The 72,089-nt window shown below is 46.0% G+C and overlaps 1 protein-coding gene across 4 annotated transcripts; it reads right to left on the reverse strand.

Annotated features, from left to right (window-relative positions):
* Positions 1-1,353: 1,353 nt before the first annotated feature.
* Positions 1,354-30,415, reverse strand: LOC133136177 (disintegrin and metalloproteinase domain-containing protein 15-like). Of its 4 annotated transcripts, none has more exons than XM_061253439.1 (24): positions 29,565-30,415; positions 27,304-27,401; positions 20,530-20,606; positions 19,868-19,946; positions 19,064-19,140; positions 18,263-18,482; positions 17,847-17,912; positions 16,581-16,652; positions 15,805-15,974; positions 15,191-15,275; positions 14,728-14,876; positions 13,459-13,636; positions 12,558-12,650; positions 11,153-11,348; positions 10,368-10,476; positions 9,887-10,082; positions 9,615-9,692; positions 9,386-9,497; positions 8,790-8,946; positions 7,346-7,454; positions 5,641-5,706; positions 5,238-5,306; positions 4,203-4,369; positions 1,354-2,053 (listed from the first exon to the last, which is right to left on the reverse strand). In XM_061253439.1, exons 1-24 carry the CDS (start codon positions 29,821-29,823, stop codon positions 1,975-1,977), a joined length of 2,961 nt encoding a protein of 986 aa, XP_061109423.1. In that variant the 5' UTR covers positions 29,824-30,415; the 3' UTR covers positions 1,354-1,974. The 4 variants fall into 4 exon arrangements, with proteins under 4 accessions (XP_061109423.1, XP_061109422.1, XP_061109424.1 ...); XM_061253438.1 differs by having other exon boundaries at positions 5,641-5,709; XM_061253440.1 differs by lacking the exon at positions 5,641-5,706.
* Positions 30,416-72,089: the final 41,674 nt, after the last annotated feature.

The following is a 72,089-nucleotide window of genomic DNA, read 5'->3' on the forward strand; positions in this document are numbered from 1 at the left end:
CCAGCATACATTGGGCGAAAGGCAGGAATACACCCTGGACAGGTCGCCAGTCCATCGCAGGGCACACACACCATTCACTCACACACTACGGGCAATTTAGACTCTCCAATCAGCCTAACCTGCATGTCTTCGGACTGTGGGAGGAAACCCACGCGAACACAGGGAGAACATGCAAACTCCACACAGAGAGGCCCCGGCCAACCGGGGTTCGAACCCAGGACCTCCTTGCTGTGAGGCGGCAGTGCTACCCACTGCACCATCCTTGCCGCTGTGCATAGACCTCATGTCTCCAATTTGTTTTTCACACGTTAGGTGTTTAACACACACATTGAAAGTTCTCACCTGGCTCCCGTAACTCAGTAATCAATAAAGTTGACGGAAAAATGCAGCACAGCAGCCACCGGAGGTCTAAAATGTTTCAAGATATTTTATTCATATCATTACATTAATGGCATTTGGCAGATGCTCTTATCCAGAGCGATGTACAGTTAACTTAAGACTAAGCAGGAGACAATCCTCTGCTGGGGCAATGCAGGGTTAAGGGCCTTGCTCAAGGGCCCAACGGCTGTGCGGACCTTATTGTGGCTACACCGGGATTAGAACCATCGACCCAGTCATGTACCTTAACCACTTAACCATCAGATCTGCGTTTAGTTACAGTTGAGTTGCAGCGTGAGCTGAGATGTCCATTTTGTGATCTGACTCATACTATATGTCAAGCTCCTAGGCTTCAGAAACATACAAATATTCAATTTAAAGTCGACTGGACCAGTGTGTGCTGGCCTGGTGAGGGTCCATCACTGAGAGGGTACATGTTACATGGGTTAATGAATGTACCATGAGACAGGCATCCAACCGTAAAACTCTGTTCTATACCTACAGCCACAGTAAGTTCATATTTACAGTCATGTGACACTCAACTTCCTGCAGCCTTTCTTAAAACTATAGCAACTAAGCTATTAAACTAAGCTTGAAATTGTTCTCATTATTATTATTAAAATATATCATTTATTGTCACTTATTAATGTCCTGATTTATGTAGATACATTCTATCAATAAAAAACAAGGCCATCTGGGTACAAGTGTTTGAAATCTGTCTATGTACAACGCTTCTGCCACTTTAACGTTTAAAAGATTTATTGGCAAATCAGTAAAACTTTTATATATTAAAATAAATAATAAAAAACTAAAACATCTCCAAAACGTGGACCTGGGTTTTCCTTACTTCCAGGTCCAACTCAGGATGTCTCTGTTAGTTCACCTGAAGTGTGTACCATGAAGATCTCCTCCTTTCATGGTGTAACACCACTGCAAATGACATATGACCCCCCCTCCCCCCCCCCAATCCCCACATACTTCCAAATGCCTCCCTGCTGAAAAAAACAGCTCAAGCTATGTTTTGAAACAGCTGGTAGCTGGTAATTTCAAGATGCTCATAGCTGGACATCTGAGGGCAAAGTCATCTGAAACACTGGCAGCCACGTTTTCGACCACTACAGAAGTCATCTTCAAACTTGGACAGAGGGCAGTAATTGGGGACAAGGTTCTGCTTCCTTTGTGATTGGTTCTGAAGCACCAGTGGTGACAAGATCGGACAGAGCCCTGGTGACCGATAGATCAGGAGATCCAGTTACAGAAGAAGAGTTTCTGATCTTCCGTGCAGTGGCTCTGGCTCTGGCTCTCTCCCCCATCAGTGAGCCGTCTGTCCGCGGTCTGCTCCTCGCTCGCCTGCTCTGTAGGCACGGAATGGCGGCCGCCAATCCCGTTCGCACGGGACCAGATTACCGCCGCTGTTCAAAGTGGGTGGAGGACCGCAGAAGTCCTGACATGTCAGCTGGGGGGGTCCCAGGGGGTCTATATTTACCAGGCCGGGATGGACCGGGCCTCCTTAGCACCAGACGTCCACACAGGGGGGCCCTGAAGATACCCCGCTTCGGACCCCAAAAAAGAGATTCCTGATGGCCGTCTGGGTCCTCAGTGGCTATGCTGATGGGGCGAGTGGGATCCCTGAGGCGGGGGCATCACTTTCGGGGGAGGAGGAGGGGGAGGGGGCCTGTGTGCAAATAAGAGAGAGAGATGAGATGAGAGGGGATGGAGAGGCTTATAGACAACCTCAGATAAACATTCGCAATGCATAAAATTAGGTCTTAACTTCCGTACAGCGCACTAATTGCATGCATTTAGCATGCAAATGTTTATTTGTTCGTTTGGTACATAAATGGGGTGCGGAAAGGCTGTTGTCCCAGTAAATGCTGTAGAACCTGCACAGCTAGACCAATGAGGGAATAGCTGGAGGTGAAGGGACGACAAGTTTTTCCCTGGCTGTTTTGAAGTGCATGAGAGATTTTAATTATCATCCTCCGCACACGGACAGAGCACAATTATGTTTAGGAATATACTGGGTCCGTTGCCACGGGTCGGATATGGATTGACCTGCCCCATATCCCGCTTACAGCTGGCCTAAAACAGATCAGTAAAACTCCTAATATTCTCCGTTCGTAAACGGGGCCGTATTGAAAGCTTAGTGGTTACTATCGTTCCACTCGTTTATCTGACTCCATTTAAGATATATAATTTTGAAATTTGGGTTTGAAATTTACGCGAACCTCGGGAGTGATTACACTCGACTCGTACCTGCGCCACTATTACTCAATATATGTTCTCGCGATTAACATTATTGCTGAATATCTCAGTTCGGTGTAGAACTCAGAGGCTGAGGGTCCAGTCAACACAATACATGCCATGATAGTTGCGAGCCCAGGTCGGCTTAGCATTAACTGGGCTCCTTAGAGCTAATTTGACATGAACCAGCGCCGTAACGCCCAGGGGTTCCCTTCGCGTCAAATCACAAGAGCCGTGCCTAACCGACCCTTTAAGTTGGCAGAAACTTGCTGGCCTCACAGCTTAGAACTATCACACCTGTACCAAGCTGCCGATCGGTCAGTCTTTGGTCCCCATTGTCCCCCTCAATATTCAGTTGTAATTTAGGCTGAAAAGGTACAAGATGAATTAGAGTCATGGAGATCACGCAAGTTACAAACAAAATAATTTATTTGCAGACGGGTAGGCAGTTAGCGTAGAATAACACAGTCAATTACGAATTGACAAATTGAAAATAAAAATAATAGAGTGAAATAGTCTTGCCCAGCCTGCTTTCGCTACACACATATACAGAATATGCACAGTGTGGGAAGTCGAGTGCGATCTTCCCTGATAGGCTTGTCTCCCTGGCTTTTATGCCAAATCATGTGTTTGATCCAGGCGACAGTGCCATAAATTAGCCTGGTGGGGTTGTCAAATCTGGAATTTAGACCCCCACCGTTGGGGGTTGTTGCGTAGGGAAAATGAGATGATTACCAAGAGAGGATGTGTAGGTTTTCCCTTGAGTTATTGAAACTATGGTTTATTAAAATCCATTTGGTATGAAATGCATCTCATCTGATTCCTTGATTTTACTGGATCACATCCATACAGATTATCCTAATGTTTTGTTATGGTGCAGTTATCATGAAACCTCCCTCCTGTGTATCCATTTTAAATGTAATTCATGTTATTACTACAATGGGCATAATGCAATACAACAAGGATCACATGGGCAATGTTTACAATATTTTACCGGGTCTATTGACCATCTCAACAACAGTTTTGAGGTTTTCATCCAAGAGAGTAGTCCCTGGGGTAATGACAGCAGTGCCCAAAGGAGGGCACTGTGGTACTGCCTGGAGTCTTTCCCCCTGGAAGTGACCAGGTGTGGGGTCATAAGATAGTTCATAAATGTTTTAGGCACATTCTTTTCCCAGGAGTTTTAATGGCCCTCATGGCCTAATTGCCCCGGAACCGCTCATCCACCCACCATATATCTATCCCTTATCTTCTTGGCATCACTCGTCTGGAACTCCCCAAAAGTCACACTTTGCCTCCCTCCTACAATGCTGTCAATGCTCAGGGTGCAGGCTTTTTAGTCAGGATTTTGATCTTCAGAAAATCCTGAAGAAATCGCTTAAAGTGAGACGGTCAAAGACTCAATCGCAGGACTGCAGCTAGTCTGCCACTCTTGTATCACAGGTCTGTAGGCATGGCTTGTGTAGTGTGTGACCCCCCCCCTGTGACCTGGTAGCTTATGACCACGTGGATTTTGAAAGTTATGGAGAGAGAGGTTGCCGGTGGGGGTTTCCCCAGTGACTCGGTCAGTGAAGGCCCACCTGGCAGGGGCTCCGGTGGCTCTGGTGGGACTGCCGGTTCCCGGGCCAGTTGGGGGCACCGGAGACCCTCTAGCTCTGTGATTCGGCGTGATCCCAGAGGCAGGGCGTGAGGGGGGGACCGCCGGCAGCTGCCTGGTGGGAGGAGGGGGCCGAGCTGGAACGTGGTCCTGCAACGGGCCCGCAAAAAAAAAACACGTGGCACCAATGAAGAACCACACACACACACCACAGGATTAGCTCAAAATCCAATGGAAAAAGGCTTAGCTAACACCAGGAGAGAGCACCTGACTCTTATGTAACCCTTTCAAAAGTTTTTCTAGAATGTTTTCTTCATTCTAAGTTTATGAGTCAGTTTCTCAGACACAGATTAAGCCAAGTTCTAGAATAAATTCTATGCTGAATGGAGATTCTCAATAGAAAACTCAGTTTAGTACTAGATTAGTACTTAATCTGTGTCCCCGAAGGCGACCCCAAGTGTGCTAGAAATTTCTTTCAATTGCCAGTACAGTGTCAGCATTGGAATGTTCAGTTCAGAACATTCTGAATCACATATTTTTGTTCTCATATCCTTGTTTTCCCCGATTTTTCTGATTTTCCCAACCCAACAAGTTCTGAACTCAGCCGAACTTGTCGACCTCCCGCCAGCAGCCGTTCCTGCCAACATCAGGAGGAGATGGCAGACACGTGACTCCTCCAGTTCATGCCTCTTCTTGCTATTTTCCACACTGCGGACACATCACCACTCACACACTGGGCCAGCGTATTCTTAGTGGTGTGTCCGCAGGCGCCTGGTCTGGCCAGGAGAGGCCGCTATAGGGCGATGAGACCAACGGAAATGCTGGCTTATCCTCTAACATTCCTGGACCTGCAGCTATAGCCAGCAATAGCCGATTGATTCGACCGGGACTCAAACCACCCAGCAGGGCTCACGCTTTTGCTGAGAACGACTATCTTTACAGCGCTAGCCACCCAGCGGTCCTGGATCTCACATCAGTAACATATACAAATCACCCACGCCCCTTCCTCTATTTATACCTTATTGCCGGGGGCAACGGGGTCAGGGGGGAGGGGCTTGGTCGGAGGGCGCGGCCGTTCCCCTACCGACTGGAGCGAGTGACAGGCGGGAGCGACAGGAAGAAAGAGAGAAAGAAGAAAAAGAAGTGAATTCACCCCGGCCTGCTTACCCTCTCTCTGAAATGATGGCAAGGTAGGTAGTCCTTTCTTTCCCCTATTACTCACCTGGCCAGTCAAAAAAGGGGTAAAAATACGAATCTCCAATACTGTTGCACCTGCACACCTCTGTACGTATGTTAGCATTCATTATTCACCGTCGGCCGGACATAAATCTTTGTGTGATATAAAGTTTAATATGAAGCTTGATGGTATTTTGCGCTGTGGCCGGGGGCTAGGGGGCTAGGGGGATGGGGGGTTACAGTACCTGGGTGGGTTTTGACACGGGATCGGGTGGCAGGGGTTTACTGGGAGGCTGGGGCCTGTCCTCAGCCTGCTTGTGAAGAGACAGAGGGGGTGGGAGGAGGAGGAGAGCCGAGCGTCAGCCAGCAGTGTCTTGCGAGGTGCACGCCTCCCAGCAGGCGACAGGCTGAAACTTTGTCAAGCAATTAAGCCGACGAGCTGCATTAGTGCTGGCGGTGGAAAGTCCATGTTCGGCAAGTAAAAGTCCTTCCCCCAGTGTGTTGCACCTCTCACCTGGATTGGCACAATTCATCAGCCAGGAGGTGGAACTAATTAGCGGAATCATGGGTGGGGGAAACTCGTCAGGACTTTTACTTTCTGACCCGCTGGGCTTTCCACCTACGATTAGTACGGCGGCTTACCATTTCACTGCGGCAAATCCACCATCAAGTGTGGTGATCGTGCAGCGAAGATCGGGTGGCTGGTGTTAACATTCACACAGGGGTTAGTGAGCAACACACTGTGATACACGATGGACTGTCATGCAGTGTATGAAATGGTAGGTCACTGGATTTATACGATGCTGTTACGTTTACGTTCATTGAACTGCGACACCACTCCTGAAGTGGTGTTTCAGTGGAAGAAGGAGACCCCAACACTGGATATAGGTTTAGAATGGGGGAAGACAAAAGTTACATCGATCACTACTTGACACTCCTTGACACAACCAAAATTAAGCCAGAATCACTCACCTCTTTAATAAGGCCAACAACAACAAAGAAACTACATTACATTAATGGCATTTGGCAGACACGCTTATCCAGAGCGATGTACAACAAAGTGCATACCCATAACCAGGGATAAGTGCGCTGAAAGACCAAGAGGGAAGTACAATTTCAACTGCTACCTGCACAACAAAGATAAGGACCAGGGCCTTTTTCTTTTTTTTTCTTCAAACGGCAACACGCAAATGTATGAACAAACCCCTTAACTAGCCAAAAACTGCTTACCTAGCCGAGCTAAAACATCCTGATACACAGAAAGACAACAATTAAGGTTCGCACGGAGGTGGGGAGGGACAGGGAGAGGTGCTGCTTGAAGAGGTGCGTCTTCAGTTTGCGCTTGAAGATGGGAAGAGATTCTACAGTTCTGACCTAAACGGGGAGTTAGTTCCTACACCCAGACAACAGTTGAAAATCCTTCATAAACACTAAACACCAAAATGGCCGGTTTACTTGGCCAACTTTACCACCACAAGGTCAAGTCCACCGAGCAGACGCACACCACAGCCTAAGATCTGCACATTTTCAGAGAAGAGGGGCATAAACAGGAAACAAAGGCGAAGCTAACTGGGCCACTTTTTGGTGATATTGCAAGTAAAGGTTTCTTACCCTGTGTACTAGTGCTGATGCAAGTTCCAGAATGCAGGGTAAACATTTGACCATGAGAGAATGTTTTCAAATTTAGTGAAATTAGTGGTATTTTTGTTTTCAGGTTATGTGAGTATTGCCTTTTCCAGAGTGTTGTCAAGAGGAATTCAGCCTCTTTTTTTTTGCAATTTCAAAGGAGAACTAGTGGGTGTGGATCTATCAAATGGTTTTGTTTTGAAGAAAGGAGTCTTTTAACTGGTTCAAGGCATGTGATTTCTCCACCCATTATGGTGGGCCTGAACTGCTTGGCTCCTAACCAGTGTCCCCTTCTTTTGGCGTGACTCTCAGTGGGTAGAGTACCTTACTGGATGCCGGGACGAGGGGAATGTCATTTTTTGGGTTGGGGTGCGACCTCAGTGGCTGGGCCTGGTCTCCACCTCTGGCTCCTAATCTCTCCGAGGCCGGTGTCCTAGGACACAAAAGCATCACTCATCACCAGCACATCCCACTGTTCCCCCTCTGGTTAATAGAATCCACTGAAAATACCCTTAAATAGAATGTATCATCAAGTTAATGCCACAAGTCAACGTGTGTGTGTGTGCAGATTTGTTCTAGAATGTGCAAATGTCTGTAGGTTACACTTCCCGCTGAAATTCATGTCAGCCAAGGTAGACACTCCATTAGTTGAACCCAGTGCATCTACCTACTGCTGCATGACACAAAAAAGCATGTTAACCTACATTTAGAATTACGAGTGAGTCACTTGCCCACTTGCTGCCCTTGGGCTTAGAAAGTTCCAGAATCACTGAGGCAGCCGCAACTGCATGAGGATTTAAACACAGAAACCAGTGCAGCCTAGTGCTAAAGCTGCTGTAGCAGTATTTTAATTTTGCCATATCAATGGTGCAAATATGCTACTCATAGTAACGATGCCATTAACTTGCTGTGTTCGTTCAATGATGTAATGAACATTTTCAGATTCCAACAAGGCTGTACGTGCTTTATCAACCATGTGGTTAACTTGCAATCCGTGCCCCATACTGCAGGGAAATATTTTATAGGTCACATCAAAGGCTGCTAAAATGCTGATGTCGCAAGGTTTGCTGTGTATGTGACCAATGCGAGGTCTTCAAAGAGGAGAGCTTGAAGCCCCCGGACTTTCGAAGCCCAAGCATTGTCAGGAAGGTATCTTGTCAGGAAGTTGGTCTGTGTGGTTGCTTGGTTATTCCGACCACAAAGCTGTTGCAGCACTCAGGCAGAGATGGACGATTTTAGGCAGGTTAGCGGGGGATTCAGACGCCAAGTTGATTTATTTAAATCATTTGCCAGAAGTTAATCACTTTGCTAATTATGATAAAGCAACAGCTTAAAAAATTCTACATTTCATACATTTACAGCTCTACCCAGAATGCTTGTGTTGTTCAGACCGGCGTCAAATATGTAATTGATTTGGATTCAAATACTATTCTTTGTGCCAGATTGATCTTGCCTGGTGCAATTGAGCCAGCCAAGAGGACCAGGACCCGTGTTTGCACTGTATTACACTGTGTCCCAATACACCAGACAAAAGTATTTGAATGAAAAACAATTATGTATGTGACCCGGGACTAGGTATTGTCCATTGAGTGAGGCGCAATTAGTTAAGCATCCTTTAACAAAATGAAGAAACATTTCAAACCGAAACGCCGCATAGAGCGTTCGTGCCGGCATCCAGCTCGACGCGACACAGTTCATGTGCAGCTATGTCTGCAGAGATGAGCCAGGTCAGAGTAGTCGGCGTGAGAGGAGAGGAACGGGGTCGTACCGGCTCTGCTGTCGGCTGGGGCCCTTGAGGAAGGGGATGCTGCGGAGGTCGAAGAGGCGTCGGCGGAGGTGGGGGTACCGCAGCAGCAGGAAGAGCAGCAGCCCCAGCAGGACTGCGACCGAAATGACCACCAGGGCCACTCGTGTGGCATCGGTCCCTAGGGAGATCGAGTGTCAGATAACGATATGCTGCAGCTAGTTCATACAAATCAGGGGTGGGCAATTCCAGTCCTGGAGGGCCGGTGTGTATGCAGGTTTTTGTTCCCACCAAGTACCCTGGCTAAATTAGCTAATTAGCTGTATATACCAACACTGATTCACTCGTGGATTAGATCACACCAAAGCATGTGATATAGGGATCAAGACATGCAGCTATACTGTCAGATTGCATGAATGTTGGGGCTAGTTAAGTAATTAAGGCCAGCAATTGTAATTAAAATCAGGAACAGATACAGCCCTCATTGTCTAATAACACACTTAAGTTGATGTATGTTCACAAGGACATAAGAACGTTTGATAGTGAAGAACATGCTGCTAGAATGGGGCATTCTCCAAAAAAATAGCCATGGGTGCACGTGGTGATGGTTTTGGGGGTACCTCTGGGCTCCATGATGGGTCCGCTGTCCAAACTGCCTCCATATCCTGAGTATTTGCAGTCGGGCGGGGCCCAGCCCGCGTCACAGTGACAGTTGTGGTTGCTGTTGCACACCTGCAGAATGGGGACAGGAAATAGAGTCCACGTAAAGAGAGCAACCCACACAAAAGCCCCTCAGAGGCCAAGCCCCCTTGACCCGTCCCCCCCACCCCAAAACGGACCAGTTCTCACCCCATGGCCGCTGCACTGCCCCAGGCACTCCTCCACACCAAAAACGCCCGCATCCCGACACTGCCGGTCTAAACAGGCCTGGAACACAATCGCGAAATGACCGAGCTATCCGACAGGGTGTAATGCTAACATTAAACATTCGTTACTGACTTCAGATAAAGCAACAACTAGTGAAACCAATAAGAACATTCAGCAGAGTTTGCACTCCCCCCCCCCATTACAAAACAAATCTGAAACCAAAGAAGTGAAACATTTTTCTTTAAGACCCCCACCTTGCCGGGTCCACAGGCAGTGCCCTGAGCCACCGTAGCCGGGTCAGAGACGTCTTCTCCCAGGTCAAAGAAGCTGGTGCGGCAAACCAGCTCGCTTTGGTTTCGGCGGACCTTGGTGGTGAGGATCTGCACCCTGCTGCCCAGGAGGGGCCGGTCGTTGCCTCCCTGACACTGAATTTTCCCACAATGCACGTCACTGTCCCAGAGATAACAAGAACAAAGAACAAACATCTGTGATTGTAACCTTACTGGAACAGCTCTACCAATGACAGAGTATGTTGATAACAGCCAATAGAATCATGCCGAAAGTGAAAGGACCCAAAATATTTTACGTGTACCATTCCCCCGTGGTACTGCACTGCAACAGACAGTTCCATGAAATGCATTTCAGTGGACGGTTTGTGGACATGAGCCTGAATCAGCCTGAATTTGGTTTCAGCTGCAGGTCTGGTTAGGCAAAAGAGCAGCCACAGGTACTCACGCATCTGAACAAGACACGTAGCTTCCGTTGGCCATCTGGCCACAGTTGCCAAACTTGTTGCCCAGTTTGTTGACGGAGGAGAAGCAGACTTCTGGAGCCTGGGTTGAGTCTGGCAGGGAGAGGTGGATGGAGAAAAGGGAGAGGAACTTCAGTGTTGAACTTCAGAGACAGAACTCTCAATGCAACGACTATGGAGCCGAGTACCAGGTGAGTCTTGAAAATTTGAGGTGACATTCACCTATCCCCTACATTTCTGTGAGCCAATAAGCCCCACCCACACACCCACCCAGAGTCCTACACACCGAAACACCACCACATAGACAAAGTCCCACCCCAAAACAGCCAGAACCCTACCGCCCAACAGACCAAGGTCTCGATTCAATCGCTTATTTTTCACCTCCTTTCCTTGCTCCTAGCTCCACCCGTCGGTAGAGGCAAGAAGGAAGGGAGGGAAAAGGAGGTTAAGAAGGGGGGAATCGAGAAAACGTGATCATCAGGCCCATCTGCCACGCATATGCCACGGCTGTGACCGACGTGGCTTCGAACCGACATTTCAAGGAGCAAGGACATTCCGGTTGGCCAATTCACATCTTCTCGATTTCACCGTCTTCACTTCACTTTTCTACCCTCTGTCGATGGGCGGAGCTAGGGGCAGGAAAAGGAGCGAGGACAGGAGACAGGAAGTGAAAAGTAAGTGATTGGAAAAGGGCCCCCGGCGTCCTCAGTTCCCCCAACGTGCCCCACCAAAGAGCCCTGCCCTCACAAAGACAGCCCCACCCACTCACTGGTGCCCCAGAGGTCCCGGCACTGGGAGTCCAGGCTGGCGCAGACCCCGCTGTGGCAGTAGGCCCCGCCGCCCTCGCAGGGGTGTCCGTCCTGGAGGTACACGTTGGCGGGGCAGTGGGCAGAGGTGCCGGAGCAGTGCTCTGCGAGGTCGCACTCCCCCAGGGGCGCCCGGCACAAAGAGCCCGCAGGACGAAGCTTCAGACCGGGCAGACAGAGGAGCGGAAAGCAAAGGGAGGTCGATGAAAGAAATGGAGGGGGGGGGACCACGGTGGAGAATTCAAACCGAGGCATCGAGAGCAGTCCCGGATCACTTACAAACTTTTAACAACGATTGATTAAAAACATTTATTTCGAAAAACACTCCCGCTGATCCCAGCAAAAAAAATGTGTCACTAACCAAAACCATACACACACGCAAAAATAAGTTTCTCAATGCTGGTGAAAATAGATGTTGTTTTTTTTTCAAGACGGTTAATGGTCTACAGTAATTATTCTTGTTGTCTAAGGCAGTCGTTTATGCTGTTTTTTGTTCCAACCACAATTGGCACAATTCTAACATGCCGTTAATTGTCTTTAATTACTCTTCACGAGAGGAATTGTTTACCCCTGTGAGCCACATTATGTTAGAATTAGCAATGCTATGAAGAAAAAAAGTCCAGTATTCACATTGTACTAAACTGCAAACAGTTACAAGAAGAGTGAATAAGTTTTAATTGATCAATCACTGAAGGCTGAGGTGAATGAGTACACTCTTAATTAGTGCACGTGTGGACATATGGCCACTAAAACGAATCTGGAAGAAATAAAGAATGTAAAGACAGCTAATGACAACGAGCCAGACCGTCAGTGTGAAAATAGATAAATAGAAGGAGAAGAACGTGTTCAACAGCTTAATTAGGAACCAACCTACTGATCTTTCATTTTATCAGTTAAAATGTATCTTTTTATGTCATTGTTTGCAGTACAGCATGATATGAACATGGTACTTTTATTATTCATGGTATGCATTGGTATTTCATAATGCGGCTTAAGAGGGTAAATAATCCATCTAAAACTGAAAAGAATTCAGAAAGAAAAACTATTTTAGAATTATAGGATACCAATTGTGGTTAGAACAAAAACCAGCATACACAGGGGGCCCCAAGACCATTGGATTTAGGGGTTGAAGAACCATTGATTTTAGGGGTTAAAGAATTTAAAATAAAGTACTTGCGCCAGGTCAGGCACATTGGGGAGATTTGTACAGGAATGCATGCCTTCTAACGGTGACAAAGCGTCAGTGTATGCAGTCTATCTGCTAAATTACCCGGTCATGAAAAAATGGCACTACTGTTTCCAATTAACCAGTGAGAGAAGAGGAATAAGTGTAACAATAGCCAATGGCGAGGAAGCAACTGGTGTTACCTTGCAGTTGTCACAGCAGATGCCATCAGAGGAACACTGGGCCTCTGGAACCAATTTGCACGTGGCGGCGTTGCAGCAGGGATCCTCGCACTCCTGCACACACACACACACACAAGGCTTTTACTGCACCACTGATGTTCAGACCATTGCTCATGATATAAGCTATCGCAGCTTGTAACAATCTAGACAACTTATGAAAATGCTCCAATAGAACACTGTTGCCATCTAGGGTTAATAGCAAGATGTTCCATTTTGTTTAATAGATGTCCATACCTAGGCGAACATGATCATGATCACGCTTCTACTTATACATTTCATTTTTTGGTACCATTGGTACATTATCCATCTCATTTATACATCTCTATACATTCCAGCAGAAAAAAGTGTAAGTACTCAGGATAACAATGGGTGAATCAAACAGGTTAAATAATTGGTTAACACAACAGCAGTCAAACCTGCTGATATTAGGAACTCATGTCCACTGGTTTTTGCCTCTTTAGAATTTCACCCACATCAACTATGCCTGGGAATTGGGCCCCCTGTCCACCAGGGTTTGCCTGTAGAGGTTCAAACCCACATCTTCTGGCTGGTATTGACATTGGCTCAGGCAGTAAGGCTGGGGCAACATTGGCTTAGGGAGTAAGAGCTGTCCTCTGGTAGTCAGAGGGTTGCCTGGGTGTATCGAAGTGTCCCTGAGCAATACACCTAACCCCCAAATGCTCCTGACGAGCTGGTCGGTGCCTTGCATGGCAGCCAATCGCCGTTTGGCGTGTGAGTGTGTGTATGAATGGGTGAATGAGACGCATCAATTGTACAGCGCTTTGGATAAAGGCGCTATATAAAAACCAACCATTTATACCATTTGGTGTTCAAACCCCGGGAGCACCGGTGTGGTACGTACGTGCGTCAGGCCACAGTCGCACTCCTCGCCCTGCTCCACGTACAGGTTTCCGCAGCGCGGCCCTCCCAGGAGGCTCCCGGGCTGGGGCACGTTGAACAGGCAGGCCCCGGCCCCATGGAGCAGGCTGGCGGACAGGTCCTGAGCGCTGCAACTGCTGAACATCTGCCCTGGCAGGAACCTGGGGGGGGGGGGGTCACAGAGGGGTCAGGAGATTACATTACATTACATTACGTGGCATTTAGCAGACGCTCTTATCCAGAGCGACGTACAACAAAGTGCAAATCAAACACAAGAACACGTGGACCTGAGAGGACAGTACAGTTTCGAGTCCTAGTGTAAACATACAGAAATTCAGAACCCTTGAAGAGTACAATCAACTTTCAAACTAGCATACCACAGTTGGCAGCTAGAATACAACAATAGAGATGGGAGTGACTCCTCTTACAGGACAGTTTAAATGTACAGTAGGTAATTTTGGACTTCTAACGGTCAAGAGAGGAATAGCAGCGACAAAGACCTTCAAGCCTCCCCCTTCTCTGTAAACACACTGACGTTGAAACGCCATTGGCTGTGGCAATTAAAACCAATTGAATTATTGTACAGTTCTACAATGTTTTGAGTGTTGGGCTGTCAACTGTATATTTCCAAACCCGAATTTTAGGACTATAAAAGCAGGCAGAGGGTGAGTCAACATGTCAGTGAGCCTTTTTCAACGATAGGAAGGGATTTACAATGGTCTTGTAACAATGTTTTAACACAAATATCTTACCTATTGTACCTTTAAAAATGCTGAAAGACACACAGGACAGGGGCAGATAATACAGGCTACTGCTCTTAAGGCCAGCTTATAGTCCAGTGAAAAAAGCGTTGCAGCGACCGACGACGTGCAGTGTCATTTGGGTTTATTATCTGGGCGACTGGAGTGCGTTTGTACTTCCTGCTGGGGACAATGACCGCTGTCTACGTCGGGCGACAATAGAACTTTCATGAACCTTCCGTGATTTCAATCAAGTGACACTGTCGCTTGACTATAAACTGGCCCCGCAGAGACAAACAATACAGGCTACTGTTTTGTGCAGAGACACAGTACAGGCTACGCGAAACATCCTGCCGTCGAAGATTTAACCAGGAATGATCATTGCATCACTTTAACGGACATTTTAAAAATTGTAAGAGAAGATAACTGAAAAAAATCTACGCTATCATCCTCAAACTCTCCAGTCCTAGTCCTCGTACCCCGTCACACCAAAGCCTGCCGTGCACACTCACCCGGTGGTGGGTTCCATGATGCAGCCGCCCTCCAGGGCGGGGTTTTGGCACACGCACTGGCGGTCTGGCGTGTCGTGGATCATGCCCAGGTTGTGCCCCAGCTCATGGGCCACTGTGGAGGCCACGCCCAGCACGCTGACCAGGTTGTCCTGCGGTCGCAAACAAAGCACAAATGGGGGATGGGACGGGACAGAAGTTGCACCCCAGTGACTGAACCATATATTCATATACTGGTGCATCTGACCCTACAGGCCCCAGTTACTCAAATCATGGCCATCAAGGGCCGAGAACTGCTGGATTTCCACCCTCCCTCTACCTGGGAGTCAGGTGCGATGACTAATCAGTGGCACTAATGGTTCAGTTAGTTACCCAGGAGAGAGGAAACCCAGGGCCGGATTTGAGTATCCATGATATAGGCACAGGAATTGAAATGTAAAAATGGGAATGTCATATCACCACCCACCACGCTGATCCCACCGGACCGTTCCGAAGAACACATGGAGGACTGGGAGGCCATCCCAACAGTGCGACCGTTAAAAGCCTTCCCCCTGGAAACACACATCACTCTCATAAAAGGGTGGTAAACAATGAAAACAGGTCATTCAGGCCATCCTTTTCCCTATCTGCAGCCTGATCTAGAGCAGCCCATGGACTTCTATCTCTACTTCTATTGCTTAGCTGGAGCCCTATGATCTTTATTCAACCAGAGGAGGTCCACTGAGAACATCTCAAAGACGCCCTGGAGAGTCACAAGTGGGGAGAGCAAGAAAGAGAACAGGAGTAAAGGGCCTTGCTCAAGGGCAAGACAGCAATTTTCATTTTAGGGTAACAGGGTCAAATTCGCCCTGAACTCAATCTAGGCCTTCTACTGCTGGCAGGGCAGGAGGCACAACAGAACAGAGGGTGACGAAATACCTACTGCATCACCACAGGCTCTGTTACTGTCTCGAGACCATGCTCCCATTTCTCACGCTCCTTACAGGCGTTTCTGCGACATGACCGGGCACGTCTTAAGCCCAGGGAGGAAGCGGCACGGCCGGGCGCCGTGGCGATGGGCGCCTGGCTACAGCGACTCACAGGACCAGCTGGGCGTTGTCATGGCGCAGGCGGGGCAGGAGTTCGCGGGCGCGCCAGTCCAGGAAGCGGTCCAGGGTGTCGGAGGGGCCGCCGTCCATTCGAATCCTGTCCCCGCCGTTCCAGATCTCCAGCCCCACCAGGGCCACCCGCACACCCAGGGGTCTGAAGAACTGCCGGGGCAGAGGGGGTCGGGGGGGGGGGGGGGGCAAAGTGAGGAGGGCAGCCTGTAGCCGAGTGGCTAAGGTACATGACTGGGACCCGGAAGGTTGCTGGTTCAAGCCACGATAAGCTACTGGGGCCTTGAGCAAGGCCCTGAACCCTGCATTGTTCCAGGGGGGGATTGTCCCCTGGTTATTAAAATCAACAGTAAGTCGTTTTGGATAAAAGTGTCAGCTAGATGACTGTAGTAAAATGTAATGAGGGGCGGGGCAGGGCAGAGGGGGGAGGGGCAATGTAAGGAGGTTTTGGGCAGAGTGGATTGGGGAGGATTTGGGTAGGCAGACAGTGAGGAAGAAGCAGATCACAGTTATTGTATCCTTGATCAATGCCACATTAGTTAATGGCAGATTAACTGCTTCCATAAATATCCAGCTGCACATATGGATATTTAACAGGCTATACATATCATTATGGATAATGGTGGCAGCCAGGCACATACATCATCTTTATTGGTAGAAATATTCCCTGACTGTCACAGACGTATTGTAGGCCCTCCGCAGTAGGGCACACAAACCGCACCGCGGCTGAGAGAACGAACGGCGTCAGGGAGTCCTCACCCAGTCCACTTGGTTGGAGACGTCCAGCATGCGGTAGACGACGGTCCTGTTGTCCTTCTTGTAGTTCAGGAACTTTGAGAAACAGACAGACGTTTTCCTTTCCCATGACTACTAGGCGTTGTCCACATATTCTCAGTTCATATCCTGCGGCTAGGTAGCATACCGGTTCTAGACCGGTGGATATGTCTGTAGGCTCTCACACATCAGAGACCTGTTTTAACTAAACCATAAAAACCAAAAAAAGGAACCAGTTTTGCTTCGCCCCGCTACCCTGGGAGTGTGTTTTAAAGGGCCCTGGGAAACGTGCTGGATTGCAGCCAGCCTGGAGAACAGCCCCACCCTGCCTGGGAGCAGTACTGCTGCGGAGCAGCAGAGGGCGCTGTCCCAAAAATATCTGTGATTTGGCAGCGCTGCTCAACTCCACGTCCTGCGGGCCGCAGTGTCTGCAGGCATTTGCTTCAACTATACGCGCTACTCCACTGCATTTCACTAATTCCCTGAATCAAGCAGTAAAATAATGAGTGAAATCGGGTGGCGTAGCACACGGTAGGAGCAAACACCTGCAGACCCTGCGGCACGGCAGGACGTGGAGTTGAGCAGCGCTGCTTTAGTCCGTGACCAGCCTGCGATTTCAAAATCCGAGGGCTGCCTGCCTAGATTTCCTCTTCCAATCTCGACAGCGGAAATCGCGCAGCGGCTCCTATGTGCAGTGTCTTTCCACGTGGAACTGTGGAACTCATCTGGCCTGTTTGTATTGTGCTAATGCCAATTCAGAGGCTGCACAAACACAATGGAGAATAGATTTTTTAAAATTATTTTTCCCCCCAATTTTCACAGTGAATGCTGTTGCGTGGTTTGTTGCCTAACTGAAGAGATGACCTCTCCACGTCAATGTGTAACACACTTTGTACCACAGACTAAAGTGACAATCCTATTATACAAAGTATGCACAGTTCACCTACTACGGGAAAAGCCAAATTCCAGGTCCAATGTGGTCAGACTAGGCAACCACTTCACAAATCAAATAAATATGAAAAAAAGCTACATTTGGAGCATCACATTCCTGCCCTGGAGGAGTGCAAACTCTGCACATTCTGGCTTGTTTCTGCGCTTAATGTTTAGCATCTTTAACAAGAGACCTCAAACCTCAACTCCAAATGTAAGGGGTCAGGAACATTTACTGTAACATTCCGAGAATGTTCTGGAAACTGAAGTATGTGGACACTGCATGTCACCGTTAAAGAGCTCAGCTGTACAGTGCCGTACCTCGCTGTGATCCACCACCAGCACCAGCTCTATGTACTTGGTCTCCCTGAGAACGTCCCTCTTACTCTGTCAGACAGAGAGAGAGAGAGAAGAGAGAGAGAGCCAGTGCAAGAGAAAGGGAGAGAGTGAGAGAAGCAGTGAGATAAAAAGAAACAAAGAGAGATAATATGTTTTAATGGCGTAGCAACAGAAGTCAATTTTTGAACTTAAATTTGAATTTGAGACAAAAGAAGAGGTTAAAGAAGCATATATATAGTATGTGTGTGTGTGTTTGATGAATGTACATAATACTCAAAAGTCTGATTATAGAAAGAGAGAAAGAGGACAGAGATAGATGTGTGAAAAATCTCCAGTGATGCGGTATGGGCATCTGACTACGGGCCATGTTATTATTAACCACCCCCCCCCCCCCTTACTCTGTGCCTGTGTCGCGGGACGTCCAGAGGAGGCAGTGGTTCGTGGGACCCCCCACAGGTGCCCGCCCCAGACCACCGCTGCCGGGCGGAGTACAGCACGTGCACCCCCTCTTCCTTCTGCCCCCCGCTCCGCACTTCTGCATCTTCCTCCGGATTCTTCCCCTCCTCTTCCTCGGGCTCCAGCTCAAAGCTGAGAGTGGAATTGATCACGATCGCTCCCCTGTGACAATAACAGTGGAATTCATCACGATCGCTCCCCTGTGAAGTGACGCAAAACTGAGCTTGTATGTGGCAACACAGTGAGCATGTGTTGCCGTGCTATGCTATAATTCATCTTCAACTCGGGCCCTCAAATCCAAATCCAGCCTTAGTTTTATTTTTACCAGTTAATTGATGGGCCAGACTGTCTTCACACCTGACTCCCAGGTAAAGGGAGGGTGGTAGTTCTGGGCTCTGGGTTGCTGATCCTTGCCATAGTTTATATTGTTCATAATGGAGTTAAATTGAAGTGATATCTATGGTATAGTAATCTATAGCAAGATACATCTATGGTAAACTGCAGTGATATCTATGGCAAAATGCAGTGATAGTTATGGTAAACTGCAGTGATATCTATGGTAAACTGCAGCGACATCTATGGTAAACTGCAGCGACATCTATGGTAAACTGCAGTGATGTCTATGGTAAACTGCAGTGATATCTATGGTAAACTGCAGCGACATCTATGGTAAACTGCAGTGATATCGATGGTAAACTGCAGTGATATATATGGTAGCCAGACTGTCTTAGGCCAGTACTCACCTCAGGCCAGCGCAGGTACTGAGGGCGATTCTGGACTGGGGAAATCCCTGCACTGAGCCATGGTAGAAACAGTGTGTCTGCAGAGAGGTCGAGAGATACCCATTATAAGAGAGAAATGGATAGAGGAAGGGGTGAACGAGTGAGAGATGGTACAATCTAATAGTGAGAGGGACAATCAGAGAGAGATGGTAAGATGAAAAGAGGAATGGTGAGAGACAATCAGAGAGAGTGATGTAAGATTGAGGAGAGAAAGAGAGACAGAGAGAGAAAGAGAGAGAGACAGCGAGAGATAGAGAGAGGGAGGAGAGAAAGAGAGAGAAGGAGCTGGACTGCATCTTCTCACCCCATGTTCAGAGATGATGTTTTTTCTGTGAAGGACAGATGGTTCATCTCTTACTGCATGCTTAAGGCGTTTTTAAGGAAACCTCACTGGAGTTAAGAGCCAACTGTCTGAAACACTTCAGCAGACCACATTTTTGCATGTTTGCTCACTAATCCACAAATGAATTAAATTAAAGTGGAAAACTGTATGAGACAAAGTAAACCTGAGACAAAGAGGTTTACTTCGGTCATGGCCATCGCAATTGTCAGCAACGATTTCCTTGTTCTTGCAGAAGACAAGGAGCTACATTTTTGCAATTCCGTTACTGATTAAAGTATTAAATGAGAACTGTATGTCCTAAATTGTATTGTTTGTGGTCTACAGTTAAATGTGAGACCATACCTACATCTTTGCAGACATATGCCGCAATGTCAGTGTGACTGAGGTTCTCCCATTTTAAACCGGACCGTTTGGCCACTCACCACCGGACTCTGGTCCCGGGTCACCCCCTTGCCATCAGCAGGGTAGTAGAACACAGTAGGGGGGCTGGGCAGCAGATCCCTAAAGGAGACACAGACAGAGAGGATGATGGGAAACCGACCTTGACCCTGGCTGACCATAGTACTCTTCAGCCCTTGGTCAAACGTGGCCCTTCTCTGGGATTCCATTAAGTTTCTTTATGTCTGCTGTCAATACTGTCGTTATCATGGTGTACTTTTCAGCATTTGACTAAGCTTGCCTGATGTACTGAAACAAATTTAACTCAAATGTAGGTCCTGTCCGTCAGCTCCTCACATCAGGCTCAAATGCACCAGGCACGATCAACAGAGCACAGAAAAGTGTTTGAATCCAGAACAAATACTGCTTGAACCCAAGACAGTTGCTGACTGGCCAAATCGCGGTTTCATTATGGTAAAAGACTGCACATTTTGGCAAACAAAAATGTTTCAGTGAAATATTATAAAGGATCTTCAACCTGGGATCTAGACATTCTACCAGCAGCTATAGAGTTAAAGTATTTCATAAATGCATCTGAGCTAGGTCTGAAAGGTGTCTGCTAAGCAAATGATGTGTATGCAGCAGAGCATCATAACAGGTAACACCAGAGAATACCAATGCTGAGAGGAGATTTTACTCTACTTACTCATTTTTCTCCAGGTTCAGCAGGTAGAGGGACCCTCTCACCTGTAGACCACACTGCACAGTTTTTGGATGGCCATGCTGTAGAGAGAGAAGGCAAGGTGGTCAACCATCAAGCAACCCACAACACAGGCTTCCTGACCAAAACAACTGACTCAACGAATCAAGGTTCGGATTGAAGAGCGTGATAAGCTGACTAGACCAATCAGGCGTTGTGGTGTTGCAATGTGATGATGGCATCCTATATCGCACTCTTGGTGTTGGAGGGCGGAACTACAGGTAAAGAAAAGTCAGGAAACATACATGGCCCATATAGCATACGCATATTATGAGGCGTACAGAATCTATATGGATGACAGAATGATGTATGCGCATAGCTCTCGACACTAATTGTCCACAAACATGTGGTCCATGAACCCTAAGGGGGTCTGTAAACCAGACGCTAAGAAAATATTTTTTTCATCAAATTTCCTTCCTGCAGACACCTACCACATATACATATTTCAGTGAAAGGGGCCCACGGCTTTTCGTCAGATTCTCAGAAGCATCCCTGAAGGCCCGCCAGCCTACACTGAGGCACAAACAGCTTAGCACCGTTCACGCGTTGCTCTCCACACTGTCGCTAGCTCTGCTGAGAGGCGCACTTCACACGTCTTGTCCCGACGCAAGACGCTCAAGCGCAACGCTCAGCCTCTGAACTCAGATTCCACTGCGATTTGACTCCATTCCCCCCAGTGCACCCAATTGAGCTTGCGTGGCTTGTCTGCGCACAGGTTTTGTCGTGCCCTTCATTTTGTCGCTCGTGGAGCGGCTCTACAGGACTCACGGTGGGATTCAAACGGACCGGGCCATTCTAAAATGAGGACGAAACGCAACACATGAAAGAAAAAAAAAACTATAATAACAGAAAAGGATTGTGGGTAATTTCAGGTTGCTCAAAATGGCAGTTGCCAGGGAAGCAAAAAAAAAAGAAAATAGCAAAAAAAAAAAAAAAAAACCAGCCAGTCTGGACTAGTACAGAGAAAACTGTGTTTTGCTTGTGTCGCAAGCTAAGTGTGCAAACAAACCATACCTTTCGCGAGAGGAACAATAGACTCGGGAACAAATAAAACTTCTCTTTCTCTCCCTAAGGGTTGTTTATCCTCCACTTTTTGTCCTCCTCTCTTTTTTTGTAAGAAGGAAGAAAGAAACAGAACCCATTTCAGGCCGAACCATGTCCCCCCCCCCCCCCGAATCCAGGACATTCTTTGGGAGAGGGGCGGCGGTCGGGAGCGAGGGATTCGGGATTGCGGCCCGGGCTCGGCGGACAGCCCAGCTCAGTCACTCCCAGGAATGTTCCCCGGTCGCTGGTGAGGTCACCCGTACTTTCAGAACCTTCGTTCCCGCGGCAACGGTTCCCTCCCCTCCCCTCCCTCTCTCCCTCTCTCCCTCCCTCCCTCGGCTCGCACACATCTGGTTCATCCGGAACGTTCCGTGCGCGAGCGGTTCATGGCGCTGGGAGCGCGGAGCGCTCGGATTCCTGGAATGCAGTCCGTATCGCCGGGCCACTTAATCAAACTCAGACCCGCTTCGGAAAGCAGTTTCTTGGGAGCCAGGGAGATATATTCGCGGAGGGCAAGTCGAAAAGCTTGACCCCCTTTCCACGGCGGACATATTGTCTCCCCTGTGCTGTGGTCTCCCCAGTCAAAGATGATTCATGTGAGTGAAGCACTCGTTAGTTCTCATTGGCATTGTGTCAGCGATGGACTTCAAAGAGCCTGTTTACTGAATAAACATTACTTCACCATTTCAGATGCACCATAGTTCTAACTGGGGCTTGGACTGCTGGATGGGACATTTGGTATAGGCCTCTTCAGTTAAGGCACCACAGTGAAGGCTAAGTCTAGGGCCAATTCAGTTAAGGCTAAGGTTAGGGCTAATTCAGTTAAGGCTAAGGTTAGGGCTAATTCAGTTAAGGCACCACAGTTAAAGCTAAGGCTAGGATTAATTCTGTTAAGGCACCACAGTGAAGGCTAAGGCTAGGGCTAATTCAGTTAAGGCACCACAGTAAAGGCTAAGTCTAGAGCTAATTCAGTTAAGGCACCACAGTTAAGGCTAAGGCTAGGGCTAATTCAGTTAAGGCACCACAGTTAAGGCTAAGTCTAGGGCTAATTCAGTTAAGGCACCACAGTGAAGGCTAAGGCTAGGCTAATTCAGTTAAGGCACCACAGTTAAGGCTAAGGTTAGGGCTAATTCAGTTAAGGCACCACAGTTAAGGCTAAGGCTAGGGCTAATTCTGTTAAGGCACCACAGTGAAGGCTAAGGTTAGGGCTAATTCAGTTAAGGCACCACAGTTAAGGCTAAGGCTAGGGCTAATTCTGTTAAGGCACCACAGTGAAGGCTAAGGCTAGGGCTAATACAGTTAAGGCACCACAGTTAAGGCTAAGGCTAACTGTGGTGCCTTAACTGATTCAGGGCTGACTGTGGGCTGGTAGCTTCATAGGGTGAGGCACAATTGTGGCATGGTATAGCAGGGTTCAGTCGGATTGGATTATCTAGCGACCGTTATCTATTCATCGTTATCTAGCGACCCCCTGCGGTCGAATCCCGGGGGCCGTAGACTGCTGCCAAAGCCGCACATGACAGGTCCTCCTCTGACTCCACTCTGTGCAAGCGTAGCTGTATTACGTTGCGTGAAAACAAGCAACTGTTGATGTCTAGATTGTGGGGTCGTGGCACTGAGTACGAGGTCAGTCCCCAGAACTGCACACAGCACTCCCAAGTGCGGTCGAACAAGAGTATAACAAGGGAGTGCTCTGGAAAGAGTCAATAGTCGCAGCTGTGACGTAGCCCGGGGGAAAGTACACAGACAGGCACACCGAGGAGACGCCCTGAGCACACACCCAGGCCAGAGTCCATTATGAGGCTTTCCCTCAGGTTTACCTTCCGATGGCCAACCTCACCACTAATGTTGGTCATACACACAACTGACGATGAGCAGTTAATCTCGCAGACAAACAAACAGACACACACACACACACGAAACGGAGACAAACCACTGTAATGTGGGAGGAAAAAATTGGTTATTATGTGTCTATATGGATTGTGTAGTTTAGTATGAATGTTAATTTCACTGAAATGTTCGCATGCTAGTTTGAAAAGAAATGCTAAAGGCTAACCTTTCGGGGGGGGGATTTGGGTACAAGAAAAGAGCGGGGACTGCAATTTTTTTTTTTTGGAGAGGGCCGTTTGTTTCAGCTCAGTCTGGGACAGGGGGCCAGTTGGGGACCGCCAAAGGCGCCGGCAGAGGGGTGGGGTCCTGGCAGCAGATGGGAAAAAAAACAGGCCAGGACAGCTGAGGGATCGAGGGAAAGAGGGAAGAGGAGAATAAAGAGAGGAATTAAAAACTTCCTCAGAGTTTGTGCGAAATGTTAAAAAAGAAGGTGGGGGAAGGAAAGAGGCCTTTCTTCTTCTCTTCAGCATGTCCTTCCCACCTCTCGTTATATCTTCACTCCTCCTCTCCAGTTTTCTCCTCACTCTCGTACTCTTTAGTACATCTTTTCTTCTCTCCTTTTGGTAACTCCTCTCTCTTTAGTTATCTGGTCACTTCCCCCCCTTGTAATTATCTCCTTACTCCACCCCTCTTTAGTCATCAGCAGCCCCTAGTGTTTTCAGAGTATTATTTTTAAAAATCTGGAGTGGATGACCAGCCCCTTCTGGTAGAAGGAACCCGAAATGCTCCAGCCTGACAATTTCGCTCCTAAGTGACTCGTGAACAGTCCTCGATGAATGGCAGCCGGGGGGGGGGGGGGTTTTCCAACACAACTGTGTTACGGCACGTGGGGGAACGCTTGCTTTGTCAAACAGCGGCCCAGCCCAGCTGGGCTCTGCGCTGGATTCCATTACGGCTCAAAAACGTGGTTGTTTCCACAGGCGGCTGTTGCACTGGAGGGCTGAGGCGTGTCACCCATGGGGCTCTGAGCAGATGCTTATGCAGAGGAGGAACAGGTGCGCCACGGAGCAGTGTGAGGGAGAGTCACTTGAAACGACAGCAGTGCTTTAAACAACACCCGCCGTGTTTCCATGCAGGTGGTGACGGTTATGGTCCAGTCCCTTGACCACATGCGTAACATTCACATGAACAGGCCCTTATTCAAATGGAATTCATGAAGATATATTGAAATAAAAATATATACATACTTGAAATGAAATATACTGCAAAACGGCTATATTGTAAATATGTTGCTCTTTTTGAAAAAAAAAAAAAATATATACAATACATTTTACACAAGTCTACTTTGTGCGCCAATATCGTGATAATATAGCTTATATCAATATATCGTAATTTATTCCATTTCAGAGGGGGAAGGGGGGGGTGTAACCAATAGCGTGGAGATTAAACACTCTGAAGTAGACATGGCTTAGATATTAAGGATTGTCTTTTGTTGAGTCATAACCAAACGTAAATATACCGTTCGGCTGCTCAGAGAGATGAGGCCCAACTGCTGACGGATCAGTCAGCCCGCCTCACGCACGGCTCGCTGAGCGAAGTGTCATGGCGGAGGGTGCTTCCGTCCGCCATGTTTCCCGCTCAGCGTGCGCGCGCGTGTGGACGCCAGACCCTCGCCGCCCGTGGGTTTAGCGCACGAGCTAAACCCCCCTTCCTCCCCTCGTGGGGCGGCAGTCAGCTAGCGAAGCGTGCGGAAATTAAACCAATCGGGTAGCAGCAGGGACGTGTCACATTGCCAATGTCCTATCCTATCTTCACTGCACAAGAAATGACTGTCTTAAGTGCTTTAGTCCTGCAATGAGACTTAAGATCTTTTTTTTTGGCCCCTCAAGTACAAAATATTTGCTTGTTTTAAGGTACTATTGGCTTCAAAAGTTACATTTTCTTCACCCGTTAGCAAATCTTGAAAGTAGTCAAACAAAGCTTCTGACCTCATTCGCAATATGTTTGTCTTATTTCACAAATAAGTACAAGAAATGTACAACGTAAGCCTAAAATATTTTTGACTCATTGAGACTGACTTGTTCTTTTGGGCTTCTGCAGCGTTAATCAAATGGATACTGATTGGATTACATCTCCCATCGTCCTGTCCTCTCCCAGCCAGTATGAGCGATGTGAAGCTAATCCTCCTATATTCCGGGGCAGGCCGTTTAGGCAGGCATGTTCACCGTAGCAACGGCCCGTCATGGATCAGAGGGGATCTGCCACCTCTAATCCAGATTGGCGCTGAGACGCTGGAGAGTCTTGTATGGTCACACATTCTGAATGTGTGAACGGCTTGTGCACGCTTGAGGTTCTGCACGTGGATAAGCCACTCCTGACCGGCTCAACAAAACTGTGTGTGTGTGTGTGGGGGCGGGGTGCAATGCTTTACTCTTTCAGTGTGACCAAGACATGGAGCGTACAGGAAAGCTAGACTTTCAATAACTGTGCATTCAGGCAAAGAGTATGTTTTTCTGAATAAAATTCTTTAAAGAATTCTCCGTCAGTGTTCTAGAACTCCATTGCCTTCAATTACCAGTAGTGATTGTTACATCAGCAATAGAACGTTCAGATCAGCACATTTGTGACCTCACAGCTCAAAGGGTTAAACATGCTGGCTGAACGGTCCAGGTGTGCACACATTCTTTCAGTTAGCGTCGCCGTGGGAAACAGCGGAATCTGCTGTCCCGTTTCCTTTCTTCCCTGTCATGTCACCAGTCGGAAGCACGCGGGCGTTTTCCCGGGAACTTGCAGCCTGGAGAACTGACCTGAGAACTGAGACCGGGAAGGACAGGAAGTGCTTAAATCCATTTCCTGTACGACGTACAGGTACCCCGCGTACTCCAATGAACTACAAATCAGCGTATAAACACAACGTCAAGCTCCACACCGTTGTGAAAACCTATTGCACAATGTGCTGTACAGCAGAACTGTGTTGTTGCTTTTGCAGGCAAAAAGTAACAAAGTTGTCTATCCCAAAGAAACATCCACAGCTTCTGTCGCAGGCAGATAAAACACATGCCATAGCTTCTCAGTTCAAACTTTATTTTGTTTTATTATATTTTATGATATTTCATAGTTTCACAGTGAGACCTGTCAATCATATGTGCACACCACTGAAGAAGCATGGTGTTTTACTCAATGCCATGTTCTTGTTTCTTTTTATTGTATCACATTTGTTTTTTACAAAGACACTGCCTCAAAGTTTTATAGTGGAATTCAGCCAAAAAAAACCTCAGGCCTGAACCCCATAAAAAGCGAGCAAATGGGGTTTAAAAGAACACCCCAGGAGGAAGAAAGAAAAAAAAAACTCCCGGGTGGATCATAAGGGTGATTACATTTACATTTACATATTACATTTTAACAAGATGTCTGAAATCAGCTCAGTAAAAATCACTTTGTGGAACTTCCCCATCTGAGTTGTTTTTATTATTTCCAGTGAACTATTATGCCTAGGCCTATATGTGCTCTTTTGATAACAGAACTTTTTTTAAGGGAAAGCGCTGCAATGTGAAACCATTTGTTTTTTTTTTTCCTTAAGCCTTTGTAGAGTAGGTTTTTAACAGTGTTTTTTTCATTGTTCTAAAATCCCATCATTTTTTTCGGAGTGTTTAATTACCAGGAGTGGTCGTTACACCAGCACTATAATGTTCAACAAAGAACATTCTAATCATATGTTTGTGATATTTTGCCTTTAAGGGTTAATATACAGCCCAAATCCCTCTATACAATCCAGCATTTGTGATCATATTTTTGTGGGAAACTCACACTGGGTGTATTGGAGGTTTTTGGGGAGGGGGGGTTTACCTGCAGTGCTTCTTTAAGGCTCTTCCTTTCCCCCTCCACCACTACAAAGGGCCTGGTTCTCACTGGCTGCCCCACTCTCCCGCCTTGGTGCTCAGGGCCTGGGGAAGAAAGAATCGAGGTAGGTCAGTCCCCGCGAACCCTTTCCAGTGCTTGCAGTTCACTGCAGCCATTTGGGCACCAGCCACGAAATCTGAAGGTCAAATCTCAACTGTGGAACTGTCACTTGTGCCTTTCGACCACTTGCCACACAACCTAAATTGATTCTGCAAATAGTTAATAGCTATAGCTAACTGCTAAAGCTGCTAAAGCTAATTGATATGGCCTAACTAACTGCTCGGGTTAATTGCTATGACTAACTGCGATAGCTAATTGCTATGGCTAACTGCTAAGTTCAATTGCTATGGCTAATTGCTATGTGAACGCTAATAACTATGGCTAACTGCCAACATAACAACGTGCGGTACGTGAGCAGCCCAGGGACAGGGCATGTCTGGCAAACAAATAAAAGATTAATCACAACGGCGGCACAGTCTACGAGATCAGGATGTGCTTAAACTACCGTGATAATCAGGCTCCACGGGTAAGTGCTGTTTCAATAACACGGCCTCGGGGCAAGAAAGTATAATACCGAGGCGCTGCCCCTGTCACTGATCTCAGGCACTTTGTTCAGTCAGCCGACGTTCAGAGCTTGAGTGCCACTGCAGAAGCGCTCCCGAACACGGGAGCATTGGTCGTCGGGTCTGGGTCATTTAGCTCAAATTACACGGGTGGATGAACTTAAGATTCTCTTGGACGGGAGAAGAAGTGCGCCAGTTAAATGGATGGAACCCTGCTGTAAAATCCAGCTATGCCAGCTTGACCAGTTTGAGCTGGTCATACAGCTGGTCTAGCTGGCTATGAGCTGGTCAACCAGCATGGCCAAGATGGTCATAAGCTGGTCTAGCTGGCTATGAGCTGGTCAATCAGCTACCAGCTGTTTCAAAACATAGCTTTAGTTGGTAAAACCGTGTCAAGATGGGAGCTGGTCTGTACTGGTCAACCAGCTACCAGCTGTCTCAAAACCTAGCTTGAGCTGTTTTGTTACAGTTGCTTTGGAAAAGGGGAGTTTGCAAAATCAATCCAATGTAAGCATTTTAAAATCTCCCGTAGAGTGGCCATGGTCTTTAGCATTTCCTGCATGCTGAAAGTCTGCAGCTGGTAACCAATGGAAACCGCCCAAGTAACACAACAACCCAATCAGCTAACGTCACAGCAAGCTAAGCTAATGCTAAACTCGGCAGCGCGGGGGGAGCTAATGGCTAACTGTGCCATTAGCGACATTCCGTAAGTTTTCCACCAGGATGTGTAAAGGGTACATTCAGGTGGGCACTGGTGCAAGGAATGTGGAAAAATACAGAAAGTAAAAAGACCTGCCCAGTCTAAAATACTGTCTTTGTGGCGCATCTAATAAACTCACATTAGGATTAAATTGTGTGTAGGAATATACACTGATATACACTCACCGAGCACTTTATTAGGAACATTTTTACTTAAGCTGACAGGAAGGTGACAGTAATGCAAATAACCACACATTACAACAGTGGTATGCTGAAGAGCATCTCTGAACACACAACGCATCATAACTTTTAAGTGGATAGGAAGTAGAGGTCTAAAAATAAAGTCTAATAAATACCTAATAAAGTGCTCGGTGAGTATGTATATGTATATACATATATAGCATCACTTCAAAAGATATGGGAAAATACACATATTCTTGTGCTTTCAGATACTGCAATATTTTTCATAAATTAAAATTACTCCCCATTAAATCACATTGTGATGGAAGCTTACAGCTACCAGGTTAACTAGGTGCATCCCAACAAATCACAGAAATAGAGATATGGCAGTATTATTGCAACTTGTTGCTTTTGGCACCCATCAATGGCTATTCTAAAAAGCGTTTCGTTGCCACCACCCAAAGCTAATATGCTCAAACAACAAATCGAATTGGGCAATTCATTGGAATGTGAGGTTTAAAAACAGTAGATAGCTATCCCTTTAAGTGTGATAGAAGAGGCTGTTAATATCTTTGGGAAGCAGAATAACATTTGGCAGTCAGGATTGCGCAACGCTAGTTCAGCAGTAATGTGCCAAGGAGGAGTCTGGGCGAACCCCGTTAATTTCGAAACAGCATGTCCGATCATTTTAAATTTGAATTACATATCTGTGCACGAAATGCTATAGCTAGTTGCTTCAATTCAGTTACTCGCTGCTTTACCTACTTTTATGGAAAGAGAGGGGCGTTGTTGTCTCAGTCAGAGGTTTGTCTTCAGCTGTCGCTCTCCTTCGGAAATTTGGCACTTTGTCCACAGACAAAGGGATTTGCGAACCGATGTCGTACTGTAATCCGAAACTGCTGTTAGCTACAGCTAGCGTTTTAGAAACGGCACCGCATATTATAACTATAAGCAATGTCTCCAACAAAATCACTGGGGCCTGCATTGAAAACAGCGTCATGGACTGGCAGCATGTCGTCTTCATGTTTCCATTAGGCTAATAAATGCCAATCCACTTGGTTGGTATGAGCATGAAACGCCGTCTTGCTCAAACTTGTAGCAGCTGTCGATTCCGTCGGACGTATCAACGTACAGTTGTACGAGATAAATGGTTTCATTTTGCCTGCAAATGCGCAGTGACCAGAACGAAAGGTTCCGCAACAGTATCTGCGGAGAATGTTTTAAGTACTGACATTGATGTAACATCCAAAATTAGAGTTCAAAATCATTGTGGATACAAGTATTGGGTGTAAAAATAAATGTCGTTCTGAGCAGGTGCCGCTCCAGCACCAGCTAACTTGACGCACCAATAACAGACAGATATAGACAAGCGTCCCGTTAAGTATACCTACTGTAGCTAATTCGGTTAAACGGCCAGCGCGTCTCAAAAGCGTTATGTTTAGCCCTCTGTTTACCTTTATAAATGATTGCAGGTATTGAAATATACCGATAATATTCCACTGTTGTGTAGTCAAGCTAGCCTGTCGTTACGCTATTGTTGGGTATAGTGTGCCACGAGAGTACCGTGCCCGTTAGTTCAACTTGTGCGTCTCCCACGCGCTCTAACGGAGGCTGCGTTTGGCGGAGAGTCGCAGCTCTGCAGCGATGGTGTAATCCTGAGAGCAAAGCGAAGAGATTTTCTTTGGATGTTAACTGTTCGTTGCCCGGATGCCTTGCGGCTCACGTTTCTATCCACTGTGAGGTAGGCAAACTCTGCGTAATCGTAAACAGTCTATACGACGTCTGTTGGGCTGTGAGAGAGATATTATCAAAATAGCAACGTTACTGATCGACAAGCAATGCATGCAAATCAACACAGGCTACACCTCAAATTACCGATCATTTTTCTAGACCCTTCGATGTGGTAGCTGCTGCAATTATAATAACTTTTGGGCCTTCTTTTCCTCCTTCTCTAACGACCTATAAAGAACAGAAATATCTCCAAATCTTCAATTTATCTGATTCTTACGTGCGTTTACGCGTATAATTAATACTTGCAGCCGTACTCATACTAAATGGGCTATCCAATAATCATGTAGCCTCCTTTGTCCTACTGTTAATGTATCATAAAACCTCCGCACAATACAGTACTGTACACCACACTGACTTATTTTGCCTTCTCTTGCTACCGTTTCTGTTAAACCTACTAACCACTTTGAATGGAATGATCTGAATGAAATTTGTTTGTATCGGAGCCATGGGATTCAGAGCAGAATTCACACACAGAAGAGGCGTATGCACATATACAGATGGATACAGGCCCACCCTATACACTGCATATTGTTACCTCCAGATAGACATTCAGTCAGCATGAAAGTCATAACTGAGCATTGCTGCACTGCAAATCAGCGCTTGTAAATCAGCTCTTGGATTGGATTTGCATTTATCTTAATACAGGGTGGATTGAGGCTATGATTTCATCTGAACTAGCAGAGGAACATGATTAATGTGACCACATCGAATAAAATTGCGAGTGACAAATGCCACCAGGGAATTATGTGTCAACTTGCAGAGTCGTCTGAGATCACGTTCTCATTGTGTAAAGACAAACACATTACTAATAACATTAGCTGAGATATCATTCATTCATTCATTCATTATCCTAACCCGCTTATCAGGGTCGCAGGGGGGGGGAGCCTATCCCAGCATACATTGGGAAAAAGGCAGGAATACACCCTGGACAGGTCGCCAGTCCATCACAGGGCACACACACTATTCACTCACACCCACACCCACAGGCACAGGCACAGGCAATTTAGACTCTCCAATCAGCCTAACCTGCATGTCTTTGGACTGTGGGGGGAAACCGGAGTACCCGGAGGAAACCCACGCAAACATGGGGAGAACATGCAAACTCCACACCGAGAGGCCCCGGCCGACGGGGATTCGAACCCAGGACCTCCTTGCTGTGAGGCGGGAGTGCTACCCACTGCACCATCCGTGCCACCCTAGCTGAGATATGACCCATGGAAACTAATTTAAAAAATTTCACACAACCCTCTACTTCGGATATGTTGAAGTTGCATCCTTCATCAACTTTTCTAGAAAGATTTAGCTTTGGCCCTCAGTGTGTTTGTTTATACAACACTTCCAACTATCCTAACTTACATACATCTTTAGATGCAGGTAATACCCCTTTGTCATTTTTCCAAAGTTATGAACAATTAAAACCGAAATCTCTCATTTATTCTATAGTATTCAGACCCTTTGCTGTGGCACTCCAAATTGTGGATCCTGTTTGCATTAATTATTCTCGAGATGTGTCTTGAACTTGTTTGGAGTCGAGCTGTGGCAAGTTGAATTGATTGGACATAGTTTAGAAAGGCACACACCTGTGTATATACACTGTATATTACTATATAACACCACACCATCCGTCGACACATATCGGAATTCTAAATCATTCATTACTGTTATGCTGTAGACGGTCAGTTTAGGTAGTTTGTTCAAATCATGGAGTAATTAGGCCGACATTCAAAAGTGACAAACAAGTTCAAACAAGTTAGGGTGGCCTGTAGCGTAGCGGTTAAGGTACATGACTGGGATCCGCAAGCTTGGTGGTTCGATCCCCAATGTAGCTCCAGGGGAGGATTGACTCCTGCTGAGTCTAATCAACCGTACGTTGCTCTGGATAAGATGTATTGTATTGTAATGTCATGTCATGTAATGTAATTTAAAAGGTGGTATGAATGATTTCATAAACAGCACTAGGCAGGGTTTTTCCCTTCAGCGGTTAATGTGTGCAACCAGAAAAAAAGGAAAAAGGACTCTTGCCAGTCCGAACTTGCAGTTGCTTAAATGAAAAGTGTGCCAAGTACTCCAGTTGCACCTTTTTTTTTGTTGACTGGGTGGATACGGGACTGCTGCCAAGGCATGACAGAGGCAATGCAACTCTTGAGGGAAGAAAGTTACCAGCACTGAGCTTCGCAGAAAGAAGAGTTCACTTTAATCAGGAAACACCCAAGGATCCCCAATGGCGGCCCAGGTATGGTGCATTTTTCTTTAAAATTGTGGGATCTAGGAGGGAACAAAAGTGGACTACGGTCTTTGAGGACTATATTTGTGCAGTTATTCGATTTTTCAAGAGACAAAGTTGTCAGTTTACTTGTCGCTATCTATTGTGAAGACATTCTGTAATTGTTAAACTGAAAGTTATTGTAATCTCTAGTGCATCAGATTTACACCAAGGTAAGGGGATAGGACATCTGGTCAGGTCCAGAATTATTGGCACCCTTGATAAATATTGCACAAAAATACTGTATGGTCAATTACCATCTGTCTCTTTTGAATTGACAGTTCTTTGGCTTTTCCCATGCTCATGGATGTTTGTTACCTGATTTGTATGCTCTAGTGAAACAATGATGGAATGACACAATATACAGTGGGCTCCAGAATTATTGGCACAATTTGCTGCAGAAGCACACATAGACAGGTAGTCAAAAATGAACGTTATCTGACTGTCGGTCACGGTAAAGTAACTATCACAGCTCATGTATCAAGGGTGTCTTTTTAAAATTACTACATATGTCATGCATGTGCCCTATGCTCTGACAGAGTCTTGAACATTTACATTTTAGTCATTTGGCAGACGCTTTTAATCCAAAGCGACTTACAAGTGCATAGGTTCTACCATAAGTCAAAGAACAAGACGTACATGGTAGGCTGTCGTCTTAAATTGTGCAACCCCGTTGCCCAATACGGGTGTTTACCGTTTAAAGGACTCAGTATTCGTGTCTCCGTTCAAATCCGTCCTTGACCCCTCCAATTTTGTGGGGGAAATATTCAGACGGGTTAGTCACGAAAACCTCCAGAATGTGGGCAAGCACTAACCCTTGCTTATTGCTCAACTGAAGTTTGCGGTCTCGCGCACGCCCTGAAGACAAATCGCAGACGCTGCAGCTGCTGCCCGTACTCGATTTGCAGGTATTACAGGTGTCTGTATCGCTGGGAAAGCTGAAGTCTGAGCGGAGTTCTCGCAGCGACGTGTACCTGCATGTGATCAATATTCTGTTTGCTCAGGCACTTGTGGCATGTCACACATTACCAAACACAAGCAAATTAAATGTGGGGACAAGCATGTTTCTGGTGATGTGAGACCGTGTTATAGGCTATTACAACACTGTCTCAGGTTGTTATAGGACAAGACCAACAGATCCGATCGTTCAGATCTTTTGTGATAAACTTTGGGTGTGGTGGAATATTACGGGAGAAACAACAGAACAGACAAACGCCGGTAGACACCTTGTAAAAAGAAATGGCAGAAACTGTGGAAAAACAGGAGGTATGGATAGTATAGGTTGTGAGTATACTACTGGTGTTCACAGTTGTGGCCTTTACTGTGGTCAGATTACAGAGTCAGCCTGAGTGCCCTTCTCCTCCACAGAGCTCAGAGCTAGAAAAGGCCATAGACACCTTGGTCACACAGTTCCACTCCGCTGGCAGTGACAGCAGCCCCACGCTGAAGACCGACCAGTTTCAGAGCCTCCTCTCCAACCAGATGCCGACTTTCGCCAAGGTACAGTAAGCAGCCCGACTCCCCCCCCCTCGGCCACGCCCGCCATTCAGCCAGCTCTCTAAGGGTGTGGCTCCTGCTGCCCTTGCCTCGTATCATAAATGGAACCAGCAGCAGGCGGACATGGCCGCTTTCTAATCGTTTAACTTTCTAACACATTTCCATGATTACTTTAGATTTGACCACTAACCATCGAGAAAATGCAACGCGAAACCCTCAGAGTCTGTCTCTACAGAAACCGCACTCTGAAAATGATATCCCCCCCCCCCCCCCCCCACTGAGCCTTTGTTATTCGTTCGCAAAGGTCACAAAGCGGTATTGCTGTAATCTGTTTCCTTTGGGGGTGGAATATGTAGACTGGAGGGTGTTGCCGCCTGTTTAACACCCGCAGGTTTTCCTGAACCTGTGAAAATGCCGAGGCTCGCTCTTCCTCTTTGTTCTCTGTCCTGCTCATTCTCCTGGGCCCCGTTCCAAACCCCCCCCAAAAAAAAGCAAGCTTCTTCATGCTCACTCGCCCTCGATCGGAGACGGAAAAATAACAGATTACTCAGGCATGTTTCTGGTGATGTGATGTGAGACCATCTCAGGTTGTTATAGGATGAGACCAACAGATCCGATCGTTCTGATTTTTTGTGATAAACTTTTGCGTGTGGTGGAATATTACGGGAGAAACAACAAAACAGACGAAAAACGGGAGGTATGGATAGCATAGATTGTGAGTATACTACTGGTGTTCAGGTTTGTGGCTGTTACTATGGTCAGATTACAGAGTCAGCCTGAGTGCTCTTCTCCTCCACAAATGAGTATTGAAAGGGACATCTATACATGTAGAACCATTGGTAAGATTTTATATTTATTCCGTATTTAGTAGCAGATATTGACATTAGAATAACTTGGAATGATTATACAACAGCTCTACTTGTTTATTTTGCTGTTCTGTGGGCAGCGTTCACGGTTATTTTTGGCTTTATCTTGTTTTAAAGAGGAAAGCTAATGTGTGGTCGTGAACTGTTCATGATTATCTTTGACTGCATGCTCCCAAATAGAAGCTACTATTCAATGGGACATGCTTGTTGTAAATGGTAAATGGTTGGCATTTACATAGCGCCTTTATCCAAAGCGCTGTACAATTGATGCTTCTCATTGACCCATTCATACACACACTCACTCACCAACAGCAATTGGCTGCCATGCAAGGCACCAACCAGCTCGTCAGGAGCATTTGGGGGTTAGGTGTCTTGCTCAGGGTCACTTTGACACAGGGTGGGATAGAACCGGTAGGTAACCCTTTCACTGCCAGCCGACTGCTCTTGCCACCTGAGCCAATTTCATCAAATGGGACTGGGAAGGGGGAGCTTGTTAACTGGCTGAACTGAGCGGTGGTATTCGACGGTGGGCATTCAATGGCGGGCCTAAAGGGATATTGAGGATGGATGCCCTTGCAAACAGGTGGCCTCAGATCCAGATACTTCCCTATGCGTCCCCCCGCCTCTCCCCTTCCGCCAGTGGTTCTGGCCAAGGTGGGGATGATGCAGGCCGAGGTCCTGCTTGTGGCCTCAGTCTCGCCCGTCAGTCCTGGATGACACATCTGGTAGCAATGCTGGGGGGGATCACCCTAGCATCTCCCAGACAGACCGGACAAGCTGTCTCAATCAAGCACAGGAGCTCGTTTGTGGCACCTGAATCCAGGGCTTTAGAGACTGCCTGTTGTGGCCCATGGATGGGAGCCATCCTGCAATCTTGGCCCGAGCAGTTATGATAACTTCACAGATAAATGCTAAATGGTTTTGGAATTTGTACAGCACCTTTATCCAAAGCGCTTTACAACTGATGCTTCTCATTAACCCATTCATACAGGCACTCACACACCGACGGCGATTGGCTGCCATGCAAGGCGCCGACCAGCTCGTCAGGAGCATTTTGGGGGTCAGGTGACTTGCTCAGGGACACTTCGTCACAGCCCACAGGGTGGGATCGAACCGGCAACCCTCCGACTCTCTAATCACCTGAGCCAATGTCGCCCCCAGCAGCCCCTCTCCTCGGGTGCTCTGCGCTGGTCGCTGGGACAGGTTCTGTCGCTGGTGCCAATCCGTGGACAAAGACCCAGTTTCGTGTGACATCTCTGTGGTTATGTCCTTTCTCCAGTCCCTTCTGGGAAGATGGTCTATCTAGAGACGGCCTTGGGGGGACATGTTGCCTGCGGGGGACCTGCGGGTTGTCTTGAACGCTCTTGCGGAGCCCCCTACGAGCCCCTAGCCAGTCTGGGCTTCGAGCTCCTCCCTCTCTAAGAGCAAGTTCTGTTCTGGCAGTCGCTGCAGCAAGGCATGGGAGCTGCACGCTGTAGACCCGGCGATTTTGCGGTTGGATGAGCAAGGGTCAACCGTCTCTCTCCTCCCTTCCAGTCGATGTTTCTGCCGCGCTCCTTTGTAAACGGTTGGCATTAATATAGCGCTTGTATCCTTAGAGGGGCTTGTACCGAGGCCTCTAATTCCGGACCCCCTCCTCCTCACGAGTCTGCGGAGGTGGCTAGGTCGCCCCAGTCCGGGTGCTGAGGAGTTACATTTCTCGCACTACGTTTGACAAACAGATCCGCTTTTTGTCTCTTATGGGGATTCAGCGCGAGGCCAGGTTGTGTCTCGGCAGCAGTTGGCTCGCAGGGCGGTCAGGGCGATAAGAGTTGGCCCACAGCAGTGTTGAGGTGCCCCCCTCCGACCGGGGTGGTGGCCCACTCTTTCAGGTGGGGGGGGGGGGGAGGCGGCCTCCTATCGGAATCCAAGGAACTGGTAAGTCTCCAGTTCTTATATATCTCCAATGCCGAAAAAATGTACCCCCCGCTGCATATTCTACGGGGACTGCGTGGTCTTGGAAAAACGCAGCAAAGCCACACGGCACACATACATGCTCTGAGCCGCGGGTGTATTCGATGTGAAAACCGTTTTTCTTTTGTTTTTTTTTTTTATGAAAAAAAGAAGGTGAAAAGGTAACCGGTTTGCGACGTTTTGCAACAGTCGAGCGAGATATGTTTCATCACGTTCGTCGGGCATGCCAGGGTCAGGGCGTGGGCACGAGCAGCAGGTGGCATAGTTTAGCAGTCTTGCCATGGCGAACAGCCAGTCCGCCGCCGACAGTTGTAGCCAGACATTCGGCATGTCACCTGTCTGTTTGTGACTCTGAAAGGTCGACCATAAGTATTAGGTTCTTTTGGTTCTTTGTACTCAAGCACGTTGGATTTGAAATGAATCAGTGACTATGTGACAAAAATGCCTGACTGTCACTTTTAATTTGAGGCTATTTGCTTCCACATTGGTATCCCTGTAGGAAATATATCCCTTTTTATACAAAGTCCCTCCATTTTAGGGGACCAAAAGTAATTATTTCTGATTATGGGCGGCCTGTAGCGTAGTGGTTAAGGTAAATGACTGGCACACTCAAGGCCAGTGGTTCTAATCCCGGTGTAGCCACAATAAGATCCGCACAGCCGTTGGGCCCTTGAGCAAGGCCCTTAACCCTGCATTGCTCCAGGGGAGGATTGTCTCCTGCTTAGTCTAATTAACTGTACGTCGCTCTGGATAAGAGCGTCTGCCAAATGCCAATAATGTAATGTAATGTAATTATTCAGGTGTATTAAATCGCTTCCTTAGTGCTGGTATAAGAATGCTTTCAGCATCCAGTCTTGATTCTAGGCTTTTGATTGCCTATTTGATAGCCATTTTGTCAACATGAGAACCAGGGTTGTGCCGATGACAGTCGAGGAAGCCAGTTCCTAATGTTTGGTCTATGTCTCTGACTGTCTTTTTGTATGCCTCAGTCTCAGTCAGTCTTGACTGTCATCAGCACAACTCTGGTCCTCATGTTGACAAACGCTAATAACCCCACAGGCAATCAAAAGCCTGGAATCAAGACTCGACACTGAAAGCTTTCTTATACCTGCACCAATGAGTAAGCTGGACTAATCAGACACAGCTGAGCTGCTAAGTGTCCACTTACTTTTGGTCCCCTAAAATGGGGTGATATGTATAAAACGGGATGTAATACATAGACAGATAATCTGATACGGATCTAAAATCCCTCGAATTAAAGGTGACTTGACCTTATATTCAATGTGCTGGAGCACAGAGCCAAAGGAACAGAGATTGTACCACTGTCCAAATACTTACGGACTGCACTGTACTTTCGGCGACAACGATTTAAAATGGAACATACCTGGGAATAGCTCTGGAGGGAGACATAATCCATTTCCTCAGTTGGCAAAATGTGGGTTCTTCCCTGCGTTGGCGCAAACGTCGACAATCTTACCACATAAAACGCATGTGTCAGAAACTGAAATATTCCGCCTGAATGCAGTTCCCAGAGTGATTATAAGAAATTATACGGTAGCTGCACCCATTCCACATTTCAATGCCTCACTGTTTTAAAGTGACATTTTGTCTCTTGCTATCCATTTAAAAAATGCAACTTTCTGTAAGCAACAAGTTGTGCCAGTCTTTGGGTCCAAGTGCATTCTCTTAAGAATTTCCATACTTTGCCTTTACATTGTAATGAAGCATGTTTTGTTTAAGCCATCTCTTTCTCTCTCTCTCTCTCTCTCCTTTTCTTGCACCAATCTTTCTCTCGCTCTTTTAACCCCCACTGTCTCTCCCCTCTCTCCCTCCCTCTCTCCCTATCTTTCTCTCTCCTCCCTCCCTCTCTCTCCCACCGTCTCTGTCTCACAGACAATAGGCAGTAAAGGTCTGGGGGAGGTGTTGAAGATCATGGGGGTGAAGGACGGTGAAGGCATCAGCTTCAAGAACTTCTGGGGCCTCATCCAGAAGCTGGCCACTGACCAGTATAGCATGCTGAAACCACCAACAACCGGAAGCTCCTGTCTGCTGCTGTGAGAGACACCGGAGACCACCACCACCACCCCCCTCCCAACAACCATGAGATGGGAAGGGGTTTGCCCAATCCCAAAATCGGCAGAGCTACCATACCATCTCTGTGACTTGCTAACTGTTTTGTTTTTTTTTACTTTTTGCTGTCGGGAGCAAACACCTGAGATCAGAGGTTAATAATTGTCTTCTTCTTATATATACACGCACATTATCGATCATATTTCTTTTTTTTCCATTTCATGATTTAATTTTAACTGACATGGCTTAACCTTCTAGATATGCCAAGGTCTTTTCTTTTAAAATAGACGTTTATAGTGAGGTATTTGCAAATTGCAAATCCAGATTAATTCAGGCATTGCGTTTGGTCAACCCTGGATTTGAGAAGGACCAGCTGAAGTACCAAAGCATTCCTTTAGGTCAATGAGATAAGAGCACTCAGCTTTCTGATCACAATCCAAAATGACCAGTATATCCAAAATGACCAGTATGGCTTCTTCTAGTGGTGGGAGAGTGAGGTTTCATTAACCCCATAATGGGTACAGCTATAGTGAGCTATCGGTCAATGACTTGTTTGAGCCAATCAAATGGTTTTGCGGCTCTACAGCAGACCGCAATGATTGGATAAAATCAGTGACTGACGGTATATGGTGATTTTCTGTTTTTGTTTGTTTCTCATTCTCCCAACACTAGCCCTATGCAGTTACTAACCCGCTAAACCCGCTAATGTGGTCCTGCCAGTGACAATAATTCAATCGCTTCCTGTTCTGTGGGGGTTACAACTGCCTGTAACCAAAAAATAAATAAATGCTTAAATAAATAAATAAATAAATAAATGAATAAACTTTTCGATTAAAATTGTACTTGAGTCATTGTCATTGTTTTATACAGTCAATAAGCCCACCATTTTGCATGCATTATGCTTGACTTTTTTCTCTTTTTTAATTTGAGGCTATTTGCTTCCACATTGGTATCCCTGTAGGAATTACATCCCTTTTTATACAAGGTCCCTCCATTTTAGTGACAATAATTCAATCGCTTCCTGTTCTGACCAGTATAGCATGCTGAAACCACCAACAACCGGAAGCTCCTGTCTGCTGCTGTGAGAGACACCGGAGACCACCACCACCACCCCCCTCCCAACAACCATGAGATGGGAAGGGGTTTGTCCAATCCCAAAATCGGCAGAGCTACCATACCATCTCTGTGACTTGCAAACTGTTTTTTTTTTTACTTTTTGCTGTCGGGAGCAAAAACCTGAGATCAGAGGTTAATAATTGTCTTCTTCTTATATATACACGCACATTATCGATCATATTTCTTTTTTTTCCATTTCATGATTTAATTTTAACTGACATGGCTTAACCTTCTAGATATGCCAAGGTCTTTCTCTTTTAAAATAGACGTTTATAGTGAGGTATTTGCAAATTGCAAATCCAGATTAATTCAGGCATTGCGTTTGGTCAACCCTGGATTTGAGAAGGACCAGCTGAAGTACCAAAGCATTCCTTTAGGTCAATGAGATAAGAGCACTCAGCTTTCTGATCACAATCCAAAATGACCAGTATATCCAAAATGACTAGTATGGCTTCTTCTAGTGGTGGGAGAGTGAGGTTTCATTAACCCCATAATGGGTACAGCTATAGTGAGCTATCGGTCAATGACTTGTTTGAGCCAATCAAATGGTTTTGCGCTCTACAGCAGACCGCAATGATTGGATAAAATCAGTGACTGACGGTATATGGTGATTTTCTGTTTTTGTTTGTTTCTCATTCTCCCAACACTAGCCTTATGCAGTTACTAACCCGCTAAACCCGCTAATGTGGTCCTGCCAGTGACAATAATTCAATCGCTTCCTGTTCTGTGGGGGTTACAACTGCCTGTAACCAAAAAATAAATGAATGCTTAAATAAATAAATAAATAAATGAATAAACTTTTCGATTAAAATTGTACTTGAGTCATTGTCATTGTTTTATACAGTCAATAAGCCCACCATTTTGCATGCATTATGCTTGACTTTTTTCTCTTTGCTTTTATGTCTGTTTTTACCATACAGGTAGGTATTTTATATACTTTATGTGGTTATGTGTGCATCTGGGGGGCGCGGGGGCAGGGATGAGAGAGTAGGAGATGGATGGATGCAGTTACGTTGAAAGGTTGGGGCGACCTGTAGCGTAGTGGTTAAGGTAAATGATTGGGACCCGCAAGGTCGGTGGTTCTAATCCCAGTGTAAGCACCATAAGGTCCGCACAGCTCTTAACCCTGCATTGCTCCAGGGGAGGATTGTCTCCTGCTTACTCGAATCAACTGTATGTCGCTCTGGATAAGAGCATCTGCCAAATGCCAGTGATGTAATGTAATGTTTACGCTATCCTATCTGAACTTACCTGCGATGTCACCTATGCTGCTCATTAACACACACAACCCTGTCCCTGCGGAATGGAAACTGTGCAAGTAAGCCTTCTGTCCCACTCAGTGCACACTAAAATAGGCATCTTGCTTTGCTTTATTTGAGCAACATTTGGCTTGGATACCTTGAATGCATGGAATATTGTTTTGGCCGTGGAAGGCTGCTTGTCTGTGCGCCTTGGCTCTGTCTTAGATTATTACTGGCCTGCTTAACCAGGAACTCTAATGACCTGCTGCCTTTGATCGCTGCATGTAAAAATGTATGAATTACTGCCTCAACTTTTCTGGGCTTGGCTTGACTCATTCATGGCAAGGGTGTCTGAAACTACAGGGGGATTGGTGTATCTCAGTGGCTATTCTGAAACTGCCTTTGACAGATGAAGCCACTGCAGCGTGTTCTGAAAGACAGGACAGTACCGTGTGTTGGTCTCTAAACCGGGGGTGCGGTATAAGGCCCGAATCTGTTTCAGGAATTTGTGTTGTGCCTCCTTCCACTGCTAATTATTTTATTGGCTCAGTCTTATCTTGATCTGGCATCTGTAGCAGCAGCTATAGCCACAGGCGGCAAGGGTACCCTAGGGGTTTTACTGTGACCAAGTACAGGAGTGAACTGCCATAGTTTATACAGCTGTCAGAAAACTACAACTAAGGTGCGTGGTTGGAATAAAAACCAGCACACTGACTATCCCTCCAAGACTGGATATGTGCATGCAAACTCTAAACTCATTATTATTATTATTATTATTGTTGTTGTTGTTGTTGTTGTTGTTGTTGTTGTTGAATATGCCTATTCTTAAAAGCTGTTTCGGTCCCACTAACCCCTTAAAGGCAATATGTTAAAATAACAAATCTAATTGAGTAATTAACTGGAATCTAAGCATATCCCTGAAGCGTGATAATCGAGGCAGTAGTTGCAGCTTCAGCCACAGTGTAATTCAGATAGTCGCTGCTTTACCAACATTTATGGAAAGAGAGGGGCGTTGTTTTCTCACTCAACTGTTTCTCTTCAGGTGTCGCCCTCCGAGGGAAATGTGGCACTTTGTCCGCAAAGAGATTTTCGAACCTAGGTCGTACTGTAATCCGAAACCGATGTTAGCTACCGCTAGCGTTTTATAAACTGTACCGCATATTATCATAACTATAAGGGACGTGTCCAACAAAATCACGGGGGCCTGCATGGACTGGCAGCATGTTTCATGTTTCCATTAGGCTACAAGCAGCTATCGATTCCGTCCGACGCATTAACGTAGTTAACGTCCCGTTAAGTACTGTAGCTGATTCGGTTTAACGGTCTGCGCGTCTCAAAAATCGTTATGTTTCACCCTCTGTTTACCTCCATGAGAGACTGCAGGTATTTGGGAATACATACAGTAGTCTAGTGTTGTGTGGTTAGACTAGCTTTTCGTTACGCTATGTCTTCGGCTAGTGTACGTCATATGTCCCGTGTCCGTTCAACTTGTGCGTCTCCAAGTCGCTCTAACGGACATGCGTTTGGCTGTGAGTCGCACTGCTTCAGCGATGGCAATCCTTCGCGTAAAACTGTTCGTTGCCCGGACCGCGTTTACGTTTCCATCCACTGTGAGGTAGGCTAACCCTGCTACGTAATCAGTCTACACTACCTGTTTTGGTCAGTGAGAGTTGCTATCAAAATAGTAACGTTACTGAGAGACAAACAATTCATAGGCTACAGGTAAACGCAGGCTACACTGCAAAGGTCCTATCATTTTTTTCAGGACGTATTAACTTTTGGACCTTGTATTTTGGAATGATTTGAGCTACACCCTTTCTGACAAGCAATACATTACAGGGATATCTATAGAAATGCATTGTATGAACCACAATGACTTAATCAATTAATTAAACAGGGCAAACTTAAATATAAACTCACTAAGCACTACGAACAACTGTACATCCATTTATTCATGCAATTATCTCATCAGCCAATCGTGTGGCAGCAGTGCAGTGCATAAAATCATTCAGATATGGGTCAGGAGCTTCAGTTAATGTTCACATGAACCATCAGAATGGGGGGAGATGTGATCCAAGTGACTTCCACCGTGGAATGATTGTTGGTGCCGGACGGCGTGGTTTCAGTATCTCAGAAACTGCTGATCTCCAGGGATTTTCATGCACAACAGTTTCTGTAGAGTGTGCAGGGAATAGTGTGAAAAAGAGAAAACATCCAGTGGGCAGCAGTTCTGTGGGCAGAAACACGTTGTTAATGAGAGAGGTCAGAGGAGAATGGCCAGACTGGTCACAGCTGACAGGTAGGTGACAGTAGCCACACGTTACCACAGTGGTATGCAGAAGAGCGTCTCTGAACACACAACGCATCAAACCCTGAAGTGGGCAGGCTACAGCAGCAGAAGATAAAAAAATAAGTCTATACATTCATTATTCTAACCCGCTTATCCTGAACAGGGTCGCAGGGGGGCTGGAGCCTATCCCAGCATACATTGGGCGAAAGGCAGGAATACACCCTGGACAGGTCGCCAGTCCATCGCAGGGCACACACACCATTCACTCATACCTATGGGCAATTTTAGACTCTCCAATCACCGTAACCTGCATGTCTTTTTTCTCTTTGCTTTTATGTCTGTTTTTACCATACAGGTAGGTAAAATCTGAGTATCCGGAGGAAACCCACACAAACACAGGGAGAACATGCAAACTCCACTCAGAGAGGCCCCTGCCGATGGGGATTCGAACCCAGGACCTCCTTGCTGTGAGGCGGCAGTGCTACCCACGGCACCATCCGTGCTGCCGCAACATAAGTCTATACATGTATATAATTCATTGTGTAAAAATGTACAGAAGCCGTCCTCCAAATCCTCAATTTACTCGAGTCTTACATGAGTTTACACACAACACTCGCTGCCCTACTCCTACTGAACAGGCTATCAAATAACCATGTAGCCTATACTCTGACATACTACTGTGGCATCGTGACCCTTCCTCACAATACGGTGGCTACACCTCGCTCTAACTGTTACCCTTCTCGTGCTACCGGTTGTGTTAACAGAAACAAATGCAGTTAAACCGACAAACCGTTTTAAATTCAATTTATTTGGTATGAATTGGATTTGCTTTATTGGCCCCAAGAACGGAACTTCAACTTGTCATTTGACACAGAAAGTAAAGGCAAATGGACATTCAGAGTAGCGATAGACACAGGTCCTCCCCAGACACTGCCTGTTGATATCATGACCTCCAGATAAGCATTTCTTGCTATCGGCTCTGCTTTCATCTCGACGAGCAGAGAAACGTGATTGATGTAACCGCATCGAATCAACTGCATGAGTCACAAACGTCACCGCTATGACTCCTGCCGTTGCTATCTTAACTCATGTTTCCTGACCGGGCCCGCGGCTCAGTGGTGTTGATTTTTGTGGACGTTCAGAGGAAGAGCGATTAATCCATCTTCGACAGGAACTGACTAATATACTCCTCAGAGCCTGAAGCCACGCCTAGCCCCGGGATTCCCCTTATCCAAACTGTTGCGATTCTTATTAGTGTTATAACTGCCCTCTTGTGGACAGAAAATATCAGTGCACATAGTTGTTGCATCATGTTTCTCGACATCATGTTGCCGATCCCTCAACCTGTATTTTCTGTATTCACGTGTGTGTGTGTGTGTGTGTGTGTGTGTGTGTGTGTGTGTGTGTGTGTGTGTGAGTGAGTGAGTGAGTGTGAGAGTGAGTGAGTGTGTGTGTGTGTGTGAGAGTGAGTGAGTGTGTGTGTGTGTGTATGTGTGTGTGTGTGTGAGTGAGTGTGAGAGTGAGTGAGTGTGTGTGTGTGTGTGTGTGTGTGTGTGAGTGAGTGAGTGAGTGAGTGTGTGTGTGTGTGCGTGAGAGAGAGAGTGTGTGTGTGTGTGTGTGTGTGAGTGAGTGTGTGTATGCATGAGTGCGTGTGTGTGTTTGTGAGTGAGTGAGTGAGTGAGTGAGTGTGTGCATGAGTATGTGTGTGTGTGTGTGTGTGTTTGTGTGTGTGTGTGTGTGTGTGTGCGTGCTTGTGCGTACATGTAAATTGTCAAACCTTCAAATTAATGCACAGAGACTTTAAGCATTTGAATATTTTGACTGGCAATTGTTTCATTTGAATAGCTCTGGTTGTGCAGTACTCTGGGAAGCACAAAATAAAATGTGTTCATTCATCTGTAAGAGAGTTTATATATTTGACCGTTGCATATCCTCATATTTCACAAGTATTACATGTTTTTTGTTACAGACAGACATTCTCTCTATCATTTTGCAGCTGGTGTATTTCAATTGGAAAATAATGTATTGCAGAAAGCAATGTACTTATATCTAAATAAATAAATACATGAATAACAATGTCACTGCTTGTTTCACATATGCATCCCTTAGCATTCAGTAATATCAGTAATAGCCTATGTGATTATTTGACCACTATAATGGATAACTACACCGATGTATACTGCATGCCTACAAAACAGACTACCATTGTACTGAAGGAACAACTGCGTTAAACAATGGCATCTCGTGCTATCTCAGGCCCAAGCAAGCAAAAAGGATTCTAATCTATTTTAACTCGTGGGGATCTCCTTTTCAGCCATTCGTGGCTAGACTAAAACGGCTTTCAGTTTAGAATCTGAATTGTAGACCTGTAACCAGCATATTCACGGACAAGGAATAACTGGTGGACAAGGACGGCACCGGCAGAAAGCCACCCATGCACTCACCAACTCAACAAAGCAGCTCGACTGTTGCAGTAATAGACTGGCATTAGAATGAGAGGATTTGTGGGTTTAAATTGAGCGTGTCTTTATTCATCCTGATGTCTACAATCTTCAAGCTATGAACGAATTATTCCGGAAATTTTGCCCCTGGCAGAAACGCGAGCCCACAGTACGACAGTCATAGGTCCGACACTGTAGCCAGGCAGGCACAAGAAGGAGGCAACAGCTGCACAAACCGGTCCCCGTCACTAACAACAGGTCCGTCTTGTCGGTTAAAGCGACCCGGCTCGGGCGGAGGCCCATACGTCTGTTTCAGGAAGACCGTTAGGAAGAGCTGTGATCCGAATGAGGAATCTCCGCTTTGAGTAGGCTACATTCCAACTCACAGCAACCGATTCGGGATCAGTCGACCCAACCCTGTTCTTAATCCCGGCAATTACGCGAAGAACGTATGTAACCGATCTGGAGACAACGAGAGAGACAGTAGACAGTCGACTACTGACACGTCAATCATATTGTCTTTGGAGATAATCGAGGGCATTCCAAAATGTATTATTAGTATATTATAGAAATAACACCATTAGCATACATTAACCCCCCTCCTCTCTCTCTCTCTCGCTCTCTCTCTCTCTCTCTCTCTCTCTCTCTCTCTCGCCCACACACGCAGAAATCACAGATACTGTTTTAGATGGTCTGTTTAGGTGGCTTGTTCAAATCCCAGGCCTATGTCCAAAAGTGACAAACAGGTTCAAAGGTAACTAATTTAATATACAGGCCGTTTCTAGGCAGGTATTTTACCCTGTGATATGTCAGCGCGTGGGGGTTAACGCGTGCAACCATTTTTTTTTTAAAAAGGAAAAATGACTCACGCCAGTCTAAACATGCAGCTCGCAGTTGCTTAAATGAAAAGCATGCCAGATATTCCTAAAAGGTTCCAGATGTACTTAGAATGCTTGTGTGATTTGAAAGATCGGTTACTTTAAACCTTTTTTTTTTATCACCAAAACGCACCAGAAAAGACTGTAGCCCAGTATCTAGTACGCACGTCAGTCTTCCACGCCCTGTTATGTTAACAACCCCAATGAACTGGATTTCAGCACACTGAAAGTTTCCCTATAGCTTTCATTCCTCTGACTGACACGGAAGGTGGAATCCAGTTGCACTTTTTTTTCGTTGAGTGGGAGGATACGGGACGCTAGCCAAGGTATGACAGAGGCAATGGAACTCTGAGCAACTCTTGAGGGAACAAAGTTACAATTACTGAGCTTCGCAGAAAGAAAAGTTTACTTTTATCAGGAAACACCCGAAAAAGAAGGAAACCCAAATGGCGGGACAGGTATGGTGAATTTTATTTAAAATCTTGAAAGCAAAGAACGGGGAAAAACGGGCAGAAGTGCGCGACGTCCTCAGGACTATATTCGATAGCCATTCGGGTTTTTTTTTCAGGAGACAGGCAAAGTTGTCAGTTCGCGTTGAGTATCTATTGTTGAGACGTACTCAGACGCAGAAAGTTATTGTACTTAATAGTGTATCACATTTGCACCGACGTAATTGGGATATACGTCCGACTATGTTAAGATTTAAGAGTTGATAACTGGGTGTACTAGACTATCACCACCTATTGAAACCTTTATTTTTTCGCAAGATAATTTGCCCAGGGTTTTGCGTCAGTAGCCTATTACTGTTGCATAAACTTTGTAATTGAATGTACACGAGTTCATGCCTTCTATAGCGGCCAGTTCGAATTCAGGCTTTTTTTTCTTTTCTTTTCTTTTTTTTTTTTTTATAATTGAACGGGCGTGGATGCCAGCAAGGCGTGCACGAATACCAACACATGCTTTTTTTCGGAGTCTGTATGTAACCGACAGATAAAAGGTGGCACAGCAACAACATTTAGGCTATGCCGTAGAATTCGTACTTTCTTCCATCTTGGCGTTGCAGCACAGGCCGGTCTCTGGCCACCGCGGAGGGAAATGAAAACCACGGGAAATCAATAAGCCTCTCTGCATTCCTACGGCCAAGTGTGGGGCAGCGCGCCGCGGTCCCGCGACGGAGACTGCGCGCTCCTGTAGGTGTTCGGGCTGAGTAACGTAAACCATCTGTCTGTTATCAGCGACATAACCGCCGATATACAGGTCGCCCAGTCGACAATTAAAAGTTATCTGATTGTCGGCCAGGGCTAAGTCGCTTTCACGACCGATGTATCTTTTTAAAATGAGTATATAATGCACGTGCCCTGTAGCCTACTACAAACAGTATTGAATACAAGACATACGTTGTTGACTGTAGGCGCGGCGCGGACGATTACATCGTAAAGCGTACAACCCCGTTCCACAATTGACCGTTTTAAACGACTCAATATTTGCGCCACCCTTCAAATCCGCAGCTAACGGAATGGGAACCCCCATCCCGTAATTTCTCGACCTGTCTAATTTTATGGGGGAAAGATTCAGATGGGTTAGTCACTAAAACTCCAGAATTTGGGCTAATCTTCCTCTTTTATTGCTCAACTGGAGTTTGCGGTTTCATGCACGCCCTGAGGACAAATAGTAGCAAACGCCGCAGCAGCTGCCTGTGCTCGATTTGCAGGTATTACAGGTGTCTGAATCACTGGGAAAACTGAGACTCACACAGTTTGTGCAACAACGTGAACATGCAGTTCTTTTAGCTCGTTGTGCTTTAAGCGCAATTTGCATTTTGGGCACTGCTGGATTGAAATGCACGGTTATGCCGCCAAATAAAAACCGAACTTCACGCAATAAAATACAACTTGTGACAATAGTATTTTTAGTTTCATTCAACAAGCTGATGCATTGGATTCCGACAGAGATATCTGATGTCACAGGAATGTGTTTGTGAGGGTTTCTCTCCTTGAGCGGAGAGTAGGGTGGTATGCAACACTTCGGTATGCATTTAAGGGCGGATGTAGTGTCTGAAAAACGGAGGAATGTGGGTCTGAATGAATGTACGCATAGCACACCTATGAATGTTGTCCGGAGGGAGGACAGGGATAGGGCCATTCCAGTTCTCGCTTTACGAGTTTCTGCTGTTGCCACTTTGACCGTTTATATATGTTTAAATAATTTAGCTGCTCACGAGCAGAGATCTTCAGCTTGTTTTCCCTGTGTAAATACGTGGACTTTTGAATGTTAAAACTATTTACTACCACTTTCCTGGCCGAGTACTACCACTTTCTTTTTCTTGCAACATAAATAAGACGTATTATTATTATTATTATTATTATTATTATTATTATTATTATTATTATTATTATTATTACTAGCACTGGTCGTAGTGATATTAATAGTAGACATTAATTGTAGTAGTAGGAGTATTAATATGCTATGATACATATGATAGCAATTATTGCAGTTGCACAGTCAATTGTTGTGTTAATTCAATTCATACGGTCCCTACTGGACTCACGCCACGCTGTGAGAGTTTAATTAACGCTGGACATTTCGCTGCGTTTGTTCATTGTTGTGGCCTCGGTTATCACGGTCATCAAGATTACAGCGTCAGCCTGAGTGCTCTTCTCCTCCACAGAACTCAGAGCTAGAAAAGGCCATAGACACCTTGGTCACACAGTTCCACTCCGCTGGCAGTGACAACAGCCCCACGCTGAAGACCGAGCAGTTCCAGACGCTCCTCTCCAACCAGCTGCCGGCCTTCGCCAAGGTACAGTAAGCAACCCGACCCCTCCCACCCTCGGCCACGCCCGCCATTCAGCCAGCTCTCTAAGGGCGTGGCTCCTGCTGCTCTTTCCTCGTATCAGAAATGGAACGAGCAGGCGGACATGGCCAGTGATTCTTGTGTGCCAGAAATCCCAGTGCGAAGAGTTTGAGCTCTGGAATGAGACGTTAAGGCATTAAGTGATTGTGTTTTTTCGACTGCTGACCATCGAGAAACTACAACGCAAAAAACCCTCAGGGTCACAGTCTGTTCTGCGCTCTGACAAGGATGGGTTTTTTTTTTTTCTTTGTTTTTTTTCTTTCACCTACTCAGCCTTTGTTACTCATTCACAAAAGTAGTATTGCTGTAATCCGTTTCCTTTGCAGGTGAAATATGTAGACTGGGAGCTGGAGGGTGTTGCCCATCTGTCTAACGGGTTTTCCAGAACCTGTGAAAATGGCAGGGGGGTCTTTTTTCTCCTTTGTTCTCTCTCTCTCCTGAAACAAACAAACTGAAGTGAAACAGTTAAAGTCTCGATGGAGCCTCTCTAAAGACGCTGGGATGGAATGGGTTAGTTGGGGGGAAGGAGTGGGTGGTGGCTTCTGGTTGGGGTCTGTCCACCCCCTGTCAAAAAGAGAAACTCATACCTTAATTGTGAGTCCTGGTGAAGATTCACTCTGGTGTACCGTCATGATTATTCGGCCATTTTGGATTTTGCCAAATTCTCCAAAGCCATTTGTGAGGTCTGCGTGGTGCCCAGTTCTGTCATTTGATTGACATGTTTCCCAGTTTCAGTATTACCAAGTGTAGCTACTGACAACAACGATGAGATGGAACTAAATATCAGCATCACATGAATATATTAAGATAGTAAATATGCTATTGAGATAGTAAATATGTGTGTGTGGTGGAAAGGGATGGGCGAGGGTTACTAGAAAAGGTTGTTTTATTGGTTTTTATAATTTCTTACAGTTTAAAATCTTTTTTCTTTTTTTAAAACACACTCAATAACGCAAAATAATAATTTTAACAAAAACAAGCACTACTTTCAAAGGTAGACAACAATTCTAAATTAAATTAAACATAACTTTAAACAAAGGTGTGCAAACAGATGATTAAACAAAACAAAACAAGTCTCTAGAAATCATATAAAAACAAAAGGAAAGCAACAGAGTGAGTTTTTAAGAAAACCCAAAGCGGGCAAGGATGTTTAAAAATGGGGTCCATCTTGCTCGGGTTCAGCAGGTGTTGAAGACCTCTTGCCCCTCTTGGGGGTTACTAGAAAAGGGGGAAACGAATGACATAACTTGTGACGGAGTGCTGACTGTCGCCTCACCGCTAGAGCATCTCGGGTTGGAGTTCTGGCTGTGGGTTTTACAGCGTTTACATTTTCTCCCTCTGTCTGTGTGGGTCCTCAGATTTCCCCCCACGGTCCAACGGCCGGTTAGGCTAAATGGAAAGTCAAAATGGCCTGCAGATATCAGTGTGTGAATGAAGGCTGCCATTGACTAGCAGCCGACCCAACCTGGATTGGCGCTCCTGCCTCCCGCCAAATGCAATGCATGCTGGGATAGGCTCAAGTCCCCCCAAGCCCCTTGAGTGATAATCAATGGATGGGGTACAGATTTGATAATCGATGGATGGGGTACAGATTTGATAATCGATGGATGGGGTACAGATTTGATAATCGATGGATGGGGTACAGATTTGATAATCGATGGATGGGGTACAGATTTGATAATCGATGGATGGGGAACAGATTTGATAATCGATGGATGGGGTACAGATTTGATAATCGATGGATGGGGTACAGATTTGATAATCGATGGATGGGGTACAGATTTGATAATCGATGGATGGGGTACAGATTTGATAATCGATGGATGGGAACAGATTTGATAATCGATGGATGGGGAACAGATTTGATAATCGATGGATGGGGAACAGATTTGATAATCGATGGATGGGGTACAGATTTGATAATCGATGGATGGGGTACAGATTTGATAATCGATGGATGGGGTACAGATTTGATAATCGATGGATGGGGTACAGATTTGATAATCGATGGATGGGGTACAGATTTGATAATCGATGGATGGGGTACAGATTTGATAATCGATGGATGGGGTACACCTGGGACTGACCACCACGCTGCATTGGTTGTGTTCAGCCATGTCGTTTCAATTGTGTTTTGGACTTTGAAAATGGAATGTAGTGTACATTATGAGTATAATAATAAATATATTTCACACAGGCGTAATATATCACCATATCTAAACGTGACAATGATGGGTATATTTGCTAATATATTATTCAGTGTTGTGATGTATAGATCATATATTTATTTCAGTATATTTCTCAATATATTCCAGCTGCATATGCAAATGTCCCATGACCGCTCTAGAACTCATGGGTCCAGTGGTTGAGTGAGCTGTTCGTATCCTGATCCCATCAGCGCCCGGTCACTCAGCACCTCTTCGGTGCCGATCTCAGTCCGCATTGGACAAGAGTCAGGAATACACCCTGTCTCAGGCCTGGGTGTTCCTTCTTCCCAACCACGTGTAAATAAATTGGGCATACTTGTAGTACTGTTGCCATGACAACTGCAACAACAAAAAGTCCCGCAATGGAAGCGGTTTGGAAGGAGATTGTGTTTTTTTTTTGTGTTCAGCATTGTTATTTAATGAAACCCAGCAATGGCAGATTCAGAGAAACGAAAAACAAGCATACATCTTAGGGCAGTATACCACCAATGGTAAATGGACTGCATTTATACAGTGCTTTTAGCCAAAGTGCTTTACACGTAATGCTTCTCATTCACCCACTCACACACCTGTAGTGAAGGGGTGCCATGTAAGCCACCAATCAGCCTGTTGGGAGCAATTGTGGGTTAGGTGTCTTGCTCAGGGACACTTTGACACACCATGAACGGGGGGATCGAATCCACAACCCTCTGTCTGCGAGACAACCGCTCTTACCTCCCAAGCTAATGTCGCCCCCGCCACCTCACAGCAATCCTGGGTGGAACCAAATTTTGGCTGGGTGTCTTTCTTTGTGTTGAGCCCACATTGGTTGGGCTAATCAGAGACTCAAAATCTTTTGTAGGTATGATTGTGTCAGTGAGTGGTCTGCAGTGGATTGTTGACGTGTCCGTGGTGTATTCCTGCCTGTCGCACGATGCATGCTGGGATAGGCTCCAGCGACTCTGACCCGGTATAAGCTGGTTAGATAATAAATGCTTGGAAAAACAAAAATACGTGCAATATACACTGTGAGCCAAAGCATTATGACCACTCACAGATGATGTTAATAACGTTGAGTATCTCATAACAACGGCACATGAAATGTATTAGACGGTAAGCGAACAGTTGGTTCTCGTAGTCGACGTGTCGGATGCGGGAGAAATGGGCAGGCGTAAAGACCTGGGAGACTGTGACAGGGGCCAAATCGTTATGGCCAGAAGACTGGGTTGGAGCATCTCCAAAATGGCAGCGTTTGTGGGCTGCTCCCAGTCCGTACCTGCCGACAGTGTTCCGAGGCGGGACAAACCACAAACCAGGGCGTTGGGCACCCAAGGCTCATTGACGACGTCCGTTTGACACGTGCCACCTACCCGAACATCCATGTGGCCCAGGTACCCCCCTTCATGGCAGGGGCATTCCCAGTTGGCAGTGGCATTCCCAGATGGCAGTGGCATTCCCAGATGGCAGTGGCATTCCCAGACGGCAGTGGCATTCCCAGACGGCAGTGGCATTCCCAGACGGCAGTGGCCTCTGTCAGCAGGATAACGCCACACTGCACACGTTTTTTGGGAATGGTTTGAGGAACTCGACGTACAGCTCGAGGTGTTGACCTGGTCTCCAGATTCCCCTGGATCTCAATCCGATCGAACGTCTGTGAGATGTGCTGGAACAACAATTCTAGTCTGCGGAGGCCACACCTCACAACTTACGGGACTTAAAAGATGTACTGCTAACGTCTTGGTGTCAGATACTACCGGGCACCTTCAGAGGTCTTGTTGGGTCCATACCTCGGCAGGTCTTAGCAGCACGCAGAGGACCAACAACATATTAGGCAGGGGTTCCTAATGTTTCGGCTCATTGGTGTAAGTCTACATTGGTTTTTTCCAGTTCAGTGTAGGCTGCAAAAAACTGCACTAGCGCCACCAGTGTAGTACCACGCCTGTGGGACAGATGGCGAGAGAGAGCCGAATGAGACTGCCGGGGCTGCGGAGGACCCGTTTTTTATTGGATTTCGAAGTTCTGCCAGGTCTGAATGGGTCCTCAACAGAAGCTTGATGAACAGGATGGGCTGTCCAAGATGCCTTCTAGATCAGTGAGTTGAGTCAATCAGCCAGTCAATCCTTGCTTTTGCGAAGCAGAGTTTTCAAACCAGCGGCCGTGCAGCCTTTTACAGACAGCCTGGGGCTTGTATCACAGAGCTGGATAAGCTCATGGTGTAAAACCGAGAACCCTTTAAAAAAAAAAAAACAGGAAGTGAAAATGTCTGTTCTGGGTTTTCACTCTGTGAAGTTATTTGGCTCAATAATCCCCCTTTGTGATGTCCCCCCGGTTACAGCAGTCAGTATCCAGTTTAAGACCTGGATGCTCTTGCACAAATTCAGTGTGAGTTCTACCTGACGGTGTGTGGATTTAGTTTTTGGATGAAAGGCGACCCCCGTCGGGAAGGCGACGGGCCGACGCAGCGCCCCCTGTAGGAGGTTCTGCACGCTGCGGGGTCCTTGTGGAAACACAGCAAAGTCATACGGTGTACATTCAGCTCGGGCCTGTGGGAGTGTTAAAGGTGAAAACCTTTTTTTTTTTTCTTTTTTTTTGTAACGCTTCTGTCATGAAAAGATAACTGTACCCGAACCGGTTCGCGGCGTTTTGCAAATGCCTACGAGGGTGTGCAGGTCACATATTCTTGGCAGCAATGCCACACGGTGCCGTCCGGTTTTCAGCCTCTGCGCTCACTGCGTTCTGCAGCCAGTCAGTTTCCTGTGCTCCTGTAGACTTTTATGTTTTAAAAATGTGGGGGGGGTTTTTTGTGGTTTTTTTAATCATCCCAGGTGGCCTCGGTGTGAAAACTAACCAATGGCTACGCGGCGTGTCACAGCCCCGGCGATTAATGGCTGATTCCCTGTCCTTACACCACCCAGCATGCTCCGCCCGGCGACAGGCTCGCAGCCCTGCGGGTAGTCTGACGCTGTTGTTTTTATCCTCCTGTGAAAGATTAAGCATTTTAAAGGAGAGGCTGAAAGGTTGAAAGCAGAGATGGTAACAGAGAACAGACAGGCAGAGAGCAGAGAGGATACAGACGGGCAGGTAGAGAGCAGAGAGGGTAACAGACAGACAGGTAGAGAGCAGAGAGGATAACAGACAGGCAGAGAGCAGAGAGGATAACAGACAGACAGGTAGAGAGCAGAGAGGGTAACAGACAGACAGGTAGAGAGCAGAGAGGGTAACAGACAGACAGGTAGAGAGCAGAGAGGATAACAGACAGACAGGCAGAGAGCAGAGAGGATAACAGACAGACAGGTAGAGAGCAGAGAGGATAACAGACAGGCAGGCAGAGAGCAGAGAGGGTACAGACAGACAGGCAGAGTGCAGAGAGGATAACAGACAGACAGGCAGAGAGCAGAGAGGATAACAGACAGACAGGTAGAGAGCAGAGAGGATAACAGACAGGCAGGCAGAGAGCAGAGAGGGTACAGACAGACAGGCAGAGTGCAGAGAGGGTACAGACAGACAGGTAGAGAGCAGAGAGGATTACAGACAGACAGGTAGAGAGCAGAGAGGATAACAGACAGACAGGTAGAGAGCAGAGAGGGTACAGACAGACAGGTGGAGAGCAGAGAGGGTACAGACAGACAGGTAGAGAGCAGAGAGGGTACAGACAGGCAGGTAGAGAGCAGAGAGGGTACAGACAGACAGGTGGAGAGCAGAGAGGATAACAGAGAAGGGATCACATCTGAGAAGGTGTGGCACCAAGGTGCCAGGCGGAATAAGGTTGGGATGGATGTGTCCAGTAAGTACCACTGCTGAAAGACAAACGGCACTTCCAGATCTCACAAATGTGTACCAGAGACCAGTGGCTGTTTTTCTCTGGGACTGCAGAGAGGCTAAAGGCGGCTTCTTGGGTGTGGTCGTGTTGCTCATCATAACACCCCAACCCACTGGAGGATGTTTTGGCAGTCCGGCCTGATTTGGGCGTGTGTGCACAAAGAGCTTCAGAGTAGGGGGAGCTGATTTATGTAAGAATGAGTGCTGGTCAGATCATTTGGTCATCCTTCCAGACAGAATTAAGGCCTCAGCTTAGTCCTTGTTTGTGTAAAGCAAGCCTGGAACTCCGCCTTAAAACAATAAGTAAATGTGTAATTTTATAAATGTGTTCACCAGTTGTTTGGTGCTCACTGTAGATGTCTTTGTTGTACAGGCACTGTTCACTAAATAAAACAATCTCACAAGTGACCAATTCAAGGAAAACTTAAGTGGAACATACGTGAGAAGACCACTAGAGGGAGACATAGTCCAGTTCCTCAGCCGTGGTCCGGCGTCTCGAAAACGTAAAGAGGTTGTGCTGTGATTGTCACGAAGGGCGTTTCTTACGCCATCCATTCTATCATCCCAACCCGCCTATCAAGGTCAAGGTCACAGGGCTGTTGGCGCCCATCCCAGCATGCACTGAGTGAAAGGCAGGAACACTTCCTGGACAGGTCGGCAATCTATCGCAGGGCACACCCATCGTTCACCCACACACACACACACACACACACACACTCACACTGTTCACCCACACACACACACACACACACACACACTCACACTGTTCACCCACACACACACACACACACACACACACCGTTCACCCACACACACACACACACACACTGTTCACCCACACACACACACACACACACCGTTCACACACACACACTATTCACCCACCCACACACACACACACACACCCCGTTCACACACACACACACACACACACAGACACACCGTTCACACACACACACACACACACACACACCGTTCACACACACACACACACACACACACACACCGTTCACCCACACATACACACACACACACACCGTTCACACACACACACCGTTCACACACACACACCGTTCACACACACTCATGCCGAGAGGTGGAGGAGAACATGCTCACAGAATCGGCCAGGACTGAAACCATGGTGAAAGTCACTTTGATCAAATTTCTTCCCCATTCTGACATATGGTCTGAAAAACAGCTGAACCTCTTGACCGTGTCTGCATGCTTTTATGCATTTAGTTGCGGCCACGTGATTGGCTGATGAAATATTTGCAGTAACAAGCTGGTCTACCTAATAAAGTGCTCACTGAGTGTATATTAAAGACTGCTGGAAACACTGAATGCACTTCCCAGGGTGCTCAGGGCAGGGTGCTCAGGGTTGCTGCATTCCTTTTTACTTGAGTCTCCCATCACTCATCTTCCAGTAAAACCTCTTGCTTTCCATTCTATAAGCAACAAGTTCTATAAGCAACCAGCTAGGGCCAGCGTTAGGGTTCAAGCACCTGCTCTCTGACTTCCTCTCTTCCTTTGCCTCTCTATATTGTGATGAGACGTTTCGCTTAAGCCGTGCCTCTCTCCCCGCAGACATTAGGCGGCGAGCAGGGTCTGGGGGAGCTGCTGCAGACCATGGGGGTGAAGGACGGTGAAGGAATCAGCTTCAAGAACTTCTGGAACCTGATCCAGAAGCTGGCCACCGACCAGCACGGCACCCTGAGTCAACTCAGGACCGGCAAATGCTCGTGCCTGCTGCTGTGAGAGACCCCTGGAGACTACCACCACCACTACCCCCTTAGACCCCTCCCCACCACCCTTCACCATGACCCCCATGTACCCCCCTCTACCCCCTTAGACCCCTCCCCACCACCCTTCACCACGACCCCCATGTACCCCCCTCTACCCCCCTATACCCCTCCCCACCACCCTTCACCATGACCCCCATATACCCCCCTCAAGCCCTCTATACCACCTCCCACCACCCTCTGCCACTACCCCCTATATACCCCCCTCTACCCCCCTCTACCCCTTCCCACCACCCTCTGCCACTACCCCTCTACACCCCTCCTCCACCCACCACCCAACCCGCCCCACCTCTACCCACTTCCACCTCTTATTACAGCGATGATGGTGAGGGGTTTGTGGAATACCATAACGGGCAGAGCTACGATATGCTCTCTCTGACTTGCTGACTTGAAGCAATCCTTGCTTTTGGTTTGTTTTGGTTGCTGTCGGGACATCAAAAACATGTTTTTCATTGGTTCAAGCAAGTCGCTGATTGGTTGCTCAATGGACGGTTCCGCCCATTATTGGGTTCATGTAAACCTCACCCCTTGACCTCCTCTGACAGATTAAGATGGGAGGCCCAGTCAAACCTGAGGTCAGACATTTTTATACATACACACATTATCAATCACTTATCATTTTTTATTTTACCTGACATGGCTTAACCTTCTAGAGATGCCAAAGTCTTTGTCTTTGAAAATAATTTACAGCGAGGCAATTTTCAAAAGGAAGATTAATTCAGGCATTGAGTTTGGTCAACCCTGGATTTGAGAAGGACCAAAGTATCATTATGCAGGATGCATTCCTTTAGGTCAATGAGTTAAGAGTGCTTAGCTTTCTGATCACAATCCAAAATGACCAGTACATCCAAAATGACCAGTATGGCCTCTTCTAGTGGTGGGAGAGTGAGGTTTCATTAACCCCATAATGGGTACAGCTATTGTGAGCTGTTGGCCACTGACTTGCTTGAGCCAATCTAATGGTTTTGAGCTCTACAGCAGACCACAATGATTGGTTAAAATCAGTGAGTGAGTGATGGTATATGGTGGCTTAGCCATTTTTTTTTTCTTTTTTTTTTTGTTTCTCATTCTCCCTAGCCCTCTGCAGTTATTAACCTGCTAATGCCTAATATGGTCCTGCCAGTGACAATAATTAAATCACTTCCTGTTCTGTGTTACTTCTTGTAACCAGACAATAAAATGTATTCACATTTTCACTGTCGTGCCAATGTTTTACATCCTAACAAGTGTGTTTGTGATCATTTTTGTTTGTCATGCTTGTACATTCTTATTTTTCAAAATTAAACCGCCCAATCCTGAAACTGCGATGAGACATTGATTGAATAAAGTTTTAATGATGTCATTAAAAAAAAAGGAATAAAACAAAACATAACCGTCTGGTGTGTGTGCCATAATTTCCATTCATTTCATTTGAATGCACATTTGCCTACTTGCAGTGGCTGTTGAGTTAATAGCTTGGGAACTCCAGCTCCACAGTGAGGGGGAGTGTAAAACTGGTTTCACATGCAGATATCAGATTCCCAAAGGAATCGTGGCCTCTTTTTAGCCTTCTGAAGAGCAATTGACCCATCTTTTCAGTCCATTATGTATTGACCGTCTTTACAGGGACAAAGCAGAGAGGTCAGCAGATGGAGATGCGACCACAGCTATCTGAGAAATTGTTTTGCCAGGGGATTGAATCCCTGCCTGCCCCACCCAGATATAGCTCTGGAGTTGGCCACTAAACCAGCTCCACCACTACCCCCCTATACCCCTCCACACCACCCTCCACATCTTTCGCCTACGGTGCTGCTGTTCACGTGACATATGTTTCTATATGTTCAAATTTGAACACCTGTAATGAGTGACCCGCAGTCCCCAACGAAAAGACGAAATCAGACGAAAAAACTCCAGAGATCACACCTACACGGCGCTTTGCATAGGCAGGGGAGGTGTCAGCTATTCTAATGGGGCACTGGCAAGGGTGCGGGCACTTGAGCCGCTCAGAGCATTTTCATGCCATTTGCATTATCCAGGAACGGTCGCATTTGCATCAGGTTACATGGGGTTGATAGCGCTCTCTTGTGAACCCAAGTTTGGTCACAGAATGTCTGCGTGGGCTTTGTTTTTTTCTGTGAGCAGTTCTTGTCTCGTGCTATCTTGTCACTGGTTTACAGTGGGCTGTGTCCGCGTCAACGCCTTTGAAGAATCGGCCAATTGGTCAGCTAACCGGCCAATCGGTACCATGTCGGTGCCTACGTTTGGTGCCTCCTGTCATTACATTCCACTGGCACTCATTCATTAACCCTTTCAGGTGTGGCACCACCAATGTGTGACTAGAATGTTCTTAACTGAACATTCTAATGCTGATGCAGCAATCACCACTGGTAACTGAAAACAACAGCGTTCGAGAACAATTCGAAGACTTCTTCTAAAAACCTACTCTTCTAAGAGGATTAAATTGGCCTAGAGCAGTTAAAATATTTTGGATTTACCCTTGATTTGAGGGCCTTAATCTCAAGGCGATTCTCAGGAGAACAGACATGCTTGCCTAAACCAGTGTTGGAGGGCTTCTTCACTGCTCCCGGGCCCAAAGTGGTAGCTGTGAATTTCAGGGTTGAGCATGAAGTCGTACTTTGGACTCTACGTAACGGGGAGCTTCTGATGAAGTGCGGCCACTCATTTATTAGAACTCATGAGAACCAAAGAGCCTCAGAATCATGGTGAATAGCCTCAAAATCATGGTGAATAGCCTCAGAATCATGGTGAATAGCTCTAATCGAATCAGATGGGGTACAATTGGCTACCAAATTGGGAGAAAATCTGAAAATTAAATTAAAATTAAAATTTAAAAAAAGAATTTCAGCCCACCTTGGCCACCAGACACCCGACTTAGTCGCTCAGTGTTGATTTAGTCCCCATGAAATCAAATCCATCTTTTTTTGCACTGGGAAAGCTTTTCCTTTTTAGCCAAAAAGCCTATTTCAATTGGGATTTCCATTTTCATAGACAGCGGGTCATACACACCAAATGTTGTACCCTCACGGATCACGGATAGGTCATGCACCCCCTGGACAGTTTCCGCCCCTCGTTGGTTCCCCTGAAGTACTCGATGAAGGAGGCGTAGGCGTACTGGTTGATGACCTTCACCTTCCCGAATATGTCCAGCTCAGAATTGTCCGGCCCGCCGTAGACGGTGGTCATCCAGGCGCTGGTCCTGGTGAACAGGACGTTCTCCTTGTGGAGCACCAGCTCCAGCCAGGCCTGCTTGTCCGGCTGGGTCCTCTCGTCAGCCACGCCCAAACTGCACCCGTAAAACCCGCGCCTGTCCCTCTCCAGCCAGGCGCCCGCGCCCGCCATGGGGTGGTCGTCCTGGACGAAGGCGGCGCAGATCTGGTCGTCGGGCCGACGGAGGCGGCTGACCTCGCAGGCGATGACGCTCATGAGGAAGAGGGAGAAGGTACGGAAGTTTCGGACGGACGCCGAGAAGACCGCCGCCATGAAGTAGCGCCCCCACCTCTCGCAGCCGTCCTCCCCGAAAACGCCATCCACGCAGCCGTGGAACTGGAAGCTCTGCCGGCAGAATTCGTTGAAGTCCGAGGCTTTCAGCCGCCGTCTCAGTTCGGCCAGCGTCTGGTTCTCCCTTTCGCCTTCGAAAGCGCTCACGAACCTCAGCGTTTCACCCGGGTCGTTCGGGTTCAAGTACTTCCCGGCGATGGAGACGTGCAGGGTCCTTCTCCGCACCTTGTACACGCAGCCGTTGAGCACGTAGTACAGGTCAACGTTCACATTTTCCTTGGCAACGTAGCGGATTTCACGGACCAGATCCAAGATGGTGACGATGTGTTTTATGGGCGGCTCATCTATGGGCTTCTGGCCAGCCAGCCACACCAAGGCAGACTCAGAGTGGCTCGGGTCCCGGCCATAATCCGAAGCTCGACTTTTCTCATTCTCCTCAAAAAACATGCCCCAGGTGAGGCCTTCCAGGCAGTCGATGGAGGTGTACTTGGCCCTCAGCTCAGCAGGGGTGAACATTTGTGGGTGAGTCGGCCACTCTGAGGGTTCGGCGAAAAGAGCCGGGCCACGGTAACCGGGGACGACCCGCCCCCTCTGGCTCCCCTCTGGCCGGGTCAGCAGGCTCCCCGCCCCGTCCAGCCAGGCCACGACTCCGTTTGCGGCGTCCCCGCGCCTCCAGACGGGCGGGCCTCGGCCCCTGTCCCGGGACACCACCTCCCCGGAGTGGGTGACGGAGAGGAGGGAGCTGTGCAGGTGCAGCTCGGTCTCCAGGCGGAGGGATCTGAGAGACCGCAGCAGGTGTGCAGCGAAGCGGAGGTCCTTCCCCAGCCCACAGCCCACCAGGCTGACCGCGCGCACGCGCCCGCCCTCTGTCTCCACGGCGGCGGCCGCCCTGGCGACATCCTCTGCCCGGTAACCCCCCAGCGTTGCCGGCCTGCCCCTGCCCCTGTCGCCGTGACCCACCAGCACCAGGCGGCCGTCTTTCGTCAGGCGCGCGTGGGACCCCCTGATCACCCGCAGCGCCCCCTTCTGGTAGCTCAGCAGGGTCGATGCCGAGGGGCATTTCTCATACAGGAAGGAAGCTGCCTCCAACACCACAGGGTCCTCGTCCAGGACCAAAATGCTCTGCCGGTCATAACCGAGGGAGCAGTTACTGGCCACGTCTGCACCCCGGCCATTCGGGGCACTTATTGAACCCGGGTTATCGCTTCCCTCCAGTTTTCCGCCCGCGACGCGTGGCTCCGTCGTCGACGACTCGTACCCATCCCCGTTGCCTTCCGTGACGGCTACGTGCGCTTCACCTGATCTCTCTACTGCCAGTGAACTGCACCCACTGTCGTCCTCCCGCAAGACTTGGCTGATACTGATGTTTTCAGGTGTACACAGCAGAAAGGAATTGTGGGTAACGTGCATCAGAGAGGGAAAAGCAGCGGGGTTTCTGCTCTTAACTCCAGTGTGAGCGGCTGGAGCGATAGCATACTGTATCTCATATGATGGCGGCCCAGGGTCCACAAGAGGAACCTTTTTTGGGCAGTGTGACCTACGGAACAATCAAACACAATATCACATAAAGAGGATTTCTCCTTAATGTTAAATAAATGCAAGCCTTGGTTGTGATCAACAGAAATACGTGCGAGGTCTTCGAGAACTATAAATACTTGGAAACAGTCAAACTTTCTACGTCAATTGAAAGCCACTGTTTCACTGATGCAATGTAGTCTATTTTTACACATAGGCAGAGTAGGTGATAGAGATAACAGTGAACACTCACACTTTGGTCTCTGTCACAGCCGGGTTTTGCAGTAATGTTCTGTGCACTTTGTGGATGTTTATTTCTATGGCAAATAAAATGAGCAAATTAAGAATTGTTTGTGGATGAACTAAGATGAACATATCATTTCAGCACATTCATACTGCAATTTCTGTTGGTATCTGCCTGTAAATGTAACTGTCATTGATCTGACCTAACCCCTTAAGATCACAAATAAGAATTTTTGCTATTACATGAGAAATAATAAGAATAATAATACAAATAAGAGGTTATTCTTAAGAGGTCCATAGAGGTGTAAGATCACAAAGTGTGATTAGAATGTTCTAAGCAGAAGATTCTAACGCTGATGTTACAATCACTACCAGCGATTGAAAGTTCTAGAACACTGAACACAGCAATAAAAAAATAAAAAACTTCCAAAAAAAAAAACCCATCTTATTTGTAAGAGTATAAATAAGCGTCACAAATAAGGAAGTCATGCAAGTTATCCCTTTGTTCTTTAAGAGGAAACACTATCCTTTATCTTAGTAGTTGTTCTTTTTGCTTTGTTTTTAGAAGATAGGACACTCACAGTCAGTCATATGACATATTATTACTTATTACATACCTGTAGCAGAGGTAGGCTGCGGAGAAGTGCAATCAAGAAAAAGGAAGAGAAGAAGGGTATTCATCGTGCCTTGGTGTATAAATTAAGATGTCTGCTTTACCCCAGTAGCTACGGTCACCCTCTGTCACGTTGCCCTACAGTGCAGTGTAGGGTTCAAAGCCAGCTCTGTTCACCATGCCCACACTTGCTATCTTCGGTACAATTAAGATTAGTTTGTGGTCCCTTCATGTGGACGAGGCACGCTCATAAACACGCTTGTAATGTACAGTATATCCTGTGCATCTCGAGATGGAAGTATATTGGGACATGAAATATCTCTCTTGAGTTTGACTAATTAGACTTGGCAGCCTGGGGGAGAATATGCCGAATTATGTTCCCTACTTCACCTGTATGCATAAGAATAAACTTGTATGAATGTTCATACAGCAATCTTGCAGCCCAAAGTGCTTACCAGTTGTGTTCAAGAAAATAGCAGTACAACATCAGTAACCTGATGAACCACTCTTATTAGTAGTAGTGATATTTCTGCATGGCAAATACTTCACTTGTAGATGTAGTAGTGCAATAGAAAAAAGTGTAATTAGAAAATGAATTCATTCTGTGAAAAAACTGGTGTCATTAATTGTCCTTTATTAAGGAAGAAGGGAAGCAAATGTTTCACACATTGTTATAAAATATATTTCCTTCTGAATTGCTAAGTAAAATGGGCCGTTCAAAACACTGTTCGGAGGAACAACATCATTTGATTAAAAATTATTTGCTTCCTGTAAAAGAATAACTCAGACTTCATAAAATTTGGAATTGAATGTGTAATGTTTGCTCTTTATTCACTTATTTTAACTCTCTGCTATTTATTTGAACACAACTGTACTAATATACTGATAGGTTCCCAGTTTTTACTACGGCTAGTTGTACCAGTACTTCAAACATATGTTATATATTCATTCGACATCATTCTCTGTAGCCTGTCTGTCTCTGTGGCAGCAAAGGGACATAACACATTCTTGCTGAAACAGTGCATCAGAGGTCCCCATGTAAATGCAAACTGTCACGTTTCATGCTCGTCATGTCATGTTTTACATTTAATTATTGTCTTGGTTATGTTATTGTCATATCACGTATTATGTTAGTCTTGTCATGTCACGTAATACAGTTTATTGTCATAGTTTTGCAAACTTGTTATGTCACAATTTATGTTTCATGTTATGTTGTACTGTTCATTGATTAGCATACACTTTTTTGTGTCTTTCTGCAAATCTTGCATTCCTGCTTTCTCTCTCTCCCTTTCTGTCACTCACACCCTAACTGTTTCAATTTCCCTTGTCTTCTTACTAATCTACTAACTTTAGATCAGGATTGGGTAATACTAACATTCTAACCATGTGTTCATGTTACCTTACGTTTCTTGTGCATGTCATTTACTAATTTACTAATGCTAGGGCAGGATAGGTTTATTACTAACGATTACTAATGATCTTGTTAACTTGTCGATCCTCCACACCTGAGTTCCATTCTCATGCTGCTCTCAAGCTAATTGTCTACACCTGTCTATACCTGCATATAAAGCTCAGTTTCTACCCATTATGATCCAAGCCTGTTTATTGACCAAAGATTATTGACTTCTGGTTTGTTGACCATTGCCTGCCTGTACCACGACTTTGCCTGCTGTCTTTGTGCTTTTGCCCCCGCGGAGCAGACTACAGTCTTGGCTCTTGCGCCGTTATCGACCCTGAGCCTGCCTACCGTCCCCCTGACCTTCTGCCCCGCTGACAGCTTTCCTGGTTACTGGACTTTTTGCATGGTGTACCGATTACGAGACTGCCTTCTCCCTCGGTACTGTACTTTGGTTTTGGCTGGTTTTTACGTGTATGAACATTGCTTGTTTTTTGACTACGCTCTCTGGACATTCCCTGAATAAAGCCCTGACAGGACTTTATTACACCCCTGTTTCTGAGTCGTGCATTTTGGGTCCAACCCCCCCCCCCCATGCACCCGTCTCACAAACAAGTCATCTCGCGCTAGCCACACTGCATCCCTCTGATATGCATGGCCGTTAAACTGTATTTTAACAGACCGCACACGCTAGTTGGGTAGAGCTATTCTCAGAACAGACTGCGAATGTTTGTGTTAGTCTCTCCCTTGCGCATTGTAATAAATTGTAAAACTATCGAGAAGTTGTCTACTTGTTCTTAATCGGCCTGCATTTGATTCCACGGAGAAGGACAAAATATCCTAACAATACTAACAGGTAACACAGTGTTAGGTTTAAATAAAATATTTTAAAAAGATGAGGTACTGAAGATTTTCTAATCACAAAGTGCGATTAGAATGTTCTTAACATTTTTAGGGCTGATGTAACTGGTGGCTGAAAGTTCTAGAATGTTCTAGAAAGTTTTATCAAAGCATTCTAGGGAGTCCCATAAAACCTACACTTCAAAGGGTTAAGAGCCTGCTCTTCTGCTCTAACCAACTGCTGCTTCATTGTGGTTTCCTGATAGGACTCCAGATAGACCACAGTAAACTGAGCAGATGAGAAGTACAAATGCAATACAAAGTCAGTATTAAAACAGGCCCCTATTTTTTGTATTACATTCAAAGGATGTTTGTTAAGCCAAGAGATGAATGACACATTTTTATAAACAGGAGAATAAAATGTCTTTTTGATGTTAAAGTATGTCATGCATAAACAGGAGTGCTGGAGGGCGTTGATGAGGCATGTCCATTCTGTGTGGACGCTCGCCTCTGATTGGCTGCTGAGAATGCTGGTCACACATGCCTTGGAGGAATGGGGTAGGTGATCTTAGCGTGGTTGGGAAAGGGAGGGAGTCGGTTGGTCACATTTACATTACATTACATTAGTGGCAGTTGGCAGACGCTCTTATCCAGAGCGACGTCCAACAAAGTGCAAAGTGCATTCCCATAAACAGGGACAAGTGTGCTGAAAGACCCTAGAGGGAAGTACAATTTCAACTGCTAACAGTACAACAAAGATAAGGACTAGGGCCTATTTGATCACCTGATTTTTGCCATTAACTGAGGCAGACACACTTGTTCTTTTACACTGCACATTGCCCTGAATGAGAGAATGTAATGGCACTGATCTGGGCCTGCCTCCTTGGTAAGTGAGTCATACTGTTCCATCTCTCTAAGTTCTTTATGGCCAGGAGGGCAGATACTACTCTCCATCCTAGATGCCGAACACAGATGACCCCTCCAAATGGGAGGAGTCATAAAAAAACCAGTCAGAGCAAGTCAGACTGGCCCAACCAGAGATAAGAGGTCACATACGTATGCCAGGAGAGTCCCACAAAACCCCTACTTGAGAACAGATCCTCGCAATGAGAATGTGTAGAAATGCAAGTCATGCACGTTCTTCCTTTATTCTTTAAGAGGAAGCACAAGAGAAAGCTTGTCCTCTGCCCTGTAGCCATAAACATCGCATTAAGAGACATTTAAGTAGATGCTCTTACCACTTTTTTTTTTTACATAGTGTCCATTCATGCATCTGGATATTTCCTGAAGCAGTTCCAGTTAAATACCTTGCTTAAGTGTACAACCAGTACCCATGAGCAGTCTAGTGGCTAAGTTACATTACTGGGAACCCAGAAGGTTGGTGGTTCAAGTCCGAGTATATCCAAGATAAGATCCGCACAGCTGTTGGGCCCTTGAGAAAGGCCCTTATCATGTTGAACTATTGAAGTTTTTTTGTTTTTTTAAAGAAGAGTGCTTTCTAGCTTATTATCGACTTTTTACAAAGTCAATTTCTTACGATAGGGAATTTGGATATTCGACTACGTTTATGATTATGATTCGGTTTTTTAAGAATTCAGTTTTTCCACACAGCAGCACTCATGCGTCATAGGACCACACATGTCTCCACAGTCCTTCCATTGTTGTATGACACACAGTGTTATTGAACGAGAAATTAATACAATCCTAATTCTATGCGAAATGGTGCACTGGTGCAGTTAGTGTACAGCTCTCTAGAGACAGAATTGAGAAAGGGTTACAGGAAGAGGAACTAGCACTTCAGGCAGTGTGACATTAATCATAGTCTCACATTCTAATCACCATCAATTTATTTCACACACGAGAACACGCAGTGTGAAAATTCGGCAGCAAATTTCAAAAGCTTGTTTATAAGACAGCTGCTGCTGACCAAACTCTTTATTTGCGCACACAGAATTGAGCCATTCAGTAGTTCTAGAAGTTTCTCAAGTAACAGGACTTCTGACAGCACTGAAGCACAGCTGCATAGTTTGATGCTGAACCTTTTACGTGGGTTCAGTGCAAAAAGATATAGCCATTGTCATTTGTTCATTGGCAGATTATTATTATTTTTGTCTTTTTTTATTAATATAAACAAATAAGACTGGTTCAACTAAAAACAGTTGCTCACACATTCAAACATTTTCAACAATACCGTCCCCTCCAAAACTATTCGAACAGCGAGGTTAATTCCTTTGTTTTTGCTATACAATTGAGTTTGGGGTCAAAAGATGTACAGAACTGTGCACAAGTCTTACGCACCTGTATAACATTCTGTACAGATAAGATTCTTTCAAAAATAATTTAATGGGCCGCCAGGCAACAGGCTAAGATGCAGCAGACTTGCGGTTGCAGTTCGCTGCAGTTGCACACCGGGGTTCGATTCCTGGTCCTGCCAAAAGACAAGTTCGGCCGGCTCATGTGGAGCGGCATTAATTGGCTCGCCGCTCCAGAGGGAGGGCCTTGGCAGGGTTAGCTGATCGCCGTACAATAAGCGCCTTGGACGCCTTGGAACCACGGACAAGATTAGAGAGATGAGACGTCTTGAAGAAGGCGTGTTGCTCTTCCTCAGCCCTCCAGGGGCCGGGGTGTGGACGGTGTATCAAACACTAACTCCAACTGAATTAGAGGAGGGTACAATTGGCTACTAAATTGGGAGAAATGAATTTATAAAAACAATAATAACAATAATAATTTAATGAAAGGTCCTAAGAGTAATTTGGCAGAATAGATACAAAATGAATCAAATCAATATTTCTTGTGACCACACTTCAGCGTTAAAACTGCATCACTTCACTGAGAGCCAACGCTGTCCTGCAGTTCTATAAGACAATCAGCAGGGAGGCTGTTCCAGGCATGTTGGAGAACTTGCCACAGCTCTTCTGCAGACTTTGGCTGGCTCCTTGCTTCTCATCTCAGACAGCCTTGAGCCTCAAGTTTTTATGTAAAAAGCAGTAAATTGCTTACAGTAATATGTTACTTTTTTATTGAATACAAAAATGTCTCTGTAAAATTAAATCTTTTGGAAAATGAATATTTGGAAATCTCAAATGTGTTCTTTTATACTAACACACTTCTGCACAGTACTGTACATGTGATGAGATCCGAATTTCAGCTTTTATTTCCTCTTATTTTAATCTTGATTTGTTAAACAACTTAGAACACATCACCTTTTGCATGAGATCACCCAATTTTTAGGTGAGCAAAACTATTGGAACATGGCACTGACTGCTGTTTTTTGTTGCCCAGATGTGTCCTGTTAGATTGATTGGTTAAGCAATCAATAGTTCTGAACATCAACTCTTGGTTTTAGCCTTGGGTTTTGCCTGTGAAGACTGCATTTGTGTTAGAAAAGATAAACCAACATGAAGACCAGAGAGCTGTCTTTGGGAGAAAAGCAAGACATTTTGAAGCTTAGAATGAGCTAAATTAGAGTGAAAATTAGAATTAGAGTGAAAATTTGGGTTAGCTTGTACAACTCGAAATGTCCTGAAATGGAAAGAAACTGAACCGTACTGAGCAGACATAAAAAAACAACAGCAGTTGATGACAGAAACACTGTGAGAGCTGTGAAAAAAAAAAAAAAAAACCCCTAGGCTATACCACAAGATACGAACCACTCATCAGCAGTAAGAATCGGAAGGCGAGATGGCAGAGAAACTAATGAGACCTAGATCAACCTCTACCAAAGTGATGGAAAGGCCAAAGTGTGGAGAAAGAAGGGATCTACTCATGATCCAAAACATACATACATACATACATACATACATACATACATACATACATACATACAAACATACAAACATACATACAGCTCATTTGTGTAGCGGCCTGTAGCATCATGGTTAAGGTACATGACTGGGACACGGAAGGTCGGTGGTTCTAATCCCCGTGTAGCCACAATAAGATCCGCACAGCTGCCAGGCCCTTGAGCAAGGCCCTTAACCCTGCATTGCTCCAGGGGAGGATTGTCTCCTGCTTAGTCTGTACGTCGCTCTGGCTAAGCAAATGCCGATAATGTAATGTGAAGCACATTGAAGTGCCATGGCTTTGGCTTCCATGGCTGCTCCTGGAGTGGGCACAGTAATCTTTATTGACGATGTAACTCATGATGTTAGCAGCAGGATGAATTCAGAAGTCTACACACACTGCCACCACAACAAAAGACTTCATGAGACAGAGGGTCAACATGTCAGTGAGCCTTTTTCAACGATATGAAGGGATTTACAATGGTCTTGTAACAATATTTTAACACAAAAATCTTACTTAATCTTAATCTACTCTCCGTTTCAATACTATTGCTCACCTACAAATTGGGCAGTCTGATACCAAAGTTTCTATGTTCTAAGTAGTTTAACAAATCTAGGTGTAAATACCAGGAAATAAAAGCTTAAATTCTGAACTCTCATCTCGGATTCATCTTTTTATCGCAACCCCAAATGTATTCAGTGTTTTGCAAAAACAAGGGAATTGGCCTTGCTGTTCCAATACCTTTTGGAGGAGACTGAAGTATTGACTGAACTTCCTTGTTTTATAATATTTTCAAGATGAAAATACCCCATAGTACGCCTTTAAACATAATGAAGAGGAATGCACTTTACAGTTTTTTACAATCGTTTTCACACTTGTCTCAATACCATGTCCAGTTTTTCAAAACACTTCACACATTCACCATATCATTAGACTATGTGAACTAAACTGTGGATATTTTTGCATTGCTTTCATACTAAAGGCATTCAATCACCACTTCTTCCAAAATCCATGAATACCTCTCTCAGTCAGTGTTCACTACCAGCAAACGTTTGTACAAATACAGCAAATTTTGCAGATATTTAGATACTCTGTTCAAAACAGTTAACTTTCAGTTCAAAACCCTATAAAATTCTGATCATTGTGGAAGGAAATATGCTGTATTTTGGCAGATAAATGAAACTATATGCTTGAAATACGTAAGACAGATCATTCTGATTTGAGCAGAAAGTATATTCAGTTTATTCAATTTTTTTTGTTTGCAGCCTTGTTACCATCTATACAAAGGTGATCATACTTGCATTGAAATGTGCATGTATATAGGGTAAATATAGATGTAGTTGTCACTGAAGAGATTTTTCCACTATTACTGCTGTATATGTACTGCTGAAACACCTGGCTGTCATTTCAGTGAACAACCTACCCAGGTGTTTGTTGTTCGTGCCCCGTTACCACATATACAAAAGGGGCCACCTTTGGATTGACATTTGCATACTTTAGCCTTGGTGGGGGAAATGGATGCAGCCAGAGGTAGAGGAAGAAGATGAAAGAGCAAGAACAGTTGTGTCTGATGAAATCAGAGCCACAGTCATTGATCAGACAAGAACATATTTTCAAACATTGACAGTGTAAGCACTACAACCATTTCAAGAGTGAAACTACAGAAACATCAGATCAGGATGAAACAGTTGTACACTGTCCCCTTTGACAGGAACTCTGAGGGTGTCAAGGAACTTAGGTACCAATATGAAGTTTATGAAGGTATATGTGAAGGTTTAGGACCACCACCCACATGAACAGATGTCACTTCTAGATGCAATGGCTGCTGGGTGTATGGACATAACAGTGGAACACATCCAGGGCTGGATAAGGCACGCAAAAAGATGTTTTCCTCGGTGTATAGCAAAATAACATTCGGAGTGATGTTGATGAAAATCTATGGCCAAATGCCATAGGACAGGATGGATGGGCCAGGCCAACAGTAGACTTTTGATACTGATAGGCAGACAATATATGTGCAAATTACTGTATATAGTGAAAATATTGGTTTTTGGGATGTATTTGTTATTGATTGTAATGTATTTTGAGTAATTGATTGTATTGTATTTTTCTTTTCTGAATTACAGTATATTGCACTGTGAGAACAAACGTCAAAATACTGTAAACCCTCTGAAGAATACTGATCTGTTTCTTTATCATATATTGTTTTACATTACACAGTCAAAAATTGTTATTCTGGGTTTCCAATATAGTAAAACATTCATTAATTTACAGTCTACTGTAAATTTACCACACTCAGTCATGACATCTATTGTGAGAGGCAAACCAACAGATC

This window comes from Conger conger, chromosome 9 (assembly GCF_963514075.1).
Source record: "Conger conger chromosome 9, fConCon1.1, whole genome shotgun sequence".
Lineage (NCBI taxonomy): Eukaryota > Metazoa > Chordata > Actinopteri > Anguilliformes > Congridae > Conger > Conger conger.

Excerpts from the sequence above, each read along its gene's own strand:
- LOC133136177 (XM_061253438.1), bottom strand. The coding sequence starts at position 29,823 with ATGAAGACGACATGCTGCCAGTCCATGACGCTGTTTTCAATGCAGGCC. Across the intron at positions 10,083-10,367 it reads TACGTGTCTTGTTCAGATGC|TGACGTGCATTGTGGGAAAA; the intron begins GTGAGTACCTGT and ends TCTCTGGGACAG. Across the intron at positions 9,498-9,614 it reads GGCAGTGCAGCGGCCATGGG|GTGTGCAACAGCAACCACAA; the intron begins GTGAGAACTGGT and ends CCCATTCTGCAG.